The 72,089-nt window shown below is 37.0% G+C and overlaps 1 long non-coding RNA gene across 3 annotated transcripts; it reads left to right on the forward strand.

The window, feature by feature from the left end:
* Positions 1 to 15,233: 15,233 nt before the first annotated feature.
* On the forward strand, positions 15,234 to 46,429 carry LOC128851840 (uncharacterized). 3 transcript variants are annotated; one of them, XR_008449346.1, is made up of 5 exons: positions 15,234 to 15,358; positions 16,155 to 16,208; positions 18,697 to 18,826; positions 41,711 to 41,863; positions 45,614 to 46,429. It is a non-coding gene; the product is annotated as an uncharacterized LOC128851840 (long non-coding RNA). The 3 variants fall into 3 exon arrangements; XR_008449345.1 differs by lacking the exon at positions 16,155 to 16,208; XR_008449344.1 differs by lacking the exons at positions 16,155 to 16,208; positions 18,697 to 18,826.
* The last annotated feature ends 25,660 nt before the right edge of the window (positions 46,430 to 72,089 follow it).

Below are 72,089 nucleotides of genomic sequence, written 5' to 3' on the forward strand. Positions count from 1 at the left end.
CAGTGCTGCAGCTCTTTTATTGCACTACAGAGCTATGTAGAATATTTTAATAGTGGCAGAATAAAAATAAAAGAAGCAAACAAGCTGTCTTGTACTCTCATGTTGCTTATTTGGATCACTAAGGGAAAACAGTGCTAACTTCTCATTTAGCAGAAAGTATCAAGGCCCTTTGAACTTAGTGGAACAGATTTGTACTAACTGATATCAGTTAACTGGATTTTTTTCCTGAAATTTTATTTCACCAGACTTTCTTTAAAAAAAACCTTATAAACCCCCAAACAAGACCCAACCAAGTCTTTATACATCTTTAAAACCTTTATTTAGTGGTGAAAAAATATCTGCTCCTTTTCCGTCTGATGAATTGAGGCAATGCTATAAAACGCATTCATGAGCGTCAAAATGTCTGAGGTTCTCTGATAGGTTAAAAATGTCTGCTGTGCAGTGAGATTTCTATCCCTCTCATGTGGAATGCATTTAAATGAGAAATTAAATTAATTAGACAAATAATAAACCTTAGTTCTACAAACAATGGATGCTCTCTGTTGCCACTAAGAGATTTTGAATGCAGCACAAGTAGGCTGAACAGGATTGGAGGATGGGCTACCTGCCGTGAACATACAGACATTGCCCAAGTACACAGAGATGGAGTTAGAAAATCCAAAATTCAGGTGCCATTGAAAATAGTGAGGCATTTGAAAAGCCTCAAGAAAAGTTTCTGCAGGTCTTTTGGCAGCAAAAATGTGGCTAATGAAACTGCCATACTACTGCTCGGTGGTGTATGTGACCTGGTGACAAAGGACATGAAAATGACTGAGATACTCACTATGATCTCTGTATTAGTTTCTGCTAAGGCATCTATCTTCAGGTATCCACATTTCTGAATGTAACAGCACAGTCTGGGAGGGAATAAAACATTGTTTTAGAGCAGATAAATCACAAATCAGAGAGTACTTCAGAAAATTTTTTATTTACAAGTACAAGGAACCAGATAGAACATGTCTATCTGTGCAGAAAATACTCACTGGTATCAGCGTGAGGCCACCGTCTATCATCTTCAAAAGGTCATGGCAGCTGGCAGAGGTTCCTGATGATTAAAAGAGGGCAGTTCTCACACAGATCTTAAAGGAAGGCAAGAAAGAAATAACTAGGTAACTTCAGGCTGATCAGACTAACCTTTGTCCTGAGAGAGCTTACAGGGCAAATCATCATAGAAGCCATGTGCCAGTATGAGAACAGTGAATAGGTGACCAAGAACAGCCATCATGGATTTAGCAAAAGCAAATTATACCTGTTCAGCTTCACTGTTTTCTAGGATGAGATAACTGGCTCCCTGGACATGGGAAAAGCAGTGAATATTTTTTATTTTGATTTCAGCAGGATCTTCAAAACAGGTCTCCCACAATACACTTAAAGCAAAATTGTTGAGATAGTATTTCAACAGGTCACCTACAAGTTTAGTGGAAAATCACCTGGAGCACTGGGATCAAAGGATTGAGACCAGCAGCAGAAAGTCCAACTGGCAGATAGTGGCATCCATCAGGGACTGAAAGTAGGGCCAACGTTGTTTAACATCTTCACTTCTGACCTGATGTCAGCATGAAATGCACCCAATATATTTGTGAATAATATCAAGTAAATGAGAACCCCCCATGAACAAGGGCTTGCCTATTCATTGCTGTTACGTGGGACCTTAAGAGGTTGGAAAAATGGGCCAAGAGAAACATCATGAAGTTCAATAAGACAAATAAAAGTACTCTATATGGGATGGAAAAACCCCTTTCCAAAGTGCTGGCTAGGTGTTGTTGGGTTAGAAAATATCTTTGCAGAAAAGAATTTGTGGGGCCTGGTGGATAGCAGTCTGAACATAAGTCACTGTTGTGCCCTTGTGGCAAAGAAAACTGACAGCATACTAGGCTGTATCAGGAGGAATGTGGCAAGTAGTATGCGGGAATTTATTTTTCCCTTCACTTCAGTGCTTGTGAGGCGGGTTTTGAAGTAGTATCACCTTCTTGGAGCTAAAAATTTGAGCATACTGGAGTAAGTCCAGTGAAGGGCCACCAAGATGGTGAGTAGCTAGAATGCATAATAAATAAGAAAGAGGCTAAGAGAACTGGGTTTGTTCAACTGGAATTAAAAAAGAAAGGAGACCTATTAATTTTCTTCAACGACCTAACAGGTGGATAGAAAGCATAGCTAGACTCATCTTGAAGGTGCACAGAGATAGTACAAAAGGCAGTGACCAGGAGCTACAACGAAAAAAGTGTAGTCAAGCACCTAGGCAGGTGCCTAGGGAGGCTGTGGAGACATCTGCCTTGGAGCTATTTAGTACTTCACCAGGTGCAACTGTAAATAACCTCAAATAACATGGACCTGCTTTGATCAAGAGGCTGGAGTGTGAGGCCTCCAAAGAGTCTTTTAACCTAAATTACTCAATGAATTTCTGTTTTTTTAAAAAATAAAATGAGAGGATAATTAGACTGTAACTCAGCCTTGTATCTCATATACCAGGTAATTAGAAATCTTTTTCATATTAATCAATAAACTCTTCATCTACAGCTAACTGATGCAAGAACTTCTGCTGATTATGGAATAGTTTAGATGATCAATCTGGACAAAATGCCTAATTTACAGATAAAGTGAGAGCAGTTGAATCCTGCTTCCCTTAACAACACTCTTATTATAGTCCTTTCACCAGTTTGATTGTATTACTGAACTTCTAACAGCGTCTTAGTTCTAGAGCTTTAACATATTCAGTCAGAACAAAACTATTTTCTTTTTTGATTGATTCATGTTTATGCCATTTTTAACATCTATCTGGTTTTATATCTCAAATTAAAAAATACCATTACTAGTTCTGCTATCAGCTGATCCTCCTACTGATGCTGAGGTATATTTGACCTTCTCTTCCAGCCAGAGGGTTGATTATATCACTAGCAGCCAAAAAAGCAAGTAAATACAAATGATGAATTCTTAGGCATTTGGTCTACCCAGATTATATTTCTGCCCATGCCATGACTGAATATTAATATCTGAAAATCAAAGAAACAGGTCTAAAATTTACCCTTCACTTATCAGGCTGGTTTTAATTTTGTTTTTGTTTTTCTCTCCAATATTCAGTATTTATACTTTCATTTAAATAAACTTTGCAAGTATGGCAGCTTTTTTTTTTCGTATCATAAAATTCCTGATATGTATTTGATTTTAGAAATAAGAATCTAAAATCTTATTTTACAGAGTTTTATTTTAAAAGTATTTAAAAGAAAATGTGTTGGGCAAAAAAAAAAAAAAAAAATCCTTCATGGGCACCTCATGAAGGAAGTTCCAGTGAGATCAAAGACTGAGAGAGAGATGACTGAGGAAATTTCTGGAGTCTGATACTCTTCAGAAGGGGGGAGGCGGTTGTTAAGTTTTTTATGTGTAGGCATACAGAACAGACAGACATCAAGACATACTATTAAAGTATTATCCAGTGAGCTGCACTTTGTGCATTTTCTGAAGAATTTAATTATTTTGGATTGCTTTCTCCCATTAGTAGTTCATTCATCTGACCACTGTGATAGGCTTTCCGCAGTCTTGTTGATAACCATTAAGTGGTTCCTGGAATAAATCTAAAGATTTTTTGGCTACTACAGTGTATCATTCTCCAGAATGGATTCCAGCATTCATCGCGGTTTTCTGCCTTTCATGGTAGTCAAGTATTTTTGTATGTGCCTTGTTTGACATTAACACCATGGTTGTGATGCTGTTATTCGTAAGCATTTTTTGATCCCCGCAAAATGAAGCAATATGTCTTACTATCTCAGAGCACGGTGGAAAGGGCTGGATAAAATGGTGACACTAATTTCCTGGTTTCCAGATGACTGAGTTTTCCAGTGTCACTGTTGCTTACGCACTTACAATTTCATCCAAACATATCCCAATCTTTCTTCAGAAGGCTTGTCCATTTGATCTAGTGTGCACTCCTGGCAGCACTGAATTATCAGTTAGCAGCAGGTCCTTTGTCTCCTTCCAAGGGAAAATGTAACATTTGCCAACACCCATACTTGTCTTTCTGACTTGCAAATACATGGCAGATATAAATCCACATAGTGAAGAAGTTTACTTAATTTCTTTGATTCGATTTGCCTCCCAGTTTTCTGCCAAGATAATAACTAATGCTTACTTACTCTTCAGATAAGCCTTATGTCTGTTTAAGCCATTACAGATAGGCAGCCTAGTGCTTCCTTGGGACCAGAGGTTAACTTCAACTCATTTCCTTGACGTAAGTCTGCATTTTCATAACATGATACCTAAATGGAGCATATTGTTAAATGAAAATCTTTCCATTGTATCACCATTGTTTCATAATGTGTGAGCCACGCTCTATGTTTATAACTTATTTATGTGTGTATGTGCATTTATATATGTGTGGATACTATATAAGACACATATGTAGATTGTGGCACCTTGGTGACACTATAACTAAAAGTCAACAGTTTTCCAGTATTCTATTTTGATTTGAATCTTCCTTCAGATTCCTAAAACAAAAATTATAAACTGAAAAAGAAACAGAAATTGAAACAGAAAGAGAAATTCTGAATCACAATTTTTCAGTGTATTTTTTAAGCTGAGCAATACTCAGGTCTACACTATAAAGTGATTGTACTAAAAACCATTTTTTTCACAAAACTATTCTAAAGGAGTTGGAAAGTTTAACTGTTGCAGGAGTAGCACAACAGCTTATACAAAATCTACCAGTCAGCCTGGAGTGGTAGATAACATACCTTTCTGCTAAGATTTCTGGAAGACTCAGACACTTCTTATTGCTGTAACAATAGAGTAAAATTGGGGCTTCCCTACCTTCTCCCACCTCCAAAAATAAAGGATGTAAAAGAGAGAGAGAGAGAGAAATACTTCGAATTTTCTGTATCTGATTTAGGATATTGCTCAAAACTTGACCAAAAAAAAAAATTCCAATTATTTTGTTTTGTTATTCTAGATGAATATTGCAGGATTTTAAGAAATTGTTTAATTATAAATATTTAGCACAGAAGTTCCCATTGATTCACAATCTAATAGTGTACTCATTCTTTGATTAATATGGCTATTTTCTGGCAAAAAAACCCAAACCAAAACAAAACAAAAAAAAACCAAAAGAAAACCCACAAAATCCCCACATCACTCAAAAAAAACCTCTATCTGAAGAATTTACTAGATTGAGCCCATCACATTGGTCAATGGCCAAGCACTTAACATGCCAATATTCTGAGCATACATGTTAAGATAACAGAAGATTTTTCAGCCTAACGCTTACCGTGACAAAACGTTTGCAAAATTCTTCCTAACAGGTCATTAAGGATGCTATGAAAACCTCTGATGACAAAGCCAGTCAGCATAGCCAGAGAGGTTATAAACACTAGTGCTTTTCCAGGGTGACAAAGACCTGGAAAAGAGAAAGATTATGAGATGGAAAAATACAAAGTACAGAGTCTGAAATGATGACAGTTATAAACATTGTGAATTGTAGTCTGAGAAAGGCCACAGCGTGTGCCAGCAAACAGAGTTGCTGGCTATCAAAAGCTTGGAGGGGGAGGAGATAGGGAAGAGAAGAAAAAAAGAGATGTATAGTTATAAACTGCCTGATGGGAACTTTTCTCATACTTTGCTGACCTGATAGAAATGTTTGGGCTGTCTAATGACAGCTCTTTTCACAGCTCAACAAGCACCTGGTTTTCCATCATGTGTGAGTTTTTCTAGTCTTCGCTGTGATGTTTGGAATGACAAGAAAAAAAGAGGCTGGTTTAGACACATCTCTCCTCCAAAAGCCAGTCAATGAACATTTGTTGGGTCATTTGCTGATAGTCAGGAGCTATGTATGGAAAAAGAACTTTTTTTCTATATTTGCTGCTGGTAATGGGTGGACTTAGAGGTAGCACGGATATAAGAAGGTGAGCTATGAATAACTCCCACCATCTGTCTTTTACTATGATACTGTTGTAAGAAGGAAAATGAGACGGAAAAGTAAAGACTAGAGAACTTCAGGGGACAATAATGGAGAAGAAGAAAGCTATAATAATCGCTTCACTGCTACTCCCATAATACCTTTGTGTTAGAAAAGAAACTGTAGCTTTATATAGAATAAAGCTAATAACAGCATGAAAACATTTCTTTTCTATTTATCAAACTGTCAGTGCCAGTTCTCTCAAATTTGTACATCTGCTGTATTTTATTCAAGTAATATGTATTAGACAACTCTATTTTCAAAATTTCCACATGAAAATGAAGTCCTTTTTCTCTATAAATTAGCAGATGTCTCAGAATCTCTGACACAAAGCACAGCAATTGAGCTGCTTAAGAATTATAATAATGTCTTAAACTTAATAAGTAACAAGCGCAGTATATCTTGTGAAATGACTTGTTGTTTTTCTTCCATAGCTCTACAGAAAATGGTAATGAAGACAAAATTTTCATAGCTTCTGATTAAAGAGTTTTACATGAACAAAGTTCTTTAATGGCGAGTATTTCAACCAAACTCAAGAACTCCTCATTGACAAAATCTTGAACGAAATGTTCAGTATGAAGTTGTCAAAAAGCGATCTCATTGTTGGACCATGTTAAATAAGGCTTTTTTACTTGTTTTAATCCTGTCTTCATCCTCAAGAAAAACAAAAAAAACCAAACAAACACACAAAAAGACCCAACACTGAAAACCTTTGAAAGCAATAGGTGTTAGACATTATGGAAAAGAATTGAGTGTATGGCTGGAATCAATTTGGATACAGGATAGCGAGAATTAAGGTGTTAGCAGAGATGGGAGGAGGGACAACCTATCAGTGCTAAACTATTAGCACTAACTAGTTCAAGCTATCAGTAAGGGTTAAAATCTTATTTATTTGATCTTAATACTGATGAAAATATAATAAATAAATAACCCAATATGACAAACAGAAGTATTGTTTAACTAAAAATAGTGTAAACCCAAAGTGTCTGATCGATTAAACCAGAGTGTGCAAACAGGTAATTAAGCGTCTAAACTGTGTCAAAGTTTAAATACAGCAAAGGACTGAACAGGACTATTACAAAAATATCCAGTCAGTAGAAAACCAAATAAAAATACCAAAATACAAAACCAAAAACTTATTATGATTCTGAAAGAGCTATACACAGAGAAGCACGGGATATTTGGTCTTCAGGGAGCATAAATCCAATCAACCTTAATAGGGCATGCAAATTCACACCAGCTGATTATCTAACCCCAGCTTTGGTCAATGAATTATTGGGGTTTTGCCTTGTCGTTGTGACTATATTTATGTCTGTATTTTGAAGAGAAAATAACTGGATTTGTTCTGTGAAAGAACACATTGTGGTCTGGTTTACTTCTCTGATGGCGAAACATTGAAGACATTAATCTAAGATAGGCTGAGTGGTTTGGTTTTTTTCTGGAGTTCCTGTGACAAGCAAGAGATTCTCTGCTAAACATCCTAACGGTGAGTAATACAAGTCCCCTTATAAAGGCTCAAAATAAATGAACTAGCTTTCATTCAATACAGCAAGGAAATACGGTATTATCCTGAAGGTGACATAGCTGACATATTTCTATGCATTACAATGAATTACTGAAATTACATAAAAATATTTGAACTACATACATTAACCAAAGCATCAACAAGGACAGCTGAAATGAACAAATTACTGAGCCACAGATTCTTCGAAGAGCCATTCAAGAATCAAACACTTTACCACTAAAGGTGAATCATGAGGCATAAAAGAACATACCCACCTTTTAATTCTACAATCTAGTGTGAAACTTTTTTGCCTGTTAAAGTTCATACTAGAACACCCATTGACACTGATAGTGACAATTTCACACACTATATTGTAATGTATAGATCACAGCTATTAAGGGTGTGCAATATGGAAAACAACGGAAGTGAAAGGAAAACTTCAAATCAAATTTCTATGATCTTTTTAATAACTATTAGTGCATACTTTTGCTTGCCAGTAATTTGAATACTACATATCAAAATGCAATCAAGTTCTCTTTACCTCTGTTGGGGTCTAATAAATTGTTGGACTAATACAAAAGGTCTTTAAAATAAATTATAATTTTTCCAGCAACTTCTCCAAGTTTGCATCAGTTACAAAAAGTCTGAAAGCTGTAATAATAGCAGGAGATGCAAGAGAAAATACCCTGCAAAGATCAATAACGTAAAAATATATTTTTCTGACAAATATTAACAAGAATTATTATTTGCTGAGCTCCTAGAGGTAGCAACATTGCACAACTCTGTATGCAAACAATTTTAAAGCCATGCAATTATTAGGTTTTTCATAACTTTTGGGGGCTTTTTCTTGTGTGAATGACACTTTACCTGATCAGTCTCTTAGAGGACAGTCTACTTGTATTTATTCACCATTGTTGGAATGCGTTGAAAAGAGAGTTGACTAGTTCAGATTTCTCTTCCTTATGGAAACTGGGAGAGAGTTAGAACAAAGAAAGTGTCGTATAATTTTCCACGGTTTTTGTCTGGTGAAAATAAACATGCTGGTATTAACTACCTTCCCAAAATCCTGGAAGGTATATGATGGCTAGTTATTTTTATCATTCACATGAATGATAGGGAGTGCATACCAAGCAAGGAAAGTTAGTTATGTCCCACTTTGTAATGCCCCAAATATTAACAGGGGACTACAATTTGCAGCTACTTTTTTCCTCCATTCTGGACGATATGATCCCATGATCTTATAAAATGCAGTACCACTGATACAATCTACAGTATCTTTTGGTCAGTTAAAAAAGTAGTGATTTGTTTTATTGTTTGCATTGTGAAGGTACTTACCATGGTACAAATAAGGAGGTGATACTGAATTTTATTATATAGGGTTATAGTTTTTACTTTTGGAATCACAGAATCTTAGAATGGTTTGAGTTGGAAGGGACCTTAAAGATCATCTAGTTCCAACCCTCCTGCCATGGGCAGGAAAACCTTCCAGTAGACCAGGCTAATCAAGGTCCCATCCAACCTGGCCTTGAACACTTCTGGGGGGGTCATCCAGGGCAACATGTTCCAGTGTCTCACCACCCTCATTGTGAAGAATTTCTTCCTAATGTCTAGTTTAAATCTTACCCCCTCCAATTTAGAGCCATTCCTTCTCATCTTATCACTACATGGCCTTGTAAAAAGTCCCTCCACAACTTCCTTGTACACCCCTTTGAGGTAGTGTACTGGAAGGTCACTATAAGGTCTCCTCAGAGCCTTCTCACCTCAAGGCTGAACGACCCCAAGTCTCTCAACCTGTCCTCATAGCAGAGGTGCTCCAGCCCTCTGATCATCTTTGTAGACTTCCTCTGGACCCATTCCAACAGTTCCATATCCTCCTTATGTTGAAGATTCCAGAGTTGGACACAGTATTCCAGGTGGGTCTCACAAAAGGGTAATAGAAGGGAAGAATCATCTCCTTGACCTGCTGGCCACACTTGTTTTGATGCAGCCCAGGATAAAGTTGCCCTTCTGAGCTGTAAGGGTGCATTGCCAGCTCATGTCGAGCTTCTCTTCAATGAGCATCCCCAAGTCCTGCTCCGTAGGGCAGCTCTCAATCACATCATCCCTCATCCTGTGTTGAAACTGCAGATTGCCCCAATCCAGGTGTAGAACCTTGCACTCGGCCTTGTTGAACCCCATGAGGCCCACTTCACAGACCCACTTCTCCAGCCTGTCCGGGTGCTTCTGGGTGTCATCCCGTCCTTCTGGTGTAATAGGAAGTTCTTAAGCTATCTTTATATTTTAAATACTGTCAGATGAATAAATTTCAGAAATCAGATTCTGTAATTTATTTTTTCCAAACACTTTTCTTTAAAATAATGTTTTAAAAAAAATCTTTCAAATTTATTTTTTTTAAAAAAAAATAGGGCAGAATAATTCTATTTTCAATAGCACACGTGTAAGAAAGTCTCGATTTGTAATCACCAGTTTCACTTCAGTGGTGGTCCAAAAAGATCTGCAGTTGTTCATGAAATAATACAATTTTTCAGGGCTTAAATATCATGAGATAAACGCATTATGATCTATGAAAAATGGTGAGCATTAATACTGGTCCTCTGGTTCAAAAAAGTTCAAAGATTAACACCAGTTTGTCCATGGAATACCAATAACATATTTTTCATATGCTAGTTTATATGTCATTTTACCTGGTTTTTTTATAATTGAAGATTCGCTTAAAGAGAGAAATTAGGATCACAAAAGATGACTAGTTTAGGTGATCTCATTTTCTGAATATATAATCTTATAATTTTATCTTGTTACCCTCAATGTGAGTTTAATTATGTAATCTAGTTGTAATGAGCCCCTCTAGAGACATCTGTACATATGTAAGTGTGGTACAGATGTTTCACCATGCAGGCAATTCTTTATTCCCATGGTACTTAGTTTATATCATCGTGACTGCGAAGGAGCAACCAGGAGGAAAACATGATACAAGTTTTATAGGGTGTGAACATTATTTGGGAAAATGCAATAGCAAGTTGAGTACCTATTTCAAAAGAGTACTGTAGGTTCCCTGAGTATGTTATTTCTAGAGCTGGGTGCACCTGGTAATTTAGAGTGATGAAGAGTCCAATACGCCCTTGTCCTAGCTGATATTTATCTATCATGCTGTATGTGACTAAACCTCAGTGGAGTATATATAATAATCAGACCTACACTTTCCTAACTGTCTACTCATGATTCGTTTGTAGGTTAAAGGGCATATACTGAAACTGTTCTGTTAAAAATGTGTTAAATATGATATTAGTGGTTTAAAGCCATATACTTCCCTGGAGATCTCACTTTTAATAACCTCCAGGATAATAGATAAAGCAGGGGGCAGTAATCATTACTGAAATGGATTTTCTGGCAGAATTAGACATCAGCTCCAGGAATCAATAATCATTTTAAGCTAACGGGGTGATTAAATGACCTTCTTTTTATTTTCCTTCATATTGAGTTGCTTTTTATCTTGATTTAGAGCCACACAGTCAGAAGAAAAATAAACAGAAGACTGGCAGCATTACAGAATCACCTATCCCTTTACTTGTGTAAAAGCATTTTACTTTAATCAATGCATTTGCTGCCCAATCTGTGACTTCTGAACAATTAAACTAAAAATTCTGGATGCAGAATATATTAATGGATTACACCTCAGGCTAGTTCTTGTTTTTAAAAGATTTGCACCATTAGCTTCTCTGCAGCAGGTGTTATATTTTTATATTTAATAATTTATTGCTCTGAAGCTTGCTTGAGGATATCTGTGTCGAATGATAACACTTTCATTAATCCTTTCAGACCATATGGTCTTCTTCCACATCCTCCAGCTCTCTGTAAAGGAGTACTGGATGACTACATTTCTTTTTTTTCCTCCCAAAGGAGACAGGTTGAGAAACATCTAACTTCAGAGTGCTATAGTGTTGATAAGCCACAGCTAAATACGTAACAATGTTAAAAAGTTGACTTTAATCTGGTTTCACTTCTTGAAATCTAAGTACTTGTGTTTTCTTTCATATCTTCTAAAACATAAACTGATTTTCTGTAGGTTTTTTTTATTATTTTGGATAGAGGATATGAGCAGAATTTAAGTCTAACCAAAAAATTAGGAGGCTACATGATCTTTGCCTACAAAACAATGTGGAGAACAGAAAAGTCTAGGCAGGCGTTCACAGAAAATATCATAAAAAAATTTGTCCTTAACAATTTGAATGATCAGAGAAGAGGATATGATAATAGCATATAATATAGTGCATAATCTGTAGGGACAGTGGTGCTTGTAGAGCACTACATTGCACTCTCCATTAAAAGAATAGCTCAGGCTGATTTTCAAGCAGCTGTTAAATCTTCAATATTGTTTTTTTCAGGAAGAGCTTATCTGTAAAGCTAGGCAAGCATCTGCTTCTGTCCTGTGAAACTGTGCTCAAGTTTCACTAAAAGAGCAAATATTTGTAAATATTATTTTAATCTCCAGAGTTTTATTAGAATAAAGTTTGGGCATGTTTCAAACATCTGTCTGGTACATTGTAGATGTGATCAGACACGAAACACCAAAACTTCATGCCCTTTTCTGTGAGGGGTTGTTACGGGTGAGACAGCTGTAGGAAAAAGAGAACATGACTGAGGGACACTGCTGTCATTCACTTGCTCTAGAAACTCCCATTAAGTCTTACAAACTCTGTCACTGCCATTAAGCCTCTGACTTGGCTTCTTTTCTCCTCTGACTACATCAGATATCATGAGAGCTGCTTAAACTCCCGATAATGCCCTGAGGTAGAGGAGTAAGACAAGATAAAATTTTCTTATCAGCCAAAGGTAAGATCTGGCAACTTATCTTTGCCTGCAGAAACTACCCATGGGATAACCTTATTAAACTAGTCCTTCTACCAGATGAGAAACTTACAGTGTTGAAGGGCTTTAGAAGTTGATGAATGGAAGATGTCTGTGATGGCTGCAACATCATGGTTGCTTCCTTCTATTTTTTAAAACTGTCTAAAGAGTAGCGTAACTATCTCTGTTACATGTCAAGATTCATGAGCTGGAAATCCAAGGATTAAATTTGATACAAATTGTCCACTCAGGACCTTCTGTTTAGATGTCAGGATCATGAGTTGTATATTTTAAAATATATATTATAAATATTACCTTTCAGTGCAAAAGATTTCAATAGACAAGGGTTCTTGTGGTTCCAAAGAAACAAGTCTGCCCGGTAAATGATGCAGACACTTAAATTGCCAACCTTGTCAGCAGCAGCAAATGATTAAGTGAAAGTTTGTGTTGTAATCATTTGAAAAAAGAAATGATGAAAGTATTTTATTTGACTCTACTCACACACATATTTTATGAAAAATTCTACAAAGACATTAGCAGCCATTATTCCTTTAAATGTATTGGTCACCGCAACATCAAATGGATTGGTTTTTTTTTCATGTTTTCATCTTAAAGCTTCAAGACCTTTCAGTTACTGCCTTATCCATGCTGGCATGCATACAGATTCTTACAATATATTAGGCAAAGGAAATTATCTTTATTTAACAATATTCACTATTCCCTCAACAAAGTTCAGATAAGTGACTTCTGCTCTCCATTATCACTCCTAAATTAGTTATGCTTATCAAGTAACAACTTTTCCCATGTAGTAAGTGGACAACTAGAGAGCCAAAACAAGTCTTCTGGCTGTGAACCAAGACTACCAATACAGTGCCAGAAAAAGCCTTAAAGACTTTCCTAAAGGAAGCAAGTGATGGTTAATGCCCAATAAACTTGTTCTCTTCAATTCTCGTTTAGCTCAGTAGGAAGGTAAGGTCTGTGAAATGAAGAAGAATCATGACATGCTTTAATATCTGTCCTGTTTGTAAATATACAAATAGCTGGACGAAGGCAAGCTGACTGATAAGGATTCAGAAATCTCTAAAATCATGTACTTTCAGAAGGACTGAGAACTAAACGTTATCCTGCAAGCTACATGTCATAGATTATGTATTAGCAAGATTGTGCTTATATAAGTGGAAACAAGGACAACAGTAGAAATTGCTCTAGTGAAAGCTCACCTTTTGCTGGATAGTACTTTTTCTCCTTGACTCCAATAGAAACAAACATATAAGAACACGATAACTTTTTTCTGGTGATTTGACAGGAATATGAACACAGAGACATACTGAGATGAGGAACCTTCTGATGTTTTCAGATATACTATAACACAAACTATGATTCTATCGTCACCTATACTGATATACCAAGAAAATATCTTACAGATTCTCCCAATCTCCTCTTTGCAGTTAGTAGCTCAATTTCTGCCAGACTCGTATCCAAATCCTGACACAATTTAAATTCTCACAACCAAATTCATAATAGTACTAGGAATTGCTGTCCTAGACAGGTTAGCAGATCTGTAACTTCAACTCTAGAATTTTCTTTCCAGAATTCTTTAGACCCTCCTTCTCCACTGAATACCTCTACAGCAACATAGATAGCCTCCCAGTAGTCTGCAAAGAATGACATATCTCCCTGATTCTCATCCACCCCATTCACATAACACTCTCCCACCAACAACATGCCCTCATCAGCTGTTCGCACTAACACATTAGATAGAAATGTGAAGCAGAAGGTAGGCTGGACAAACATTCACAGGAAAATAATCCTGTCAGCTGCCTCTGCAAGATTCAAGAGAACTTTTTTTCTGGGAGCAATAGAGGCTTCAAAATGCATTCTGTTCTCTGCTGTCAACTGGAAATGGTGCTGTCAAAGCTTTTGTTATGGCAGTGACAATTTCTGAGTTGTCTGTGTTGACATAACCCTCACACTGTCCTTGGCTAGGTGAATCTGGCTCTCAGCTCTGATGGGAGGAATTAAGGTTCCAAACCATTTATTTCTCATTCCACAAATGACAAAAAGCTGCATCCTACTTAAAACAAATGGTGGGTGTGTAAAGTCAGAAATTATCTTTCTGTCAAAATACAAATGAAATATAAAATTTATCTCTGCTTAATACTAAAACAGATAAACTGGTGTTATGATAACCTCTAAGAAAAGTTATCTAAATGTTGTTTCTCATCAGTGTTGTTTGCTGTTTTTTTTTAATTCTTCTTATAGATGAACTTTCACCATAACTAGATTATTTAACATGAACATAGCAGTTCTGCTGAAATTTTTGTAGAGAAAGGTTTTTCCTAAGCAGCTGGTTAGTGGGTGTGAGTCATGGACAGCATGCAAAGAGAAATACTAGAGTGTGATGATGATGTTCTGTTGAAATGTAAGTGAAAGAAGTTTAAGTTTCTGCTTTGTTTTTCATCTCAGTGGCAGGTGACTGTTTAACCCTTAAGACAATAAGATTTAGGTAACTGTTATTTTGGACCTATTTCTTTTGTGTAAGCAAATAAACATGCAGTAGCACAGAGGCATGGACAACTACAGGCAAATGCTTTTATAGCTATTAAAAATTCTACAAATGATCTGTGTTTTATTTCAGGAAGGATTTATGAAAAAAAGTAACAATCCAACCACATTTAAAAATGTACGTTTCTACAATATAATGAGGTTCAAACCTTCCATTGACTTTAGTGTGAACACTGCTTAAGAATTTCTTTGTAGCATTTGGCTGCTAAAGACTATAGTGAATTCTAAATATCTACAGTGGAGAGGGGAAAAAAAAAAAAGAAGTAAAAATGTGTCAGCAGCCTTAATTAACACTTATTGCACAAGATCTGCCAACCTGCTGTGCATAAGCAGTAAATTAAAAAAGGCAAGGAACTGAAGGAATAGTCCATGCTCATTTATCCATCTAAGCTGAGCCAAACTAAGAGTAGCTGGCATTAGGCTTTAACAGAATAGCATCTTAATTGCTTATCAGGATGAGAAAGGTGAGTGGCTAACCATTGCCAGTGAGAATTCAGTCTGTTCCTTTAGGAATCTGGCTGTTTTTCTTGGCTGCTTTCTTTTTATTTTTAACACTATTGATATATTTTTATAAGGTTAGCAGGTTGCAGTTAACAAACAGTAGAATTAAATTTATTTTTGTTTTCATGATAAGGCTTTATCCTCTGAGATTTCTTTTCACAGGATTTCTCCTCTTCTTTTCCAGTGACTGGCAGCAGGGACACTTTGTTGAATGACCTTTTCTGTTTAGCTGGGTTGGGAGTATGCTCAGATACGAGAGAGGTTTTGTTTCATTTTTCCTGCTATAGTTCTACTGAAAAGTTACAATTCAGTAGATGAATTAATCTTTGTTTTGAGATTTTAATTATGTTTGCCTTAGCCTCCTCACCTTGGAAGGGCTAGATATTTTCTGTATCTTCCAACTCAGCCAAAATACTCTTTGAAATCAATCAGTTTTGTTTGAATGAATAATACTAAGAAAAGATGTTTAAGATTTAAATGTCATTAGTACATTCTAAATATTGGAATTATGACACTTTTTTTATAAACTGGTATATTTCTTAAACTTTTAAATAAACATTTCAAGTGTATCAATGCAGTTTTATTACACCATGTTCGCTGTTATGTCAAATCATACCTTCATCTACCAATGTCATTGTGTTCAAGTTGGTAGTCTTTCATCTAGAAGTTAAAGTAGCTGGATTTTTTGGACATCAGTGAGATCTATCAGTTTTCGATATATCATAAAGATAACTACATTTTGCAAGCTGTTTCCAACAGAAATACCCACAGCATGGATAATTCTGAATGGAGCTGCTAAGCCACCTTAGGCAGGTGATTCTTCCTTTTTTTTTTCTCTTTTTTTTAAATGCTGATTCTTTCTCCTTTCTTATGGATCAATGCTTGGAAGAGGGATGTTTATTTTTGTTTGGTTGGTTTTATATTTCTCATCTGACAGGTGTTAATTCCTGTGACAATCGTGTATGTTGGAATATGGGGGAGATAAAGGTATCTAAAAACTAGCATCAAGTTTGGCTTGGGAGTTTCAGTTATCAGTCAGGTTAAATACCTTAGCATGTCTAAAATTATACAGGATAGCTATGTTTGGGCAGATAAATCGCTCACACAGTGTGTGTCAGACATGGATTCTTCTGTTTTTTCTGTCAGTAGAGTCCATAGTTCAATAATCCAGGTGGTCACTATGTGAGAATTTGTATTAATGTTTACCACCTTTATGCACTGGTAGAAAGGTAGCATTAGCCATACAGGTCCTACCGAAGGCTTGTGTTTACTTCCCCAGTATTTCATAACAAATTTGTAAGTTCCATTCAGAAACATAGTCACCGTATAAGCATTGCTTCTTCTGTGCTTGCACGGTGTTTCTAAACACAATGTATTAGTGAATTTGTGTGAAGAGCCTGCTTTTTGAATCTATAACAAATGAACAGTTTTAAATAGTCTGTTCTGGATCATTTAGCAGAATACTCATTGGCTTCCTAACACTTTTGCCCATCTAAGACTATTTTGCCTATCATCTCTAAAGCTGATCTTCAGCTGATACAATTTATGAGGTAAAACTCTACACATACAGGTTGCTTATCATCCTCGTTAGTGCTGTCACTTTTTCCTGAGCCTGGTTTTACGATGCAGCTGAAAAGGCATTCTGCCAAAAGGAAACAATTTCTGCCAAATAAGGTAGTATCCACTTAGATGTCATGAGCTGATTGATGCAGCTTTTTCTTGATTTCTGATATGGTTTTCATATTAGAGTTTCCAATAGATAAATACACTACAATTTTGTGTCTTGTGTCTTATACTATTCTGATGACTTCCTAAAATTTTGAAAAAGGTGGTTTGGCAAAATATGTTCATGGATCAGGCTGTTATTTGAATAATATTATGTTATGACTCTATAAAAAAGTTGAATTGAAAGTTAGAACCTTTACATTTTCTAAGACATAATCTGGAAATATTTTTTGTTATGTCTTATATCATGTAAATGTTGTTGATAGAAAAGCAAGTAAGCTGAAATATATATAGAAGTTAAAAAATAAAAGTATGGTAATGCCTATGAAACATGAAAGATGTACTGAACTGCAGTTCAACGTTGCTACAGTTTGATTGATGTATAAACTAAAATGAGAGAGAAATGTCTTGAAAGCAGAGAGAAAACAGAGTTCAGAAAAACAGCTACAGTGATGGAGAGGAAGGACAAATGGGCCTGTGCTAACTTCATGAACTTCAACAAGGCCAAGTGTAAGGTCCTGCACCTGGGTCAGGGCAACCCCAATCACAAACACTGGTTGGACAGAAAATGGATTGGGAGTATCCCTGAGAAGGAGGGCTTGAGGTGCTAGTGGATGAGAAGCTCAACATGAGCCAGCAGTGTGCACTTATAGTCCAGAAAACCAAATGAATACTAGGCTGCATCAAAAGAAGTGTGACCGGCAGGTCGAGGGAGGTGATTCTTCCCCATCACCTTGCTCTCGTGAGACCTCATGTGGAGTATTGTGTTCAGTTCTGGAGCTCTCGGTACAGGAAGGACATAGATCTGTTAGACCAAATCCAGAGGAGGGCCATAAAGATGATCAGAGGGCTGGAGCACCTCCTAAGTGAGGACAGGTTGAGAGAGTTGGGATTGTTCAGCCTGGAGAAGAGAAGGCTCTAACGAGACCTTATAGCAGCTTTCCAATACTTAAAGGGGGCCTACAGGAAAGCTGAGGAGGGGCTTTTATCAGGGAGTGCAGTGATGGGATAAGAGGTAACTGGCTTAAGCTGGAAGGGGATAGATAGAGATTAGCTATTAGGCTACAATTTTTTACTGTGAGGGTGCTGAGGCACTGGAACAGGTTGCCCAGAGAAGACATGGATGCCCCATCCCTGGAGGTGTTCATGGCCAGGCTGAATGAGGCTATTAGCAAACTGATCTAGTGAAAAGTGTCCCTGCCCATGGCAGGAGATTTGCAACTAGATGAGTTTTAAGGTTCCTTCCAACCCAAACCATTCTATGATTCTTTGATTCTGTGACATAGATACACTGATTGCTGAAGTAATCTTAGGTCCTATTCTGAATGCTGGGATCCAGAAGATGGATGAATGCCCAGCTGAATTATGCATTTGTTTTTTACAGCCCATACACGTCTTGAGGAGCTTAAATGAAAGGTTACTTTGACACTAGCAAGATAATAAGGAATATATTTTACTGTTTTAATTTCTTGATTTAGTAACAGTATTTCTGGCTTTGTAATTAAGAATTTCAACTTTTACATCTCCACATTAAACTTGCATGCTTTTGACTTTAAATTTCTGCATCTTTTTAAAGACTGAAGTTGGGGAGGTTGAGAAACATGAAATGCTTTCCTCAGAAACAAAGGATGTACATGCAGAGACACCCTGACAAAGTCTCAAAAGCCCACCAGCTGAGAAGAATCTAGGAATACCAACATTTAAAGGTATGCTTACTATTTTGCTGCAGGGGTCAGTTTAGGGAAAAATTGAGGGCTTACAAGGCAAAGTTTTCCCAGATAGATGTTGTATAATCCACTGAAAAAAGAGATCTTGCAGATTTTGCTCCTTCCCTGGTAAATTATACAAAGCCAGACGCATAGTGGAACAGTTGCAACAGTCTTGGTGACTGCTGAATAAAATCTTTTTTCTGGGGTCTATAAAAAATCCCTCCCAGCCATAATTTCATGGCAATCTTTGAAACTAGAAGTCAATCAGAAGTAGGGCTTTCACGTCTTTTGCTTTTTATTTGTCTACATTTTGATCTGAGGTTAAATGTCAATCAGAATTCAAAATCTCACATTATGAAGCCAGCCTTAGTAGTTTCTCAGGAAGGAAAAAGAAGGGAGACATATGACTGATTAGTTGTTAGAAATCACTTGATTGCTGTTGTTTTTCATTTCTCTTCTTCTGCGTGTCATCCTGTCAGTGATTTTTGTTCTCAGGAAATGCATAGAAACCATGGATGTAGAAGAGCAAAGCAGTAAATCCAACATCATGGATAACATCTGGTCCTTGCACTTTTCAGTTCTTTGTTTTTAAAGGCTGTCTTAGCAATTTTTATTATTTGTGTTTACATTTTGCTGTTATTGAATCTCCAGTTGAATTCATTTGAAGTTGTGTAGTTCATCTGGACTCTCCTACATGTTTCTCCAGATCTTGATAATGTATTCCGGGTCTGTGATCTAGGGTTTTCCATGACTGATCTTCTAGAGATTTCTTGAAATAATTTCTTTTGGCTAGCACTGCAAAGACTGTTATTTTAATTCCTTTAGCCTGCCTTTTATTTTTTTCTCAGACAGTGATATATTGGTTTAGTTCTTCTATGAATGTTTTCTGTCTGACTCCCGTATTAATTTTGTGAATTTCCTCCTTGTTTCTGATGTTATCACCTTTGCAAATAGTTTGAGTTAAATTTAACCTACAAACATGCAAAGAATTTTGTTTCAAGATGTATTTTTTCTTTCTCTGTGGAGGATGCTGGTGTTTCTAATGGCAAGAGTGAGGCTGATACATTCGCCGTCATTTCAGAGACTTCTTGAGCAGTTTTAGAAATGCCAAAGAGTCCTATTGTCAGACATTAATCTTGACTGATTTCAGGTATTCCTGGGTTTTGCCATTTATGCAGTGCTAGTTTCAGGCTCCTCAGTAAGACAGGTCAGACAGTGATTGTCCCAGGCACTGTCTTCAGCAAACAGCTGTACTGCCAATCTGCCTGGTCCTATTTGGGGGCAGTGCCTACTCCCTAGTCCCATCCAAGCAACTTTAAAAAGAAATACTATAGCCAGCTTAGTTTAGACAGTGTCGCACCCTGTTGCTGGGGGTAGGGAGCCTTCAGCACTCCGAGATGCTCAGGAAGGGTGAAGTCTGGAGGACTAGCTCCAGCTCTTGAAACTCCTGCAGACCCTGGCCTGAGAAGGCTCACTTCTTTTTCTCTCTCAAAGCCATGATTTTGCTATGTTCTCATCATCTTGCTGCTTCAGACAGCAGCTCATCTACCTGTATGACACCTGTCTCTGCTTATTATTATTAGACTTTTTTCAAGGGGGGGGGCGCTAGTATATTAACAACCAGCAGTACAATGAGGATCAAGAAATCCTTTGTTAGATGCTGTACAAACCACAATTACACAACAGAAATTCAGCAGAGAATTTATAGCAATATAAGAAGCTTGTGACAAAAGGTAGAAAGGTAGATACAGTCATACAGCAGAGCCTTAGAAAGTAACCGCAGTTATGTTTACAGGCAGCTCTCTGCCTACCACTGCTGTGTTTATCATTTCAACTCATGTTTGGTTTTTTTCATGTTTCTGATCATGTGGCAATTGTGTTGAGCTTCCTATCAGAACTCGCTCTCTCCATCCTAACTCTGTTTTCTGCCCTGATGTAAGGTGGCATCACATGGCACTGAGTTGCATTTGTCTCTGACAAACAGGAGTTTGTGGTTTCTTGGAAAAAGGAGCTTATCTTTACTGTAACTCTCCATAATAAGAAAACATTTAAACCTGCTTCTGTTTCATATGAGCAATTTCATATGAGTGGAAAAATGAGCTAGAACTTGTGCATTCCCAGGAAAAAGAATTCTCAACAACCCATTTTCCCCTACTATGTTATCTCTATGGAGAAACAGCCAAATACCCTATCCAGTGCAAAGCAGAGACAAACATGATCCTGTTAGCATCTGTACTGCTTCACTCAAGAAGCAAGGCACTTTACATATTAACTTGGAATTAAAGCCACTTGCTTTCAGAAAAAAGATTGAAAAACATATATTTTTTGAAGTAGATAAAAGGTAAAATAACATTAAAAAGCACAGTGGCTTAGCTCAATTTTACTATAGTCTTTTGTAACGAAGTTAAATGAAAAAAAGTGAATTAAATATGGAATTAAGTACTAAGGTAGAATTTATGTGTCATTAACCTTAGATTAAATTCTGTTACTAAGAAAATAAAGCTTGGAGGGAACTCAGTACATTTTTAAAGGGGAATTGGAGGGCAAATATTTTCATAATTAAAGACTTAAATCAAGTTAGAAAGACTGATCCAAATAAAATTACATACACATTCCAATATGAATCAGAAGTTGTAGAAAACACCATTCAAGTTAGTCACTAATTGTAAGTGATTATTGCTTGAATGATGGTATTAAATTCTGAAGTTAGATTAGAGGTAGAATATTTTAGGTTTAATGTTATGGCTGGCTGACAGTTTTTCTCTGTGGTGCATGTGAAAGCACCACTACTGTATTTAGTGCAAGGATTTGAAATTCTGTCTGCTAATTTTACAATAAGTTAGAAGGAGAAGCAAGGCATTTTTGAGTGATCCTTCACACAGAAAGCCATTCTCTACTCCCTCTTTCATGATTCACTGAAGGCAGACTCATTAACCTTTCTTAGAGTTTATTGAGGAGCTGCTCTTATTCCTTTGGTTTATGATGAAAAGAATAGGAAGAAATGTCTGTTGGTCACAAACGAGGCATTCTTATTTATCATGGATAGTTTTCCATTTATCTAGACCAAATGGATTTTATTCTTCATTCTTACATATTTCAGAAGGATGAGGAAGCAACTGGAAAAGCATGATGAAAGAAATTTGGATAAAATAAATGCAACTTATTTTTAAAACATTTTTAAGACTGGTAACCTTAAGTTCTATTAATAACTATTTCATTTGCAAATTAGGATATGAAAGTAAAACTACATTTGAAAACAGAAACATAAGTACCTCCTCAGAAGGATGAATACACAGACTTCTTATGAATAGTTCTGCTGCTTTCAAAGATTTGAGTCATGATGAAAAAAATAGACACAGATATATATATATACAGAATCACAGAATCACAGAATCACCAGGTTGGAAAGGACCCACTGGATCATCGAGTCAAACCATTCCTAACACTCCCTAAACCATGTCCCTCAGCACTTCATCCACCCGTTCCTTAAACACCTCCAGGGAAGGCGACTCGACCACCTCCCAGGGCAGCCTGTTCCAGTACCCAATGACTCTTTCTGTGAAGAATTTTTTTCTGATATCCAACCTGAACCTCCCCTGACGGAGCTTCAGGCCGTTCCCTCTTGTCCTGTCCCCTGTCACTTGGGAGAAGAGGCCAGCTCCCTCCTCTCCACAACCTCCTTTTAGGTAGTTGTATAGAGTAATAATGTCTCCCCTCAGCCTCCTCTTCTCCAGGCTAAACAACCCCAGCTCTCTCAACCGCTCCTCGTAAGACTTGTTCTCCAGCCCCCTCACCAGCTTCGTTGCTCTTCTCTGGACACGCTCCAGAGCCTCAACATATATATATAGATATATATACACATATATATAGATATCTGTGCATGTGCAGACATACACAGAGTCTCAAATATACAAATAACTACAGAACCTGCCTTATTCCTGAAAATGTATCCTAACTGTCTTGTGATATTTATCTCCAAAACTTTAATCTTGATATATGGTTAATGCACCAGAAAATGGAGTTCCAGGATTCAAACACAAAGTAGTTTCTCTTTATGTGTACAAGGGGATCAAGTGTACCCGGAGTAAGCTTGCAGATGACACTAAGATGTGCAGGACAGTTGATCTTCTTTAGGGAAGGAAGGTTCTACAGAAGGATCAGGACAGGCTGGATCAGTGGGCCAAGGTCAATTATATGGACTTCAACAAGACTACGTGTCGAGTCCCACACTGGGGCCACAACAACTCGATGCAACGCTATAGACTTGGGGATGAATGGCTGGGAACCTACACGATGGAAAAGGACTTGGGGTTGTTGGTCAACAGCTGGCTGAATTTGAGCCTGCCATGTGCCCGGGCAGCCAAGAAGGCCAACAGCACCCTGGTTTGTATCAGAAATAGCATGGCCAGTAGGGCTAGGGAAGTGATCTTCCCCCTGTAGTTGGTGCTGGTGAGGCAGCATCTCAAATACTGTGCTCGGTTTTGGGCCCCTCACTACAGGAAAGATACTGAGGTGCTGAAGCATGTCCAGAGAAGGGCAACAAAGCTAGTGAAGGGGCTGGAGAACAAGTTCTATGAGGAGCAGCTGAGGGAATTGGGATTATTTAGTCTGCAGTAAATTAGGCTGGGGGGAGACCTTCTGTGGTTGCCCGAATGGAGGGGAGGGGAGGGATGAGCAGGGAGGGATGAGCAGCATGGGTCCACAGCTGTGCAGGAACTGGGTGGATACCAGATAGCCAACCTAAAAGACTAATCTGTTCTACCTAATTAGGCTTTGGTTCTCACAGATCTGCCTCCTGTGGTGCAATAGAGCGCAGCAAAATCCACACAAGCACATGTCAGAGCAGAATTGCTTTCTGTCACTTGTTACTCTTAGACATGTTAACAATTACTTTCTTGTTTACCAGTCTGTGTTCCTCTTCTGCAGCATCCTGATGACAGCTGCTGATCCTCTTTAATCTGTATTTTAAATCATTCTCCATTTTAAAGCAACTCTCCTGCAGTCTGGTCTGCTTTCTGTTGTTGTTCTTTTTGTTTGGTTTTTTTCTGCTAGTGGTGATGGTAGTATTTTACCTGGCTTGAAAAGTCTGATGAGAGACAGAGCTAGAAAAAGTGCCTACTGAAAAGTGTGATGGATATCATCAACACCTTTGACATAGCTCTCATTGCCTCCCATAGGTATTAATTCCCTATCTGAGGAAATCTCAGAACATCTTTGTAATCCAATTAGATTGATATGCTTAGCATACTATTGTTCAGATCTGAATTTAGCAATGGATTTCCTTTATAAACTATCATTCTTAAATCTTGAAGGCATCTATCCTGAACTGTTTTGGTCTTTGAGACATTTTAAGGCTTTAGATTTAATACAGGTTACAAACCACCTGAGGAAGTTGAGACTGTGGGAAGCCTAATCAGCCCCTTGATAGAATGGCAACAGGAACAACTTCCAGAGCACCTCTCTCTGGCACTTTTCTAACCTTAGCATTTAGAACTTTCATGAGATCTTGATCCAATTTTAACTCCTTGAGTGTTGAACAATGAGATGATGTGGGTTTGCTTGTTCTTTATTTTTTTTTAATAAGGTGTATTGATCTAACCTTTTAGCAGCCCAGTCTTTAGCTGCATGTGGAGGATTTCACTTACATCAAGTCTTCATTCAAAATGACATCTTTCTTGACATCTGACATGGCTGACAGGACTTCATACATTTAATTGCCCAAATACTTGGTAGGGATGAACAAGAATAACCCCTCAGAATTCAGTGGAATGACATGAATTTAGATCAGCTGACAAAGCTGAAATTACACGGGCATTTTGAGACATTTGACTTTTATCTGCAACATATGTTGCTTTTTTTGGATAAACCCATTCTACATGCATTCTTACCAAATTCATACATAGCTTTTAGTTCAGGTCAATCCTAATAAATAATAAAATAGAAACTTTATTTCCTTCAGTCAGCACCAGGCTTTACAGTTTTGGACGACTCAAAAAGTAATTCCATTCTTTTCTTTATACATCACACATTCACAACCCCATGGCCTCAACATCTAATGTAGGGCAGCCAAGGGATTTCAGTGAAATGAAACTCTGGGATGTTCTCCAATTTTGACCGATTCTCAGTGGAATATTTTCAAGGGCACAGTCAGCTGTCATGTCCTCAGCTCCCAAAGGAAATCAGAGAGACTCTGACAGATAAATTCCTCTTTAGTCTTTGAAATTCTTCTTTTAAAATAAGGTTTTAAAAAAGAAATTTACCTTGACCGATAATATCTATGTAGTCTTCAGCTGAAATTTGCATGAAGGAAAAGGCTGAGTATTTCTTTATAACTTTTTCAAGTAATGAAGATGAGAAATCTAAACCTTTTTAGATGAGAAATCAAGAAAAAATTTTGGCACTTGAAAACTTTTGTTTCATCAGATGTGTCCTCAATAAGGCTTTTTTCTTTATAGTGTTGCAAGCATTTCTTAGTATGTGAGATATTACAGTGTAGTTTTCTACTTGCTTGTATGATTTGCTCAATATTAGCAGATACACTGCTGAGTTTTGCGTTGATATTCACTCAACAATATTACTTTATGAATCTTCTTACACAGATTTTCAGAAGTTTGTCTAATACTTGGTTGACTGAGACTGAGCTGAAGCTTTCTTTCATCTTCTTTTCCCTCAACTGTGCTGCTAATTATTTTTCCTAATGAAGGTATAATCTGGGTGTAAAGGAGGAATTTTATATGTCTTCTGATGAATTTTTGGAACATGTGACAATAAATTTCTACTAGGTATTTGGGTTTCATAGTAAGATTTTCAATTCAAGAATTATGTTGGAAGGTATAATTATGGCAATTCCCTAGGCTGGGAAATATAATTAGAATGTACCAGCTGTCATCTCATATCACTCATTAGCAGTGCCAAAAAGTTTTAAATAAAGTTTTCATATAAACACAAAAAATTAACATTGTAATTATGAAAACCTTTTATTTCAGACATAGCAAGTTTCATGAAGTGTAGAGAAATCAACCAAAATGACCAAAAGAAACTATCAGTGTTCTCCTCTGGCACATTTTAAAAGTGCAAGTGACAATTCTCGATGAGCCTTAAGAAAACTGATCATAGCAAGTAAATTTTACCCCTACAGTAGCCTGAAATGCCACATGCACCTCACGCTGCAATAAAATTCAGTGGTTTTTCACTTATGACAATGAAAATAAATATAGTCCAAGGATATTATTTATAATAGGACCTCTGTCTTATCCCAGCATAAACTTTGTATAGTATATGAGTCACCTGTTGGCTGTACAACCTCTGCTTTTTTAACCTACACCTAGACATGGTGAACATGCATCCATTTTGACAATGCCTTAGTGAGAGTAAGACTGGTGTGATGGAGGTGTTTGCAACAGACTAAAACCATCCTGGGTTTGCCCCACCTCTCTTAGAGTTTTCTCTGTTTTTTTCTGTTTCTCTTCTTGACCTGCACAATATCTAATTTCTTGTGAAGTATGTGTGATCAGGTGTGTTGATCAGGTATGTGGGGTCAGGTTTGTCACCACCTGAGGAACCTGAACATACGTAAGTCTATGGGACCTGACAAGATGCATCCTGAGGGAGCTGGCTGATGTGGTGGCCAAGCCACTCTCCACGATATTTGAAAAGTCATGGTAGTCAGGAGAAGTCCCTGGTGACTGGAAGAAGTGTAACATTGTGCACCTTTTCAAAAAGTGTAGAAAAGATGACCCTGTGAACTACCGACCTCTCAGCCTCTCCTCTGTGCTGGGGAAGATCATGGAATAGATCCTCCTAGAAGCTAGGCTAAAGCACATGGAGGATAGGGAGGTGATTAGTGAGTGGCAGCCAACATTGCTTCACCAAGGGCAAGTCCTGCCTAACCAACCTAGTGTCTTTCTATGATGGGGTAACCACAGCAGTGGACATAGAAAAAGCAACAGATGTATTTCTATCTGGACTTCTGTAAAGCCTTTGACACAGTCCCCCACAACACATGGCTCTCTAAATCAGAGAGATATGGATTCGATGGGTAGACTGTTCAGTGCATAAGGAACTGGCTGGATGGCTGCATTCAGAGCGTAGTGATCAACAGGTTGATGAACAGATGGAGATCTGTGACAAGTGGTGTCCCTCAGGGGACAAGTATTGTTTAATATCTTCATCAATGAGCTAGACAGTAAGATCGAGTGCACTCTCAGAGGGACCTGGACAAGCTGGTGAAGTGGGTCTGTGTGAACCTCATGAGGCTCAACAAAGCCAAGTAAAAGGTCCTGCGCCTGGGCTGGGGCAATCTGCAGTTTCAACACAGGATGGGGAATGATGTGATTGAGAGCAGCCCTGTGATGAAGGACTTGGAGGTACTCGTTGATGAGAAGCTTGACATGAGCAGGCAATGTGTGCTTGCAGCCCAGAAGGCCAACCATATCCTGGGCTGCGTCAAAAGAAACGTGGCCAGCAGGGAGAGGGAGATGATTGCTCCCCTCTATTCTGCCCTTGTGAGACCCCACCTGGAGTATTGTGTCCAGTTCTGGAATCTTCAACATAAGAAGGATATGGAACTGTTGGATTGGTTCCAGAGGAGGCTACAAAGATGATCAGATGACAGGCTGAGAGAATTGGGGTTGTTCAGCCTTGAGATGAGAAGGCTCTGAGGAGACCTTATAGCAGCCTTCCAGTACCTGAAGGGGCCTACAAGAAAGCTGGGGAGGGACTTTTTGCAAGGGCATGTAGTGATAAGACTAGGTGGAATGGCTGTAAATTGAAGAGGGGGATATTTAGATTAGACTTTAGGAAGAAATTCTTCATGATGAGGGTGGTGAGGCACTGGAACAGATTTCCCAGCGAAGTTGTGGATGCCCCCTCCCTGTAAGTGTTCAGGGTCAGGTTGGATGGGGCCTTGAGTAGCCTGATCTAGTGGGAAGTGTCCTTGTCTGTGGCAGAGGAGCTGGAACTAGGTGATCTTTAAGATCCCTTCAAACCCAAACCATTTTATGATTCTATGACAACACTGACCAGGACAGGCTTGTCCCTACTGACCTACAATTACAATTTAAAAGTGATCATTTTTACTGGGGTCTCTCTTGAAACTCTATACGCAAAGAGTTATATCCTCAAGCCCACTTCTGTTTGTTCCTCAGGTGACTTCTTATCCTTTGGATAGTTCAGATTTAAACTCTCTAAGAGAAGTAAGATGCCACTGAGGAGACCTGTAACAGGAATCTTAAGATTGGTATGAACTATGGAAATGTATACATGTTAATATCAGAAGAAACATCAGAACAACAGTTAAGAGTGTGGCATATATGTATTGTTAATCAAAAACACTATTCACAGCAATAAAATTAAAAAATGTGTTGTTTCTCTCAAGACTGAAAGGTCTTCAGTATAGAAGGACCACAGTATAGACTATTTGTTGGCAGAAGGCACTGCACTGTGAGAGCAGGAGGATGAAAACAAAGTTACCGCATACCATACATACCATACATACTAAAACCAGATTAAAGTGTCTAAGGGTTTTAGGTAACTGAAGTGCTATACAGAAAATAGCAATGTTTCTGAGTGTAACATAATTTTCCTTTAATTCCATTCTCGATTTCAAATAAAATCCAAATTTCTTGCTAAGCTTGTAGTTCTTTCTTTTTTTTTTTCAGTATTTGCTTAAGTTTTAAACTTATTGGACAATTCCATCAAAGATGGCAGAGGAGAAGCGGTGTTAAAGATAATTACATTTCTACAAGCTTTGTAAAGTAAATGGCTACTTAGAAGAGTTAGTTAATCTTTGTATGACAGTATAGATTCCATCTTAAAATCTCTTCAACATAAAATTTTCACTGTCCAACCTAAGCTTCAAGGAATAATTATTGAATTGTTTTACACACACCTTATTGTTTGTGTTTAAAACACAAAAATTTAACACTTTCCAGATATTGTTACCTTTTTTGCTTCAGTGACATATCTTCTTTCCCTTTTGCAGTGTCAGTCTGACACGATCCCCCAGAAGTCTCATATTCTGATTTAAATCATTAAAATGAAATTCAGAATCTAGTCCATTGTCTAAACAGTGATATTTGAAAAGTATATTTTGTGCAAGAATCTGTACAAGGTGGAAAAAAGTATTGGTATTGTCTGCAACTTTTTGTATTCAATTTTTATATTTATATACATTTAATCACTTAATGGCTTTCAGGAATTTTTTTCATTTATTATAGTAATTTTTTATTTTTCTTAACAGAGAACTTATTAAATGCTAAAATCTTAGCAGGAAATTAGAAGCTCTATCAATTCCACTTTTTTTAAAAAAAATCCCCAAAATCATTGTGCAATTTCAGATAATTACATGTAATCCTCAGTAATCCTTCGCAGACAGCGTGAACTGGCAGTCATTAGTATGCTTTGAGCCTTTTATTTTGCATACACACCAGGATATGCAGAACAGCAGTGTCCTTGCTGACTTTCCAAGTAAAATATGGAAAATAAAATAAGATAAAATCAAATCAAATAACATTCAGCTTCAGTAGAGAACTGGGAGAAAAAGAATATCAAATAACATGAAACAATAACTATTTTTACTCTCAAAGACTTCAGTAAAATTAAAATGCAGAAGTCTGTTTTGGGAGATTTATTTTCTGTTTCAATTCCAGTTAATAATTGAGGGCTTCTTGTTCTAACAGTTCTAAGAAGAAATAAATTCAGTCCAATATACTTGATTCAGTTTCAGGCTTAAAGTACTTTTCTTGAAAATCAAAGAAATTGTCAAAATCAAGAGAAGGCTATTGTCTCGAGTTCACAAAATTTATAAGAAAACTTTAATAAGAATTACTATACTTTTCAGCATTTATTTTTTCATGCTACCTATCACAAACCTCGTGATTCAAGCACTCAGCTGGAAAAAGAAGTACATGACTACCATGTTCTTAATTAATAAACATCCAATTTATACTTACTGGAACAGCATCACACTCTAGGCTGCTCTGTAACTTGCAGAATAAGGCATTTTGTTGAGAGAGAGAAAATTTCTGATAAGACTTCTGTTCTGAGCTAGGAAATAGCCCGTCCCTCCAGAAAATTTCCCTCTGCTTGTTTTAGTGATTCTGTCCCGAATTCGTGGAATTACACCTATATCCCAACACAACTCCCTGCAGCCCAAAATCAAAATACTTCACCAGGGAATGGTTGAAATTAACTTTTCTGGTAATTTTCAATGTTTGTTCATGTTCAGCAGAAAGTATATATTCGATCTGAATTTGTGAGTATTTTCAGCAACCTGAAAAATTTTGATGAATAAAGAATTTGGCCATTTGTGTTGGATTCCTAGAAGTTCAGTTTCTCCATCAGAACAGAGCAATTAAAATAAATTAAAACAAAAAGCAGTTAAAACTCTCTGCAATTGCATAGAGTTAAAATAATTGGGAATGCACTGTTCACAGTGTATATCAGTAAGCATTTAACACGCCTGGCACATTTACAGCATGCTGAAGTGGCTGCACCTGTATTCAATGTCCATATGGTGCATGCAGAACGTTGTAGGTTCAATAATTAAGCATTGCACACTTTACAGAGTAGTCACTTGTATTTCTGCTTTGGATTTTGGAGGTAGCAGAACAAAAGATGTTTGTAAATTGACCTGAACATTTAGGTTACTTTTAGATATTGCTAGTGAATAGAGAGCTGTCATTGACTTCAGCAGGATCCGAATCACTCTCTGGTATTGCAACTATTACTGTATAATTATACCTTAACTGCAGGAGGTTTTGATTTATGTTGACAGAGCGAAAAAAGAAGGGAGGTTGTGGAACCGTTATATTAGAGAAATGTTCAAGCTATGCCACTGGGCAAATAGTGGAGACAGGTGTAGCGTATAAAAAAGTATGCACAGAGGAAGAAGTGAGAAGTCCTATCACCCAGGGTAACTTCAGAGTAGCTTCCTGTGCCACAAAGATAGTGAAAAATAATTATGGTCTTCGGCATGTATCTTTATTTAAGGGCTTCTAGAATAGGCTGAATGAAACACAGGGGGAAACAGAAAACTGTTTTCCAAGCTCCGTATAATCAGTTAAGAAAAGAGTACATAATATGATAACTTAGCTGATACTCTAAGGAAAGGTAAGTACTCATTATGCTTACAATATAGGCATGTATCACTACACCCCTACCTTAGTATATGAAAGCATTTCTTATGTCATATTAAGAAACCTCTCAGTAAAATCTGTCTTGAAATATAGAATATTCAAAGTAGTTTGATATTAATGCAAATATATTCAGCACTCGATACTTTGGAACATTTTAGACCAATTCTCATAACAAATTAAAACTATTTAAAAGCTCTTTAAACCTGTGTTAAACCAATGTGAGCACGAGTTACTATTTAATGTGATGTGGCTATTAGTCTAAAGTACTTCAATACTTTTTTTATATATCATTTGCATCACTGAAAATATCTAATAAAGGAATATTTGAAAATTATAATACTTATTTCTTAAAATAGTTGTGGTTTAGTTCAGAATAATTACATTGAATATTTCAGAAGTCATAGAGGTATATATTCAGAAGCATTGTTTCTCATTTCAAAGCATATCCATCGGCTTTGTCAATGCTTTCTTGTACCACTAAACACTCTGAGAGAAAAAGATTACCGCTGCTAGGACTGAGAGCTGCTGCAAGTGTTTTCTCTACAACTGCTATATAGAAGTAAGTTCCCAGTTTGAGTTTGATATGTCTTTTCACAGATAGAAAAAATGTCTCTGTGTGTAATGTCCAATTATGGGAAAATATTAGCATGCAAATGTAGTTTAACATTTATTCAATGAACATATTTCCCCTTGCACATTTCTTCCAAGTTTGTCAAAATGATGAAACTGGAATGTGTTAGTGAAATAGAAAAACTGTTCTTTATTAACTCAAATGAGAAATGAAACCTCTGGAAGTAGGCAGTTACAGCTTAAGCAAAGGAAAGCTGTAGCAGAGACTGAAACAAAAGGTGAAGCACATTTGTATTGTGTGGAAGGAAAGTGAAGAAATATATTAGAAAATAGCATGAAAACTAAAAATAGGACATTCATTAGACCACACAAATAAGTTGAACTATTAGAATTTTATAATGATTTTATTTTTACTTTTTTTTTTTTTTTTTGGTGGTAACAGTTTGAAAATGCTGGAAATTGAACTTTGTTCTCAAATAACATTGACTTTATCTAATTAAATAAAATTGAATGTATTGATAAATCATTAACTTCTTGTCCCAAATTACACTATGTGTTACAACAATTAAAATATGTATAGTAGTAAAGATGCTACTTAAAAGGAAGAGAACAGTAGATTAGTTTACAAACCTTTGATTCTAGATAGAATGCTTTTAAAACGCTAGCTCAGTTCACAAAAAAAATTGATCTGACAGTATCCTATTCCCCACTAGCCTGTTTTATGAAAGGCTTCTAGGGTTAGTATCAGCTAGCATTTCCTGACAACTAGGCTTTCAGAGAAATTTCAGTATATTATTGAAATATTTTTTTACTTGCTAACCTTCAGAAAAAGCATTCATTGTAATACTTGTACCTGATCTTATTTATGTGACTCAGCTGTGTGGCCAATCTGACTTCACTTTTAATTTCCTTGCAATTTTCACTCAGAAATAGATGTTTATATGGACTGTGTCAGGTGCACGTATAATTGTATCATGTGAACTTGCTAATTAAATCATAGTTACATTGACTTTTGGTCCCTCACGATGTTCAGACAAGTTAGATCATTTTGTCTTTGTTCCTATGGCTATCTTTAAAATCTAAAAAATTCCTGGATCTACCTATTGCAGACTACATATTTTATTTAATTATTATGATGCTCAATAAGTAGTTGAAAATAATCTATCCATAATAGTCTGGGCACATATTGTACTCATGGATGATATTCAGTGACTCACTTAGTTATTTTATTTACCAGTGTAGTTTTGTATTGCTACAGAAATGACCTGACATAATTCTGGAAGTTCAACATAGTAGCTTCCCCCCAACTCAAATTGAACTTTATTGCCTGTGACCTCAGTTCATTATCAACTTTAATGTAAAACAAAAAACCAACAACAACAAAAAAATCCAACAAAACACAAACCACCACCCAAACAAAACCTCTGAAATAATCTAAATTTACAGTAGTTTCTATGCTATCTTTCAGTAGTCTTCCTTTCCAGGAATACCGTTGTTTGACTGAGGTTGTCTACCCCCACCTAGTGGACAACAAATTTAATGAACTGGTGAAAGAGCACCGGTGTACGTTCTGCAGAACTGTGAGACAGTGAATATTCCTATTGTAATTAAAAAGTGAATATAATCGATAACATCTGCCAGGATCAAATAATTGAGACTCGTGTATTCTGTTGACAGCTGTGATTTAAAATGGACTTCAAATGGTCCTAGCCAGCTTTAGTGCACATTGCTGGTGTTGTTTCAACTTTGTGGAGCAGATTGACTAAAAAAAACCTGCAGCTTTCTCCAAAGAGTTATCACCCCTCTACAGTCAGCAAATACCTATAAATATTTTTCAAAGGCTGTGTCATTAAAGGAAGATGGAAAAAAAATTATCAATAATACTCTTCAAGATTTTTTTGCATCTTTCTATTATCAAAATTCTGACCATAATACCAGAATCTGCCTTCTCTCAATAGTACCTCACACCTGGTCTGGTGAGTGGAGTGCAAAATTTGTATTACAAATGAGCTAGAGTTCAGGAAGAGCCTTGCCCATTAAGGTAGATGTAATGTGCATTGTAGGGTTAAATGAGCAGGAAAATGCGGAGATATGGGTGTCTTTGAATTCTTATCTTTCTGTCTCCTCATGTTGGAGGTGAAATCATCTGCTTTGAATCCACAGGGTAAAGTATGTTTTCAGGAAACTGTGTAGTTCTTATTCTCTTTGAAATAACGAGGAGGGAAACAGAGGTGGTTTCCTTGTTCTGCATTGCATTTAGGGCACTCATGAAGCAAGGAAGACTCTCAGAGCTGGTTTTCATTTTGTTTAGAGTGTTTAAAACTCTGTTAGCAAGGTCACTTGTCTTTTATATGCTCTTTCTCAGCTTCTGAATCAAGTATTCTTGGTTGCAGAGTGGCACAATTCCAAAAGAAGTAATGATGAGGACACAGAGCACTCTATACACTTATGACCATGATATTCATTTGCTATATCTATCCTACCGAATTAAGCATGGCTAGGGCACATGGCGTAATACTAGCACATCGTCGTGCATCCTTTCAGCATCATGTTGGACCATATCAGCCCACATTACGCTGGCACTCTCATAGGCAAGATTCAAGACATAACCAGACCAGAGTTTGTTCCAGTTGAGTATGAGTGGGACCACAAAGAAAGTCTTGCTGTAAGGACATGAGGTATGTGATACCACTTATCCTCAGGGCCCTCGTGCATTCTGTTTGCTGGTATAGAATAGATGGAGGAAACAGCAGTTCAGGTCTTCCCAGGTTAAAGAGACCTGAATCACGTACTATGCTGTCTGCAACATGCTCCTACCATTAAACTATTTTCCAGAAAGGTAGTTTTCACCTGCTTGAATTTTAAGTGAAAAAGTGACCTGTGCATATGAACCAACGTGGAAGATGAAAACTCTAAATCCCAGTTGCACAGAAGCAGCTAAGCAAGACCTTGCAGCAAGGCACTTTCAGAGGCGTCTCCGTCTTTGATGCTTTTTATACTTTCTGCTTAGAAAAGCATCCCAGGATTCAGCATTCTGGTCAGTCTTCTCTGCATCAGCATTGGTCTAACTGCATTCCATCCTGGAGGTGTAGGTGCAGGGAAACTTGTATCGCTTCCATGAGAAAAATGAATTAGAAGTCTCAGAGTTAGATGAGCAACTTATAGACTTCATAACTCAATGTGTCACAGTACCCAAGTCTACCTTTTCAGCTGACTATGGATATTTTAAGGATAGTGACAAGATACAAGCTTGAAGATTAAATGGTAACAATATGAAGGTAGGTTTGGGTTTTCTTCTAATATTTAGATGTTTAATGTCTACTTGTAACATTAAGTGCCTAAAGTCTTCACATAGTGAGTACATATTCCCAATGCTACTGCGGCAGTCTTGATCTTCATTTATGATGGAAGAAAGATATTTAAAAGATCAGCAAAATGTTCAAGGCATTCACCTTTTTTTAAAAAAATATTTATTATTTTTAGTAATACATTTCTTTAAATCATAGTAGAAAAATGAAAGAATATATTTAGCCAGATATATACAGATTAACAATCAGAGGTAATAAGTGTTCAGAATGATGAATAACAGTGTTTGAAATAAAGGGATTTTTTAGGTAAGAGAAGGGACACAAATCTTATGGATTCATGGAGTAAAAAAAAAAAGGCCTAATGTACAGATTTTGCTGTTGCAACAGCTGCTGCCAGTAGTCACATGACAAGACACAAATTTTCTTCTCTATATCTCTTGCTTTTACATTTTAATTGCTTTAAAAAGTTCATCCTTGCCAAGCGTGCCAGGATTTTCATCTGGAATTCTTCCTATCCGTTAAGACAGACAACTAAATATTTAAAATTGATTTGTACCTTAAATGTGCATTTGATATAAATACAAACAGGTTTTGTGATGTTTCTGTCACTGTACAAAAAAAACCCTAAACATGTAAACAAAAATCCTGAGGATTTTTCAGCAGAAAAAATACAGTATCCTTGTTCAGCTTACAGGATGCATATTCTCGGGAGATAACAGGAAATATTAATCAAGAAAGGGATAGTCTAAAATCTCTAGGCAAAATTTTCACTAAGTATCATTTCTTATATTTGGTTTAAGTAACATGCATTCCCAAATGCTTAATTATATTCTGGATGCAATCTATGACCTTTTATAGTTACAAATCGTTTAACATTTGAGGTTTTACCTACTGATCATTAGTAGATGTCATACATAATTCTAACACTTATAACACGTGTTATGTGAAATTTGTTAAGACTTTGATTAAAAACTCAATATAAATAAGTTGAGTGTACTAAAGAAAAGCATCTTCAAAAACTGCAGAGGAATTTATTTTAATATAACAGAATCTCTTAGATAATTCCTCAAAGTAATCTCACACAGTTACAAAGGGGCAACAACACTTTTTAATACAGTGTTTGTAAACATTAAATGTCAGACTACAAAATACTGAGTTTTTGTCATGTTACCTCCGTTGTCAAAGTGCAGATCATTGTTTAGAAGCCAATAAATGATTTCACCAAGAAATGTTGAGTCCCTCTTCCTATCAAGGAGAAAGGGAACTTTGCCAAGCAAAAGAATTCTACTTTCAGTAGTGATAAAAAACATTTTTCTGCCTAGATTGAGTGAATGCAGGTAACAAATTAGAAATTCTCCATTTCATTTTGTCGTTTTTGTTATACATCAGTGTACATTTCAAGGAATTTAATTCTTTTGAAATGCAGTCTTTAAGGGAAAAGATCTTTCGTTTAAAAAACAATGATAGAGAATGTGAAAAGTTTTGACCACTCTAATTACTTATTGACCTAACATTCATTCTTAGAGACCACGGCAAACATTTGTAATTGCATTCAGTACATCATATAGGATCATGAGATCAAAGATTAAGAGATTTTGTCTGCATGAGGAATAACGCTAAATGACATTAAATAAGAGCTTGGGGATTTGGTCCATAGGCATGTAGATTAGACATAGAACTCCACTTACTGAATGTTCTATCTTCTTATGGGTTTGCTAAGTGAGAAACAGTATAATTCTTTAAATCAGCCGAAAGTATTCTGGATTGAAACTGCTATTAATAGTCAAAGAAAAAAAACCCAGAAAGAATGTCCATTTTACAAATTAATAAAATGGAACATGAAAGACAATTAATTCTTCATACTTGTTTGAAAAATCAATAATACAAGAGTTTCATGAGCATAAGTCTTTCCTTGTTCATCCAGATCCCTACATCACTAAAACAACATCACAACAATCAGCTGCAGTCCCTCTTCTTTTTTTGGGAGAGAAAGATCAGTTTGATTTCATACCTAATAAAAACCACTGCAGAAAATCTTCTCATAACAAAAGGGATATAAAAATGCCAAATGTATCACCACAGCTGTATAGAGAGTGGTTGTTTAACCTGGAGAAGAGAAGGCTGAAAGGTGGCCTTGTTGCTCTCTACAACTACCTAAAAGGAGGTTGTAGCAAGATGGGTGTTGGTCTCTTCTCCCAGGTAACAAGTGATAGGACAAGAGGAAATGGCATCAAGTTGCAGCAGGGGAGGTTTAGCTTGGATATTAGGAAAAATTTCTTTATTGAAAGAGATATGAAGCATTGCAACAGACTGCCGGGTAAGTGGTAGATTTGCCATCACTAGAGGTGTTCAAAAAACATGTAGATGTGGTGTTTCAGGGCATGGTTTAGTAGGCATGTTAGTGTTGTATTGATGGTTGGACTTGATGATCTTAAAGGTCTTTTCCAACTTTACGCATTCTATGGTTTTATGATTCTATTTCTTCTTCTCTCAATGTATCAGCTTGCTATTATGGGTGTTCTGCAGAAGGAAAAGACATACTTATGCAAAAGCACATTAAATATAAAGAAGAAAGTCATAATGCAAAGTTATCAGGAATAATATCAGTAAACATTTTTGTAAATATGACAAGTTGTGTTCCCTGTGCTGCATTTGCTCATGAGCAGAGCTGCAGTAACCTCAGGGAAAAATAGAGCCTTCTCCCAGGTACGTCTAAAGAGAGATCAGTGGATAGAAAATAGGCGTTCACATAGATGGTTGACACCAGCAGAATGTAAAGCAAAGGGGCCATTGGGCACTCTAGGGTGAATAAAATGTCCAAGAAGAAGCTGCAGTGACTCAAAGGACCCTAAAAGTAGAGGACTACGGGGAGCAGAGGACACAGATCTGTTGCTTCAGTTTGGGTGATCTATATTGTCCTATCTGATAGCTTGATAACAAAGAAATTTGGTCAGCATTACATTAAATTCAGTGTGAGTAAAAGCACATTTTGAGATCGGAAGCTTTTTTTTCCTTGTCAATTAATACTGTTCTCCTATGTGCTAAATATTTGTTTTCTGCTATTGACAACACAAAGAGAATCTGCTGCACCAGTGGTGCTAGGGATAACAACAGCAGAGGGTGAAAATGAGAGACAGTAATACTTACCGGTTTTATCTTTGATATGCACAGTACTGCTGCATCAGAGTAACCTGAAGCCTAGATTTTCTGTTTGAGTAGATATAAGACCACTTCAAAAGACAATGGTCTTTGGCCAATACCCTGACACTCATCTGAACGAGTATGGTATATACACTGAAGCAGTCAGACAGAAACTGGAAGGTTTTCCTGACTGTGTGGTGTCTGGAACGGACACTCGTTGGCTGGCAATGGCATTACAACAATCTTCCATCAAGACTGTTTTGACCTGAATGTGTCAAATACCGTTGCACTTCCCCTGTCATCCTTACCCTACATTTTCATCTGGATCTCCATAGAACTTACTAATTTTAAGTCCTATCAATGACCACTAAGGGAGTACCTCAATGATTGTTTGTAGTATCCACTGATATTTTATGGAAATTCAAATGAAGTTTCTTAGGATTTCTTTCTCGGTTGTTATCTATTTTGTGTGTGTTTCATTTTAAACTGTGCACTGCTTCACAGAATCACAGAATCACAAGGTTGGAAAGGACCCATTGGATCATCGAGTCCAACCATTCCTAACACTCCCTAAACCATGTCCCTAAGTACTTCATCCACTCGTTCCTTAAACACCTCCAGGGAAGGCGACTCGACCACCTCCCTGGGCAGCCTGTTCCAGTACCCAATGACTCTTACTGTGAAGAATTTTTTTCTGATATCCAACCTGAACCTCCCCTGACGGAGCTTCAGGCCATTCCCTCTAGTCCTGTCCCCTGTCACTTGGGAGAAAAGGCCAGCTCCCTCCTCTCCACAACCTTCTTTCAGGTCGTTGTAGAGAGTAATAAGGTCTCCCCTCAGCCTCCTCTTCTCCAGGCTAAACAACCCCAGCTCTCTCAGCCGTTCCTCATAAGACTTGTTCTCCAGCCCCCTCACCAGCTTTGTTGCTCTTCTCTGGACATGCTCCAGAGCCTCAACATCCTTCTTGTGGTGAGGGGCCCAGAACTGAACACAGTACTCGAGGTGTGGTCTCACCAGAGCTGAGTACAGAGGGAGAATAACCTCCCTGGACCTGCTGGTGACCCCATTTCTGATACAAGCCAAGATGCCGTTGGCCTTCTTGGCCACCTGGGCACACTGCTGGCTCATGTTCAGTCGGCTGTCAACCAGCACCCCCAGGTCCTTCTCTTCCGTGCAGCTCTCCAGCCATTCTTCCCCCACTCTGTAGTGCTGCATAGGGTTGTTGTGCCCCAAGTGCAGGACCCGGCATTTGACCTTGTTAAATCTCATCCCATTGGTCTTGGCCCAGCAGTCCAGCCTGTTCAGATCCCTTTGCAGAGCCTCCCTACCCTCCAGCAGATCCACACTTCCTCCCAGCTTAGTGTCATCTGCAAACTTGCTAAGGGTGCACTCGATGCCTTCATCCAGGTCATTGATAAAGACATTGAACAGAGCTGGACCCAGTACTGAGCCCTGAGGAACTCCACTTGTGACTGGCCTCCAGCTGGAGTTAACTCCATTGACCACCACTCTCTGGGCCCGGCCATTCAACCAGTTTTCAACCCAGGAGAGTGTGCGCCTGTCCAGGCCAGAGGCTGACAGTTTCTGCAGCAGAATGCTGTGAGAAACTGTGTCAAAGGCTTTACTGAAGTCCAAAATTCATCAGAATTCATCAGAATTTTTCATAGTCAGATTAAAATATGTTTAAAGGTTTTTTTCAATACATATGTACCGTGTAGTATAAGTGAAGGGTATACAGTAATTTTGAACTACATTAAGACTGAGATAAAGATCCATCAGTGTAAAAGTAGCTTCCTATCACATAGCTGGTTGGAAGTTGGAACCTAAATCTCAGTGCACCATAAGTTATCTTTATCCATACACATTTAGAAATCCATATGTCAGGAAATAACCCCGGTAGATTTAAAAAAAAAAATTGTAATCTGAAAGTTGTACAACTAAATAGTTATTCCATCATTCATTAAGGAGAGAAAGCATATTGAGAACCGGGTTCTCTGCACTTCAGAGGTAGAACAAAACCAGTCCAGTACATATTTCCATTGTTTTTTAATAGGTATGATGAATCTGCTTATTCACACACAACTTCTCAGCTGATTTTTGTGTTGCACTCCTGTCTTTACATGACTTTCATCTAATTACACCCACTTACCATGAGGTGATATAATTCCTTAATTAAGTCACCCGTGATTCTTCTCATAAAGGTTTATATTTGTAGAATCATGATTAATATGTGTCAGTAGAATCATTGCATGAACCTCGAGTTTCTTGGGATGTCTCAAGCAGATTAAGACATTTTAAAACCATGCTGCTGTGGTTAAAGATAGACTATCCACATCCTGCAGCGTTCCTTGGCCATACCTTCCTCCTACGCCTCATGTGCCGAAAAAAGAATAAAAAATGAAAAAATTGTCAGCTTAAGGTAACAGAAACACGCAGTCTTTGTATGAGAGACAGACTGAGAAGCAGTCAGGTGGACACTTTCAGCCCCACTCCAGAGCAGGATTATGGTAGCTCGATGAGATTGTTACAGCTTTTTGTGCAAAGCTGTGTGGAGGTAAAGGTAAGAAAGAAACTTTTAAGAGAAATATTTCATGCTTTGAAATTTACTAATTTTTTCTGGTTTGCAAAATGGTCAACATCCCCCTTTTCATGGTTTCCTTCAGTTTTCTGCTCACTATCAGGGCCAGGGTCACTTGGGGGGGGGTGGTCACCAGACAGTGCCTATCCAACCACCTCAGCCAGGTGCAGCCTATCGATGGGCCTGGCTCAGGGGACCTGTGGCCAGGCCGGATAAGGCTGTGGAAATTTGGAGAGGCATCAGTAGGGCAGGGGCTCATAGCCAAGGAGGCCTGAAACTGGGTCCTGAGCAGTGGGCAGGGTGGGGGAAGCTCCAGAATATGGACAGGGACAACAAGGGCTGGAAGTGCACTCAGAAGTCCTCAAAATTAACAGCTTTATCTACAGTAATCATTAAGAAATTCCAGGCTGCGAGCTTCAGAAAAGGAAGAAGCAGAGGGTCACAAGTAGGTTGGAACTAAAACATGCTGTGGGTCTCCTTACACGTGAGCTGAATTGAAGTTTCCACTAGTGTGGCTTATCTGAGGAAATGCATTCACACAATCTTGAAATTCTTAAAATATTGTAAGGAGCTTAACATTACCCTTGTTGGTTTTTTTTCTTCTTTAGAATTAGGTATAAGGAAGTTATAATGTAGGCAGATATTGGTGTTTGTGGAAGCCCTCTGAAAGGCTCCTTATCCTTAGGCTAAATCCTGCTGTTTATAGACGGATACACCAGCAAAACTTTACACCAGTGCCTGTGAGCTGCTATTGTTAAGGCTACCTCTGCTCTGACTGGTGAATCTACGTAAGTTAACCTGGTGTAGGACAATGTGCATGACCATGCACCTTCTCATCAATTCTCGACCCCACAGCGTCTCTGTATAACTCGGATTGTCCATGTCCCTCTTCTTTCTTTTCCACAACAGAAGGTAATTTTTAGATCCATGTGTGATGCCACTGTGCTTGGGGTTGCTGCCTGCTCAGAGTGGAACTGGTGTCATTGGGTTAACTGAATAGATTGATTCTAAAGTAAATGTGTACATTTCTTTGAGTGGAGGGAATGTTAGATGATTTTATTATATATGTTAAAGGAGGAGGGATGAATGTAGGGGTAGAGTTATGTTATTGTTGGATGAGTTTTATTTTCTTCTTTTTTATCCCTAGCTGGAAAGGAATGGAAAAGGACAAACAAAGAAGAAAGGATGGAGGGTTCTTACATGCCCACCCAGCTGGAAGATGAAAAAGAGAAAGCAAAGAGTAAGTATTAGGCTATAAGTTTCTTCTCTGCTTTTTCTCACAGAAAAGGAGCCAGATGAGGTAATGTGAAAAGCAGCAGCACCAACTAACCATAAAAGAAAAAGGCCTGGCTCTAGCTTGACCTGAAAAATAATGACAGGTGATGTAGACACAGTTTAAGGCACAGAAACAGCAACATCCTGGAGGTCTAATGTGAATTACCACCATGGGGGGAATGACATAGGGGAACATACACAAATAAAGAGAATTAAGATTCTGTGGCTATAACAACTTTCTTGGAGTATGTCCAGCAGCCTCCTTGGGGCTGAGTAAGTTCAAACAGTAAACCTTGCTGTGCCTGGACAGGCCTAGCAGACTCCCAAGGGTACCTTGAATATGTAAGACATATAGGAAAAACAGAAGCAATGAACAGCTCATATAAAATCACAGTGACTGTCAAAACAAAATGTTAGTATCTCTTCTCGAGATATATTACTCTTATGAGATAGCAGTGGGCTGGTATCCCACTGTAGTTAACATACTCAGCTAATGCACTAAAGATCTAAGTTTAGATCCTTTTTCTGAATCAGACAAAGACAGATGTAGTGCCAGAGTTGGTCTAGATATCAATGTGAAGGCTAAGCATGTATTTATTGAGCTCCACAACGACTATCTTTCCTTTTAGAGTGGTTTCCCTATATAAGGGCTGTTTAAATATTCTGTGAGTCAGACAGTCATGCATGAGAATGATCTTTTGAGTTTTATCTGATACATCCACTAGAAAAGGCATTGATATCAGTTAGCTTTTTTTCAGTGACTGTCCAATTATCTATATGACATGAACTTGTTTTCTTTTCTCCACCTCAACATTCTTCAGCCTTAACACAGAATTGCAGGTAGTGTTACAGGTATTGTTATGGCTTTAGATGTCTTCAAACAAAGTGGAGAACCGAACTTATGTTTCGCAGACTTGTGGGAATGTTGGATACAACATATATTCAATGAATCCAACTTTCTTTACCTTGAGATTTCGTGCAAGACCCCAAGACCAAATATTTTATTTTCAGCTCAGATGTAACAATGCATTCAATACCAAATGGAAAAAAAAATGTACATCTCTCTGCATGATAAACAGTGCTTTTTGCTATGCTTAAGGGAAAAAAAATACGTGACAACTGATCTTTAAATAACAAATTATGGGCATTTAAAAATAGCGCACTGAATCTGAACAGCACATTTGTTTTTTACAGCATCTACAGGGAACAGCAGGGTGTGTAATTTTAAATGTGTGCAGGTGTGACTAATTAAAAAAACACATTTATGTGTCTTTGATTATAAAATCATTCTCAGAGCTACAAGTGATTCTAATCAGCTATACTGAGGAGTGATGGGACATTTATAAATAGCATATACAGAGCATTTGTGTAACCTCTGTGTAGTTTGAGTCTCTTTCTTAGAATGCACATGGCTGAATAATAATAATCCTATAACAATAGGCCTCACACATTTTCAGAACCTTCTTTTCCTCTCATTGTATTGAAGCCTTCAATATAACTATCCTTTCAATGTTAAATGGTTGTACAATAGCAATTTCCTTCTTCCAAACTCATCCAAACTATACTGACACTCCAAATGTCTTAATGGCACTTTAATTATAGCAAGCTAGCAGTTATTTATTGTATTGATAGACAAAAACACTCCTACATTGAATTAATTCCTGCATTTGCTTTTCTGTTCCTTTAAAAAGGAAAGGAAAAAAACCCAAACAAATCTATGACACAGTTTTATATAACTTTGGCTTATCCAGTTCAAAGCAAAATACCTCATTCACAAACTAAAGCCTCCTCACACGCAGTACACGGTACATCTGGCACTCACGTACAATCAACTTTTTGATAGCTCTTGAGCATTAATCTATGCCTTTCCTAAGTCCATCTTTTCTTCGTTCTCTTACTTCTTTAGTGAAGTGGTGACTTGCTGATCCATAAATGGGTTGTGCTTCCAATGTGTCTACACTTACCGGTTGTGTAGGTGACCTTACCTGTCCACTCACCACTCAGCTGTTTTATTAATGCACCGGTACTTGTACAGTTTCAAAAAAATAGGAGTTCCAGTGTCCCAACAACTTTATAGGTTGTCCATGTCTCAATGAACTAAGTTATCTCAACACACACAACTGAAATAACAGATAGAAATCCAAAAATGTAGAAGGAGAAAGGATCAAAATTACTCGTTTGAGATGTTTTGGGTATCTATACAAATAGAATTTAGAGCTCAGATTACCTAACCAGCATCTGGTTCCATCAGGACAGTGCTACAGTAGAAGATGCCTGTCTACACTCAATTCATTAATCATAAATCTTAAGGGTCAACAAGGTTTTCTGACATAGATTTATCAGGTGGGAGTTCATAAAACAGAAGGTGGTCAACAGGAAAAATAATTCGATAACTCACAAAAAGCAGGAAGTAGTCTGGTCCTTTTTCATATCTTAATTCATTGAATCACACTTTCCCTCTTCTTTATAGGATCTTTTTACTAAAGTGGTAAGAGTAGGCTTTGGTAAACTTTAAAAACAGGACAAGACATTTGTCGAAAAATTTGGCATCCATAAAAATTGTAGCCACTTTTCCAAACAGCTTTGGTAAAGAGACGTCAGATTGCCTGAAGATGCGAGATTAAACATGAAGGTTTTCATACATTCCCACACAAACTAAAAGATGAAAATCCTGCTACTGAACTGTTACTCCCGGGAAGTTTCACTCAAGAGTGTTAAAAACACAAGCCTAGCCCAAATGTAGATATTAATTTTGATTAAATACACACTAGAAATATATTTTTAAAAGAGAAGAAAGGTTAAAGGCTCTAAGCATGGGATAAAATTAAATGTTATCAAATCTGGCAGTAAATTAATTTAACTTGTTACCAAAACCATTTAAAAATGAGTTTTTGTATTACTCATTTGATAGCACATTAACAATCTGTGCTGTACTGTTACAACAGTGATGCTGATGTTTTCCTCATTTCACAAGACTACATAACTGTTATAAATAATATAACAATCTGACTATTCATCTGTGAGCTGTGAAAATAATTCTTGAGTCCCATTTGCATTAGCCCCACAAACACAAGCACAAAGCAGAGCAACAGGACTTAAGTAAGACATCCACATATTCAAAGTATTCCTTTAACTGTGTATGTTAAACTTCTTGGGTGATAAAGGGAGGAAGATAGGTTATGAGGAAAACTCTTAAAACCTACAATGACACATTTGAGCCCACAGTAACACATCTTCAACACATCAGAGTTTGGGATGTAGCTATGTGTTGTAAGTACCTGTCCCCTTAGTGTTGGGTGACAGTAGCCTACTTTCTTGAAGGGTGATCCAGCACTTTTGCCAACACACTCCCTCATCTCCTTTCCTGATTTCCTAAGTTTCCTGAGGAACTAACTACTTTGAAGCCACAGGTAAAATACTGAACCCTGAAATTCTTGCTCTGGCCCTACAATGTTCAGCTATATACAAATTCTCAGAGTTGTTTCACTGAAATCTATTTTTCTTATTTTTGAACACATAACAATGATTCTTACTTTTTATTCTTCTAATATAAGCAATTCTGCCTACATCGAGGTTCCTGAAGAAATTTACAGATTTCCAATAGATCATTATTGTGACAGAATGAGCATTGTCATTTACTTGAAGGCAGTGTGAAGGATTTTGATATTGTCAACAGTGAATTATAAGCTTCTTTAATATTGAATAAAATTACTGAAATAAAAATAGTGCTACTTTTCATTACAGAAGGAAAGTGTTCTCTATTGTCCTTATTTAGGTCAAGAAGAAAACAAGATATTTATGACGTCCATTTTAAAGTATTTTAAAAGAAATATGAATATCAAGACTGAAGTTCATCAAGATCTTGGTATAAAATACAATAGAAGATATTCAAGTGCAAGGTCCTCTACCTGGGTCACCGCAATCTCAAGCACAATTGCATACTGGGTGGAGAACGGTTTGAGAGTACCCCTGAGAAGAACGCTTTAGAGGTGCTTGTGGATGAGAAGTTCAATGTGAGCCAGCAACGTGCACTTGCAGCCCAGAAAGCCAAACGAATCCAAGGCTGCATCAAAAGTAGGATGATGTTAGACCAAATCCAGAGGAGGGCTATGAAGATGGTCAGAGGGCTGGAGCACCTCCTACATGAGGACAGGCTGAGAGAGTTGGGATTGTTCAGGCTGAAGAAGAGAAGGCTCTGGGGAGATCTTATAGCAGCATTCCAGCACCTGAAGGGCCTACAGGAAAGATCGGCAGGGGCTCTTTCTCAGACAGTGCAGTGGTAGGACAAGGAGTAGTGGTTTTAAGCTGAAAGAGGGTGCATTTAGATTAGCTATTAGGAAGCAATTTTTTACTGTGAAGGTGCCGAGGCACTGGAACAGGTTGCCCAGAGAAGTTGTGGATGCCGCACCCCTGGAGATGTTCAAGATCAGGCTGGACAGGGCCTTGAACAGCCTGTTCTAGTGGAAGGTGTTCTTGTCCGTGGCAGGAGGGTTGGAAATGGATGATCTTTAAGGTCTTTTCTGTCCCAAACCATTCTACGATTCAATGTTTGTGACAAAAGTTCTTGTATCAGAATGACCTTTTACAGTAATGTGAGAAATAAAATTTGTATATCTTTACATGTACTTCAGTAACAGTGCTGTTTAAGTTAAGGTCTTCTTAAATTTGATTTTTTTTTCTTTTTTTTTTGTGCAACCCCTAGGAAATACAGAGCATTTCTTAATAATTTTATGAAAGTACTGTAGAAAAGATGGTAGTTATTTCTCACATTTTCCCCTAAATTTCAAATAACTAATTTAAAAGTAGTTTATGAAATATTTTATAAAATGTAGGTGTTAAAGCACCCGGTATTTGAACAAAGATGGCAGTTATATCACAGGATTTTACCGAGAGAGATAACGTTTTCTCACGAATATATCTTGAAGAAAAATTGGTACTGTCTGAATTTCTTAAAGGAAAATTTTCCTTGAAATTTTACTTGATTTTTAACCTCTGACCTATCAAACAGAATTTAAACACCAAAAATATCTCTTTTGGATAGGTAGGTAGCATAATTCTAGAGAAAGTAAGTGGAGAAAAAAAAAGATTAAAATGGAGGATGTGGAATTCTAAAAATAAAGTTGGGGGGGTTGGTTTTTTGTTTTGCCAGTAACAGGAAAAAAAAAAAAAACCACCCTGGTTTTGTTTATATTTTCTAATGTTTTTGCAGTTTTATTGCTTTAACATGTGAAAAATAGTTGGTGATTTTCAGGCTGGTTTAGTTTGACTCTCTGTTGAGTTGATTTGTGTAGATGAGGAAACACTAGACTAAGGAAAATGTTGTGATAACCTGGCTATATTTAGCCACTGGGGTTTTTTTTGTGGTTTCCCAAAAGGCTTACTCTGCTGCCCCTTGAGGTCAGATTCAGATACCGAACCAGGTTAAACAGTAACCTTACAACCCTAATTTCAGAATTCAGATCCTAGAGCCTTTGAAATATTATGGTAACCACATTTACATGAATTGTATTGATAACTTGTAAATGATCCTTTACTTCTGTCACTGAGCATGCACTGATGTTACATCAACTCCCAGAGGTTCCATATTCACAGTGAGTGAGCAGAACCTCACAGAGAATTGTAAAACTTTGGAGAATTAGTATTGAGTTGTCTGACCAAACATCCTCCAGCTGCCACCCCAGAAGGATATGGGCCTCTCCTGTGGCCTGTGAGAGCTATAAATTCTGACCAGATGCCTTGAATACCCCAAACTGTGTAAAATAGCCTATGTTTAAGCAACTTAGTCTGTCCTCACTACTTTGAGAAAGATACACCAACCATATCGGAAAGCAAACACCGGGAGAGTATGTTCTCACCAGTTTATTTTATCAAGCAGCCTTTGGCTAGAAAACAAAATTTTAAGAGTATCAAATGCCAATATTTTTTGTTGCCTCTGGAAGATATACACCAACATGCTACACAGGAAAAAAAAAGCCCTTCTACCAAGAAATAAGCCTGTGGCCCAAAAAGGCTTTTATTATATATCCATCATATTTGTGTGAATTAAGTAAATATTCACTGAGCCAAATAAAGAGGAAAATTAGTGATCAATCAAGTATCCATTCAATCTTTCTTTGTACCAGTGAATATTTTATTAGTTTTACAATGCACAATGACTCCACAGCAGGGACAGGAATACATAGAGTCATTTGGAGCTACCAATAGTCTAGCCCGGAAATGAGTTAAAGCTGAGTCCAAGTCCTTTTCCTAATTTGAAAACAGATTCCCTGAAGGATTACCAAAGTGGGACTGAGATGCTTAGTAAAAAGGAACTGGGGAAAAATAGGGTCCCAGGATTATCCTTTTCTACAACTGCTTTTTGTCCAAGAAAATCTCACCTGGTTTGGATGCTTATCTCCCACTGCAGAGTAATGGAGAAAGCAAATTCCAGTAGGAATTCTCATACAGCCAACATTAATTACTCCTATTTATTAGTTACTGTTCTCTGGATGAAGATGTTCGTACTAAATACACATTTTCAAATATAGTAGTATATAAAGTTTAGACAACTCATTAATAATGCTTTTTTTTCACTAACTTTCTGTGATACAATTATTTGTGAAGCTTGTAGCTCTGAGTTAGTCACAAGTGCACAAAGATGAAAGAAAATGTCAACATATTTTCTACCACCTGCCATCATTCTCTTCTATTACTTCTTCTGATAAATGCCAAAGTAAATTTAAACACATTATATCATTTTCAGTTATGAAAGTAGATTATCTACATCAGCTACTTTACTTTTATATATGGCTAGTATCACTCATCATAGGCAATCTATGTGTAAGTGAGATGGTGTTTAATAGCTCATCTTTAGTAGGAAAGCAAGCTGGTGCCACAATAAATTCTCCCTTATTGCTTTTTGGTAATCAACTAACACGTATGCTCTTCATACAGTCTTGCATTGTGCAGAAATCAAATTAAGCAGAGCTTGCAGCTGTTTTCATCTTTTGAAAAAAGACATAGAGTTCTATTAAGAGAAAAAGACAGTAAACAAAAACCAAATCTGATTTAATGTTATTGTTGTAGTGATATTATTTTTAAAGTCATAAGAAAGGTGCTTATCCTTCCTAAGATTACCAGTGCTTCTTTAACAGACACATCCAAGAAAAATTCAAGTCTCTATTGCTGATCCAGCTTTTAGGAGAATGGAATTTCACTCATTTTATTCATAAGAGTTTGAATAAATGGTTACTATAGTGAAAACCCACTACCAAGGACTGAATGAAACAGTAACATGATTCACTCCCCTGTGCTATAAAAAATTATTCTTACAGCTAACATTCTTGCGTTTTTATGCAATAAAATGTAAGACATCAAACTCCTAAAGATGTTGGCAGCTCTGTGACAAGTTTGAGTGTCATTTGTACACATGGGCAGCAACCAGTTCCTTTACTGTCCATTGGCAGATTTCCAGGGTCAGCATGGGGCTTGATACTTCTTCATGTTTAGCCCTAGGAGACACATGGGCTGTATCTCCATTAACAAGCAGCTACTCAGTGGGACTAGATACACATAGAGGAGCAGCTGGTCTTAAGGATCCAGTGTGTACGATACATTTACTGAAATTTTACTTCTGCCTCGCCTCTTTGTGTACTGAGCAGTCAACAGGGCATGAGGTATATTAGGTGTCTTTGAAAGTGAATCATCTATTTTACTTCCAGAGGGAAGAAGTCTAATCTATGTGCCCGAGATCTTATTGTGTCACAAATCAAACCATAGTACCAGATGTGGCTGGAAGATTTCCTTCAAACACATGTTCACAATCCAAACTGAAGAGCTAATATAAACTCATCTTAAAGCTACTCCGATTCTCAGCAGAGGCCCCTCTCCTATTTATACGCAAGTAAAGCTGCAATTCTACAGTTCCCCTCCTTTGCCCTGGTAACCTTTTTGAAAAAGAGCCAAAAGCAGATCATTTTGCAGCAACTGACTTCATAAGTATTTCTCATAGAGAAGGGACCTTCATACAGGAGGAGAACATCTGAACTATTGAATCCAGTCCCCTGAAGGCAAATACATCACAGATTATTAGTTGATGAATGAAATACCATGAATTTCTTTTTGTTGTCCATATTCACATTGGGACGTTGCGGGAATTTGTGTGGTACAGGATAACTTAGTTTAGTACCATCACTGTTCACATACTGACCAGCCGTGTCCTCTCTTCCTTCATTTTTCTATACCTTTGCTAAACAGATTCACGTTTTATATACCACACTTACATCTTTGACTTTCAGGCACTCCAGATCATCATAGCAGCTTTTGTTTGCATTTAATGAGGTTAAATTTATCCTCCTTCAACATGGGTGTCTTGCTTGACAGAATTGCTCACAGTATCTGTTAAATTGTAGGCTTTACATTTTGTTAATATTTTCCAAACCTGACTGGAAATATTTAGACTGACATTATCCAGGATCACATTTCCATTTTCACAGCCATATGATACATGTTGCTCATAGTCAACCTGTAACCAATTAATGTGAAAAGTTCTTTTGGTAAATTGGTGAATTCCAACTACTAACATTTCCAGAGTAACACTTAGATTGTTATTATTAGTTCCTAAGTGTCTTCTGAAATCCTTAGTATTAAATTTCATTTACATTCATTACTCAAGTTCTCAAGATCATACAATTTCCCTTGATGCTCCAACAAGTTTTATTGTAGCAGTATCTCTGAACTTTAGGATATCATCAAATTTAAACAACACATTGCTTCACTGACTTTATCATTCATCTTATTTTGATCCATACGGAATCCCTACAGTTACATAACGATCCTGACATCTCTATTTATTGTAATTTTCCTTTTAACTATTTGTTTCTTATGCATTTCTCTATTTTAATGAATGATTTTCTGTCTCTCTCCTATGGAACGGAAATTTTACTAGCAGTCCAGAAGCATGGCATCTAAACTATTTCTTTCATTCAGTGAATAAGACCCACAGTAGAAATAATAATCAATACTTACATAGCACTGTGATTTGTTTAAAAGCAATAACCATAGGTATTTTGTCATAGGAAAAAAAAAATAGGGTACTTTTAGATATAATGGGCTTAAAGACAAGAGAAAAAAATGCCTAAAGGTGGTGTCAGCACCGGGAATGGAACTCGTTTCTCTTGAAGACCCAAACTGATGTTTAGTTTTTCATTCCATAGAGTATACCATGACAAAGTTGGTAATAATGCCTGCGCTTTATGGTTGAACTTTACAGTAGCTCATGGAATAGTTTGAGATTAGCATAAACTACAAAAATGACCACATATACTTTTGGTAGAAGTTATTGAACCCATATGCTTTTACAGTGCCAAGATGAAGAGGGAAATAGAACAGAAATGAGTAGAATTCATCGGGTGTCATGAATACTAGCTACATGGTCTGAAAACACATTATCTGCCAAAAGAGTGTTTTTTCTTCACATTTCACTAGCAGGGCTTCTGACAGAGCATAGATGTTTATTTCAATCAGTACTATAAAATTCTAATGTAATCTTATTTCTTTGTCTCTGAAGATTATCAATGTGAATTGATATGAATAGATATATAACATCAAGAACAGGAGCTGTTTCTCTTTACCAGAGGCATTTTGTTAATAAAAAAAATACAGATCCATCTGTAATTTTCCAATATTCTGCTCACTTCTTCCAGTACAGTTTCTTTCTATGCATATAGAGCTCTTCAAACATCATCTTTAAGGATACACCCTCTGTATTTCAGTCCAGCAAAGTGTTTAATGGTCTCATGTTATAAGTAATCATTATTTAGTAGAATGTCACAATAAATTTGGGAAGGATCATTTCACATGTGCATTTTTCATCTTTGAAGCTCTGTAGGATGCTTTGTTGTATTGGTTTTTCTTTATTTTTCCATCAGTAACTAGTTCTCTCAGAATTTGTCCAGAGGATTTACTGTCTTCAGACACAAATAACTTGGCTATCTTGATCTTCCTTGATTTTCAGATTTTTCCTTGATTCCTTGATTTCCTTGATTTCTTTATTTCTTTTTCTTTTGCTGCATACCTCCAAGAACAGTTAGAGTCCATCTTCACTATACTCTGCCATTAGAGAGCTAAAGATGGACAGCCAGGATCCCTATTTAACTATTTTTCTTCCTCAAACATAACAAAATGAAATGTTACATTCCTAAGTTCTACATCATTTATATATATATTTTCACTAATTAGTGAAATGGTAAGGATTCCTCTTCTCTAACATTTGTCTTATATATTCTGATTACACTAAATAAATATATAACGACAGTCAGATATCAAGATACTTAATCAGAATTACAGGAATTTGTGAGAAATGTAAGGGAAGTGTGCGTTATGTAGAAAAATTATAATCTAATTAAATTTAAAAGTGATAATAAACCTTTTTTTCTTTTTATTCTTGTTCTTTTTTGTTGGCTAGATCTGTAGATTTTATTTTTAATTGCAGTATGACAATATAGGATCCCTTCATAACAATGAGCAATGAATTTTACAGCTCTAATAATCAGTTCCATCAACTCAGGTGTGGCCAGCTAAGGCACCTAATTCCATTCTCATTTATTCTCACTCCATGCAAAATTCAGATGGAAAAGGGAGGTGATGTCATTCTTTTAAATCCTGCTTTGAAATTTTCCAGAAAAATCCAGCAAACCTTTCACACATCATCAGAGTAATAATGAAATGCATTAGAACTAATGTTCATTTCTCTTTTGTGCTTTGAAGCAGAAGAGGAGCCCAACAAAATGAAGATTTATAACACTTAGTGACTCCCTGAAAAATGCAAAATACATACAGCTTAAACTGTGCTGGATGGAACCCAGTATTTACGCTCTAGTGAGAACATTTTCTTCTAATTTTAAAATCGCAGCCCTTTACACAAAAGCTGTGAAGCATAAGAATTGGTAACTGTCTTAAATATATGCCAGATGTAACATCATTTTTTTAAACGTATAAAATCCAATACATGAGGAAAAGCATAAGTAGTCAACAGCAGATAGTAGTGGACCCAAAGCTAAAAATTTATGCAAGTAACTGTAGTTGAACATACTGTTCAAAAAATGTGTGTAACAATGTGCTTTACATGCTTTTACATGTACTTTACAGTGAGATCACATCACAATCAACAGAACAGCAAGAGAAGAGTCAAGCATCAAGATTTGTTCAGGCAAATATACCTTGTTTGTTGAGAAGGAGGGGAGGAAAAAGAACAAAATAGGTGACCGTTAATGCAAAAAAATACTTTTCCTTAAAACTATACCTGAGGGACAATATTGATACTAATGACAGGCAAAACTTTCAAAATAATGCACTATCCTCTTCCCATCTCATCTATGTGCATGTTATTCACCCAGTTTAAAATTATAAAATTTTGTGCTAGTAAGATACATTAAGCTACTATTTAAGACTGTGACCTACTGAGAAAATGTAATATGCATTATATATATCAGAGAGCGTATGTATCATCATCAACTGAATATGAACTTGCTGTGGTAACCCACCTAAGGAATGGAGTGTGACCTTCTGGGTAAATTTTGGTTTTGAACTTTTAGTCTACACCCAATTATGCAAATTGCTGCATGATAGTTTGGACGAGAGAAATTTGTCTGAGGACTGGTAGGACTTTGCCTTAGGGTTAAGAGTAAATGCTCCTGGAAAGGTGAAAACAAAAACTAAAATTTCTTTCCAAGGTTGTTTTCTGGCTAGATGTAATAGTAAAATCACCATGACAATAATTCTACAAACAGAAGAGGACAGTCAGAGTGATGATCTTCTTGTCTTGCAGGCAGGTTTTGCATGCCTCAAATCTGTTCCTCAGTTAGTACATGCATTTGGTAACAAGAAATTCATTATAGGATTCTAGAAGATCCAGTTCAGGCAACCTTAAGCGGTTGCAAGACTTTGCCATAACAGTCTGCAGTCAAAAAGGAAGACAGAGAACTTTATGGTTATTTCTCTGCTACTACCAACAAAACCCCACCCACTTACCCACTAAAAAAAACAGGTCTAAGACTCATATCTGGCACAGAGGGAGAACTGTATATCACAACTTATATTCATAAAAGTAAATTCTCTTCCCTTTCGAAACCAAGTATGATTTTGTCCTTCCTGACTGCTCTATCCCAGATGAAACCAGGACAATCACTAGTGCAGTTAATCAAGAGCTAGTACTTGAATCAGTGCCCTGGCTGAGCTTGCTAGAACAAGTAAAGCCTGTATGATATTCTCCGTTTGGAGTCTAGCAGGACACATGACCATTGAGATGTGCCCAACTTACAGCTGAGTCTTTCTTGCCTGCTATCTGCTCTCTTACACCTCTGCATCCTCGGTGTTCCACCTTCTCTTGCCTCATCTGGAGCCAGGGCCCTGAAGACGGTGGGTTAGAAGTAGGTGAGTCACAGCTTCTTACACCGCCTTGAGATTTTAACTAACACTGTGAACAACCTCAGCCCATTTCTGAGCAAATCAAACTCATGAGTTTGTGATTTCCAAAGGTAGTTCATACTCACCTGTATTGAATTTTTAGTGAAATTGACAAGGTATGCTTACGTGGTTTGTGACCAGCAGTTACCATCAATATCTCATTCTGGAGAAAGTAGTCAGCTAAAGAAAACGTTGCTAAATTCCAAATGAAGCTGTAAGACAGATGTTTTCCTTCGATCCAGCTGGCTTGATACCTGACAGTGCTCCTCAACACTTTCATGAAGCATGAGTATTTCACAAATCTACCATAATTACAGCATTGGGAAACCCACTTCCATCATTTTTGATCAAAAATTTAGTATTAAATTGTTTTAGCAAATTAGGGGGTATTGAAAGATCAATGAAGGCTATAACTTTTTAGAAAGGCATGATAAGCAGTTAAAGAAAGTAACCTTTCTACTGCCATTGTGTGATCCAGAAGTCGATTTGAGTTTTCTAAGTGATTACATGAACTTTAATTGCCCTTTTCTAGGCAGTTACTTGCTTACTAAAACTGACTTCCCTGGTGGTTTCAATTAACCTGTTAGATTCCTTATTGAAGAAATAAAATAAGAGCAATAACATAGAGATCATGCATCATCTCGGAGACAGTAAACTCATTAGGGTAATTCCTGTGTAACGGCACTTCCCAAATTATGTAATGCAGAAAGTTCTAGGATATGTATTTGTTCAGATTTGGTGTTAGCAGAGCTAAACTTCAGCTATTCCCTAAACTTTATTGCTCGAACCTTTGAGAAGTGCATGTGGAAACTCACAAGTACTGGAACATGAAGTTGGCAGATCAAGAAATTGATCAGTTATAATCTTGCTCTGGACCAATGATATAATGTGGATGTGCCACAATTTCTGATAGAGCCCAGCAGGTAGTTTGTATTGCTTTTATAAAGGTTTCCATTTGGTCAAAAGTCAGTTCATCACATGAAACTAGAGAGAGGGTTCTACTTTTCCATCAGATGTCCAAGTTCCTGAAATGTTCAAAGGAAGATAAAACAAATGTCAAGGACATCTGCTTTAGGCAACTCTAAGGTATTTGGGCCAACTCTGATGATATTCTATGGCCTATCACATGCAAAACCTCAAATCACTGGATCTAAGATCTCTCTATTTTCAGAAGTTCATTAGGTTTAAGAAGGAGATATAACAAAAGACTTGGCTTATATTACCACAGATGTATTGTATTTTGCATTCTGGAAGCAAAACCTTTACAGTCAGATTTTTCTTAGATTTCTAAACATATTAAAGCAGAAAACGGATGTCTTTCTGACAAATAAGGTTCAGCAAGGCAGTTCTCTCATCTCCCCTTATAGTAGAAGGTTGTAAGCCCATGAATGTTATAGAATTATTCTGGGAGAAGAGGAAGCATGGTAGTCTCTAAAACAAAAAATGCAATGTTTGAGAGATCATATGGTTTAACATTCTAATTTCTAGAGGAAAAAACTGAATCTTTAGGACCTCATATGCTCTCTGTTTGAGAATTGTTCTCCTGCCCAACCTTATATATGAAAAGTATCCATCTTTAAATAGATTATTTCTTGGTAGATTCTAATCTCTTTCATTTTAAGAGATGTTTCTAAGGTTGCTAAGTGCAGCTTAGGAAAGAAGTATTCTGTAAAAAGAACAAGAAAGGGAGATGGAAAGAAATAACTTTCAGGGAAATAAGACAGGACACAAGAAGTTTGGGGAAAGATCTGTTTTGACTTGCATACAGAAAACAATGCGTGTTTAACTTGAAAAGTATTGTGCGTAAATCACTTGCTTTTCACAGTGGTGATACTGGAAGATGGTACTAAGGGGCTGCAAAGATTCAAGGCTACCGGCTAAAACTCAGGAGCTACACTGTATAAAAATAAACCTTAAGCCAATGATAATGAAAGTAATGTGGTGGGTATCTAAAAGAAGCACGAAGTGAAAAGCAAACTACTTTTTCTTTATTACCTGAAAATATAGAAGCTTCTTAAATATTTTTATTTCTGATTATTTACATCAAAGTTCAACCAGTTCTTTAAGCAATAAAAATACTTGTTCCTCAGTATTGTGATATGTCTCATTTACTTTTAGCCATCCATAAATTTAGCATCCAATCTATGCTACTTCTCTCAGTTCCCTCTAAATCAATGGAGAGAGGCAGTCTCTTCTTTTGCTGATTTATTTCTTCTGTTTTAAACAGCTGTTTTAGGATAGGATGAAATTTCCTCCAGAGATGCCTGTCTCTCTAATTACTGTGATAATCATGAGCAGTGTCCCCCAGTTTACACACATGAACTGAGCAAGAGAGAAACCAAGGTCACACAAGAAATCTGTACCTGAAGAGGTTTCAATACAATATTTCCTAAGTGTTACAATATTCATTAACAAAATGAAGAACTTATTCTTCAATTCCTCTTTTTTTCTTTCTTTTGCATGATTATCCTGTTTCTGTAAAATATCTTTCTTCATAAGAAAAAAAAAAGTCTTTATGCAGTTGCCTGTGTTACAATATAAGAAAAGTAAACAGTTCTTAAAAAACAGGAGTGAAAAGGATAATTGTAGCACCAGTGGAAGGGAAAAGCCTAATGACTTATGGACAAAAATAAAGGGGAAAAAAGAAATAAATGAACAATTAAACAACAAAAGAAGACAAATTCAAAGATGGCTTGGTTGAGAAATACATATGCAAAAACATGGGAATACATAATCTAACTTTTTATGTAGACAGATTGAGTGCCCAAAAGGTACACACTGAATATCTCTTCTCTAGTAGAAAGTTTAGCTCATCTGTCAGATCTGTAATCCATCTGTCACTGAAGAAACAACCAGAAAATTTCAGCCAAAACGATTCAGACACTTCTAAGAACCAGTGAAGTAAAAATATTTCCTTTGCCTATGTTAAAAATATGCTGGCAGGCTTTTCTTGAGAACGTTTAGCAATTCTTATTTTAGAGTGACATTGTATGCATTGCTAACTGATGGAGTTCATCTTCCTGTCTGGGATGTGTCTTTGCTGCTTGATAAAAATCCATCAGTGTGAAGCCAGACTGCTGTGGGTTTGGGGAAAAGAAAACTAAAGTTTACAAAAGGATCATAGGTACTCTTCTCTAACAAGAATAAAAGCATGAAAGGTGAGGAACACTGCTTCACGTTTCCACACTCAGCAGTGTTTGATTTTGCCATATGTTCTCTAATGCCTTTTCTTTGTATGTGCGATTGTGTGCATATATACATGTGCATGTGTGTGTTTGTGCTGTGCATTTGACATTGATATTTACTTAGCACTTTGGGACGTAAATTTAGCTTTCTTTTTCATATGTACAGAATCAAACACCTGAGATATTATTGATGCAAAATTAAAACGTATCCAGGAGCAGTAGTATTTTCCAAAAAGTTATGGATTTTTTTAATTCAAATTACAATGCACCAGTTTCTTTACTCAGAGCATATGTTTGTCTGTCTGTTTACCCAAATATTGATGGGAGTGCATTTTTCTTTGTGCACACGCACATTAACAGGAAGACAAAGCCCACCAATGTTCTTGGCACACTGTTTATAGCACTTAATATTCTGTCTTGTGAGCTTAAAAAATGGTGTTTGGCAAGTGTAAGAAGTGCACAGGAGAAAACTCAGCATGTTGCATGTAAACCCATTTCAAATCAAGTGGGTTGTGAAAGGATTTCAGAGCTGTCTGTTTCTTGGTAAAGAAATGTGAAATTCTAGAATAAATACACCTTTTCATGTGGCACCTTTATTCTTTCTTGGCTAGAAACTGCAGCACATGTCAGTCCTGAATCAGTTTTAGGTAGAGCAAATAGAAGGAAAGGAACAAGATATCTAAATATAGAAACACCCTCCAGAGACATTCTTTTATTCATTCCAAAAGAGATCAGTTTTAACAGAGAAGTTCAGAAAAGGCCTTGTATTTGGTGATAAGGCTGGCCTGTATTTGGCAGAAACTATCCCATTATATTTTCATTAAACACACTGAGAAGAGATTAGCAACTATAGAAAAAATAAAAAAGCCATTTTCTCCATTTATGAGTAACAGACCTGAAATTTTATTTCTTCTCCTCCTCCCAATACTGGCTAAGAAAGGGGCAGGGAAATAACTGTTGAAAAGTCCTGGCATCACTGGCTTCTCCTCTGAAAGGACCACAAGAAGACCCATCTCCAAAGTACTGTTACTATGTCAAAAGCATTATGTGTCTTTACATTGTTCAGTAACCCCATTGATCCCTATTCACTCCAGCATCTGAAATGCTTTTATTTAACAATGCCATTATTGCCACAATACCAAGTATCTTACTCATTCAATTCAAAACTGCATCCACCTCTCTCTGGGCTGATGCACAAACCAGATGCAAATAAGAGTATGAACAGTAAATTCACATCTAGTCATCTCATTTGTCTCACATTAATTGAATGGAGGTAAAAATACAATTTATTTGTTTACTATGATCAATATAACCCTGAATAAATGTGGTGGGTTTCTAGTACCAGTGGTTGTTGACTGCTAAAACACATTATTGAGTTTCCAATAAATTTCTTCATTTGAGTGTGCTTTTCAGATTCTTTTTTCCTATTATATTTATATTTCTGTCAGTTATTGTCCCTTTTAAGCAGAATAAAAGATGTGTTTCTTACAGTCCTAGCCTATTTTCACTCTAGGCAAGATCTCTGCTTATTATTATCCAGAATAGATGGTGAATATGCCTGGGTTTCAAGATTTTATTTTAAAATTTAAAAATAGTTCTAAGACAAAGGATCTCTAGGAAAGATGTAGATCTCTGCTGAAGTTCTACAGTCCTAATAAAAGCTGTTTTTTGCAAAAATGTAGAATACTGAATGAGCTGTTGTCATGCCCCAGACTTGCAAGCCACATAGTCTAGGCTTGACTGGGGGGGGGGATTCGTTTATCTCTGCAGTAATCTGGAGACCAACAAGGTCACTCTCAGGGCAAAAATCAAAAGCAATAATTATTCTGGCTCCTGCAAACATAAACAGACCAAAATACTGCTCAACCAAGTGTTTTTTTTTTCCCTGCCAGCTCATTTTCCACCACATGGGGACAGCTTGCTCTTGTGCTGCCAGCATTTCCTTCTTGAAGAGCACGCAGCCCTCTTGGGCTCCCTTACCCTTAAGGACTTTCGACCTGCCCAGTCGAAAGACAGGGAGTATTTCCCAGATCCACAAGCTGTCAAGTCATGCCCAGGCCTCTTTCTCCTTGTCCAGTTGAAAGACAGGGAATTTTCCAGATCCACAAGCTGTCAAGCCGTGCCTAGGCCACTTTCTACTTCTTCAGTTGAAAGACAGGGGGAATTTCCCAGATCCATGAGCTATCAACTAGCACCCAGGCCTCTTTCTACTTGTACAGTTTAAAGACGAGGATTTTGGCATCAGGATATACCAGATAGAGGATGAAAGATAGGGAGGAAAAGACAACCAGGATGGCATGTGTGATTATACAAGGATCAGGATTAATATAACAATAGCAAAGCGAACCACTACAAGTATAAATCTAACAATCAAAAAATCGCATTTTTACAAATAGGGTTGAAACTACCTTATTGTTGAAATATATCCTAACGTTTCCCTGGCCATATGGTCCAAGCTGGTCCAATTAAAGTGATGGTCACGAGAGCGAGAGCAGGAGTGAGAGCCCCATCTGGTTCCTTGCGAGTTCTTTTATAAGTCCTGTCCAAACCCCACCAGCACATGTTGGGATGGTCTTGACATGTGTCTTTTGGGAGGGTCCAGCCTGGGCACTCTAGTAGGTGGAGGAAGGTGGTGGTGGGGGAGCAGTGCCTGCTCCATCACCTCCCCCTGTGGCAGCAGGTCCAGACCTTGAGCTCAGCCAGGTGAGGGACAGTGGTGCTTACTCCTGCACCTCCCTTCCATTGGACCCAGAGCCACAGAGGAGGCCCTCAGGCGATACCCCAAGCTCCATTCTTGAGGAGGTCTCTACTGCACCACCTCCACTATTCGTTGCTGGCTCCACAAAATAAACACAGAAATGGCCAACCTTCAGAGAAAATGTTTAAGGCAAAGAAAGAAGCAAAGTCATGCTATACAGTTGTTGTATTTTCTTTTATTTGATTGCTAAGACAAACAACGCAGTCTTTCAAATGTAACATCTCTAAATATGTCAGGTTACATAGCCTTTTCTTGTTTATAAATTATATTATTGCCTTATAATGAAAAAAAATTAAAACGAGGAGGAGAGATATCATTAGAAGATAATTATTTTATCTGTAGCTTAATCTCTTGAATATCAAGATACAATTTCTGTTCAAGAGATGAATACTTTGAAATGGCATTGCTAATTTGAGTGGAATATCAGGACATTTATCAAACATCCGTGATACTGCTTTGCTGGGTAGGCGTGCCCCAAGGAATTCTTCAAGGAATTGAAGTGGCAACCTGAATTTCTAAGGCTTCTGGAAACACAAATAATCCAGTGGGTATTTGTAACTCTACATGAGCAGAGGTGTGGAACCATCACATTTACATATATATTTAATTCCAAGGTTAAATGAGTTGTGGAGGATTAAAACAGTTTTTTTTGTTGTTACTATGCTAAAAACAATGTGCTTGAAGCCTTGAATAGCTATATTCCCTATATTTTGTTTAATTCAGCTGTCAAAATAGAACTGCCCTCAGCACGTATAAAATAACCCACTAAAAGGTCATCTTTGAATGTATTTTCATATTGCAGGTAATCAAAACTGTGTATAGCAGGATTTTGTGGTTAACTGAAGACAGAGCAGATTTGGAACAGTATCACTGTGATGTGATGATATGAGTAGTCTTAATGCAATGCCACTAAAGGTACTAGCCATTTCGACTAGCAAATAGACTCACATGGGATCTAATGTTTCACCCATGATAAAGCTTGATTTTCTGGCTCAGTAGCTCCCAGCCACATGGATGGTGGTGTACTTACATGATGTGGTGACTGAAACATACAACTTCACTGTTCTTCCTCTCTATTCCTTTTGAATTGTTAGAGGCATAAAGACAGTTGTGTCATGCTGCATAATTCACACCGTGTTTTCCTTTAAATGCAGCATTACATTTATGTTTTCAGATTAACATTTGTGGTTTTAAGAAGACAATAGTATTTTTTTAGTACTTGATATAATTTTGTATACTCAACTTCAGGCCAACTACATATTTTTACACGCAAAAAAAATGGGAGGAAATGAAAATTCTCAATGTAAATGGCTACCTGCCTCATAGGACCCCACAAAGACTACTCGGAAGACTGGGAATCGGGGTCTCGTGTAACATGGCAAGAAACATGCATTTTAGGAAATATATCACAGCCTTTAAATTTGTCAATATTTTGGGTGGGACTATAATTATATTATCACAGAATGTATGAGTTTGGAAGGGACCTCTGGAGATCACATAGTTCAACTCTTCAGCTCAGAGCAGAGTCAACTAGAGCAGGTTCCTCAGAAGTGTGTCCAATTGGATTTTGAATATCTGTAAGGATGGACACTCCACAGCTTCTCTAGAAAATCTAATCTATTACTCACCTGTCATATTAACATGTTTGTCAATGGGTAGAAGATTGATGAGATCAAGAAAGCAGGATTCAAATTCTATAAATGACAGAAGCTAATTAATTCAAATACATCTGCTGTATCCCTACATTTAAACTTGGAAATGTTTGGAAAATTAACTATTCTTTTTTTAATTTTTCTCCTCAATGTTATTTGGAGTATAATTAATTAACTAATTTGAGAATTCCAGATTGATTTACTAAGCTGGACAGCTCCGATTTGTTGCATATTTGCATGCAGTAACTGAGATATATATCGGAGTGGAAAATTCTTTTTTTTCCAGTTGTGCTCACTATTTATTTGTGTCAGTTAATGATTTTTTGGTTTTGTATTTAACCTTTGAACAACAAAATCTTTCTTCTTTATTAGTGACTTTAATAAATTTACATCAATTTGATGTGAAGATATTTGCAATATCTTTCAAAATTAATCATATTATCCACTTATACAAATCTATTTTCAATAAAAAGGAGTCATCAGTGCTAACTGTTGATGAATGAATTAGAGTTTAGTTCTGGAAAATATCAAAGACAACATTTTTCATGAAAAACAGAACCTGTAACTTTACAGCTACAATATTTTTTACCCTGCATTTTCAAATAGATGGAATTCTCTCAAACAAAAGTATATTAGCAAAAAGTGCTCTCAGAATTTACAGAATTTCACTTACTTGAGTGAACTTTTGATCTGTTTCCCTTTTCTTAAGAAGAGCTTATAAGCTCCAAACTACAGCTTCCAAACTAAAGCTTCTAAGCTTCCCATCTGTAGTTCTCAGCATCAGACCAGCATGAATCACAAGAAGCCAATTACTGCAAAGTGTTGCCATGCCAGCAGAGGCATTCACTTTTCTTTAATATTTTCACTAACCTTATTTCCCCTGTGAGCAAAATAGCTGCTGTTGTTTCTTCGGACTTGGCGTCTGTGGTAGGACTAGCTGTCAGACAGCCTGAGCTGCTTTTGCTAATTTCAAGCTCTGTTGAGCAGTACTGTGGTGGCAAGACTATCACTCAGTATTTAGGAACAGCCCCAGCAGGGGGGCAGAAAAAAAACTTGAGGAAATCTGTAGATTTTGCTTATCAGAGAAAAGATGTTAGAGTCTTTTATGAAATAATTCACTCTTACTTACTTCCTTAATTTAAACAAAAGTAACTAGAAGGAATCATAAGACACTGGACAACACCAGCCACCAACATATCCTGACACGTTATAGATTCAGTTAGGTTGATCAGAAATGTTAAGAATATAGGAATGAGATTCCTTTGGCCTACTAAAACTATTCATTCTGTAATATCATGGCCAAGGTAGCACACCTCTAAGCAGCATAGGTACAAAAAGACAATGATAAATTTAGAAATAAAGAGACAGGCATAGTGGTGTAGAATATACCTACCACAGACCAACAGGTCAAAACCACATTGTTGTCTTTGTTCTTCATTATGTATTTTATTTTTATAAGTGACATAAACTAAATGTGACACTATTAACCACAGATGAAATACACAGACACCCTAACTAGGCCCAAACAAGCCATCAGCAAGTACTGCGATTGGGGGAAATCTTTCCCTGGCAGGAGGATATGACATTGAACAAAGCAAAATGCCACATCATGACCCTGGAGAGGGATAAGCCCATGCACCAGTACATGCTGTGGGGCCAAGCAGTTGAAAGGCAGTTTTGCAGAAAAGAACCCTGGGGTCTGGTGGGACAATAAGTTGAACATGAGCCAGTGTAGTGTCTCCATAGAAAATCATCTGTGTTTCCATTCAGGGAGAATCATTGCCAGCAGGTTGAGGAAGGTGACCTTTTTACACTACTCAAAACTGTTGAGAAACATCTGTAGTTCTAGGTTCAGGTCTCTACCTGAGAGGTAGAGTTGTTCATCCTAGAGAAAAGAGGGCTCAAGGGGATCCAATAAATGTATTTAAATACCTGATGGACATGACATAAAGAAGACAGAGCCAGACTCCTCTTGTTGTTGCCCAAGGATAGAGCAAGAGGCAGTGAGCACAAGCTGAAACATAGGAATCATTCTATTTGAACATAGCTTTTTTTACCGTGAGGGTGACAGAGCACTGGAAGAGGTTCCCCAGAGGTACTGTGGAGTCTCAGTCCCTGGAGATATTAAAAACCTGACTGGATGTGGTACTGGGCAACCTCCTAGTTGTCTTTGCTCTGAGCAGGGAGGTGGACTTTAGAACTCCAAAGGATCTCCAGAGCATCTCCAGAGAACCGTTCCTACCTCATCTGTTCTAGGATACTGTGATTCTATAAAAGTCTGAAAATATTCAGCAGACAAAATCTGATTAGACAGAGGGTATCATCCTGAATCTCCTCCAGAGCAATCTAGTGAAGATGTGAACAATAATAGGAGATATATCAGGTGGATAGATAACTATGTCTGTGATGACTATAACAAGAGTACACCGACTTAATAATACATTAAAGAATATCATGGTCTAGACAGTGCTAGGATTGAAACAATGGACATGGCCCATTTTTGTAGCTGTACATGAGTGAGCACAATAATGATTCTGGATCCAAAAGAGAAAATAAAGCCATAATGTTGAAACATAAAAGTTTATGGGGAACTTTATCACTAGGCGCTATTGGAAAGTCTGGGGTTGCAGAGGAGCACACGGATAACATTGAAATCTGCTCTTTAAGTAAAAAAGAATGAACGTCTTATAAAACAATGAGGAATTAAAAAGTCAAGTTCATTTCCAGCCACTGAAACTCCTTTTAAGGAAGGCATATATAAGGAGACAACCATTCCAAGGAGAAATGGACACATTCACCTGTTCAAATTTTTGAACTGTAAAGCACAAAATAGGTGAATTAGAATACCTGATTTTTAATGTAGAGAGTGACTTAACAGACTTATGAACTTGAGGTAAGGAAACTAATCTTTCAAACATGTCGTGCCAGGTTACAAATTACTTAAGCAGGCCATAGATAGGTTTTGTCTATAGCAAAGTAATAACCCACATGGCTAAATATATTTTAAAAAAAAAGGTTTACAAAAACAGGAAGAGGATGATATTGCAACTCTCCTATCAGTTTTGGATACTAACTGTGACTAAGAGAGACCAGAAAAGCTGCAAGAACAATAGACACACTTATAATGAGGAATTGTAGTTCTTTCTAGGAAGATTTGGACAAACATCTGAACAAGGAGTATCAGATCAAACTTCAGATGACAGAAGCTACTTTGTTAGACTGCGCCTTCTTCTTGGAACAGTTATTCAGAAAACATATTGTTGTGAGTAGATGGTTCTTGTGAGATGTACATTGGACTTGTTTCAAAGCTTATTTCTCAGAAAGCCTCTCTAAATATCTTACACTCCTGTTTAAAACTGCAGCAGGAATGAAACACACATACAAAATAAAGCACTACCGAGATGTTCACTTTCAAAAATGGAAATTATGTAAAACCTGAAAACTTGCTAAAAGTAAACTAAAAGAAACAGCCAAAGAATAAAACTTCTGTAAATTATATGAAGCTTCCTCCAAGACACTTTATCAGAGGGACAAAGTAACTATAAACTCTGTCTGGTTAAAGAATAGAAACAGTTGAAAACAACAATAGTTAAATAGGAGAGATATAACATTTTCCTTGAAATTAAAAGGGAGAAATAGGCACCTCCAGAAGGCAATTCATCTTCCCAGTTTCCGTTATTTCTGTTTTGGAATTAAAGGAATAGAACTCTGGAGATTTCTTTTTCTCCCGACTGAAAGGCCCTCTTAAATTATTAGGCCTATACGGCTCACTTTCAGATGCCTAACTGGGGGAGAAGAATCCCATATTTATTAATCTTTCCTTTTCCCTTGGGAAATATTTTTTGCCATTGTTCATCTTTCAAACAAAGCAAATTAATTTTCATTAACTAAGTGCATTTCTTATAAACTTCATCCAGGTAAGTTTTATCTTAGAGCCAGACTTCTCTGGGAAGTTATGTCCAGCTGAAAATTGGAGTTTATTACTGAAAGAAATTTTGCAACCTTAACTTATAGAGATTGACTATAATACACATGTAAGAACAAATTATATTTTGTTGCCAAGACAACAAAAGTAAAAAGCAGGGAAACTAATGGAAGCAATTTACAGCTCTGTGGGACAGCCAGAGATACAATAACATACCGCATTTCTTAGAGAAGAAAACAACATGATCTATGAAAGTTCTTATTGTATCGCAATACAAAAGGCACAGCACATAACAATAAGGAAAATCACATTTCCAATAACCTAAAGGAGGGTTTATTTAATAGTCCATCAGGTGAGTATGAGGAAGCATCTGTATTTAAATCTAGGAATTCCATCTCTGCTCACCCCTACCTATCCCATCCCATAGTAGGGGGATGAAAATGCTGGTTTTTTGTTGTTGTAACTGCTGTTATTGCAGCGGAACCCCTGCTCTTTTATTCTTTCTTCTTCCAACCACATTAATATTGTTTTCAAAAACTTTAAAATATTGTAACAAGGACAGTGCAATCCAACATTTTTATCGCAGAGCTACTTTCAAAAGACTATATAGCCTACAGACCTAGAACAAAATAAAGCTCAAAATAAATCTACCTCTCTGAGAAAAGATTAAGTACTTTTCTTAAAAATGTATAGCTAAGTTATGTCCTCAAATTTTAGAACAAATTTGCCATTACATCTAGGAAGAACTGCAGATCTGTCTTCCAATAGTTTTCATAGTGCCAATTATATTTTGAAAAAAAAGCAAAGGTGGTGAAAAATGTAATTTGAAAACTTTTTTTTAAAATTCTGCAGCAGCATCTAAAAATTTGACCTTGGATAATCTTACTTGGGTCTTAAGGTTCTAGCCAAAGTAATACAGTAGGATCTATTATTGGAAAATACGATTTTTTCTACGATTCGCTTCCTGAAATACAACATATCAAAACCAGCAGCAATAAAAAAGTGACACTGAGTCCATACACTTCCTCAGAGTTGGCAACAATCTTGCTTGATCATATGAAAAAAAGAAGTAAATGAATGAGGTAAATTTAAAGCTGCATGGTAACAAAATATGTCTCATATTTGTGGATTTTTGGAGGGATTGCAATTTTATTTTTTTTCACCTCCAGTGACATAAGATCCCATTGTCATTTTGTGACTGAAAACCAGGTCATAACTAAGCCCATATGAAGATGATGTCTACACTTGACTTATAAAATCTCTGAACAGTTGGTCACCTGAATGAAATCTGTTTAAACCTCAGAAGTAATAAGATAGCAAAGATAATATTACAGAAAATCCAAATACTGTTTCCAACCCATGGAGTTCAGAATTACATTACACATAGAATATAATTAACTTTACTATATTCTATTCTAAATAATGGGTTAAGAGAGTAGAATTCACCTATTAGCATAAACAGAATTAGAGGAATGACATGTACTATGGTAACTAAAACATCAGCAGAAATTGAGTTATAGGGGAAAATGAGGATGTAGGCAAAATGCATACTTATATCTAGGGAGTGATTTGAAATATAATTAAAATCACAATCTAGGAATTAATACAGGAGTCCAGGAGATGATGGAGATTTTCAAATCACTGATTAATTGCAGCAGGAGAAGCAGAGAATTGTAAACTGTGTGTCTGTAAAGAATAACATATCACCGAGGCTATGCAATTCCCAGGCTTTAAAAAGCAGGTGATCAAAGAACAGAATAAGAATGTGACATTCAATCTGCTAACTTAGTCATCTAAACTCTAGGCTGCTCCACTGGGCTAATTACATAGACCTCTGCTACTGCTTACTGAAAAGACAGGCTACTCAGAAGGCTGATCACCCAGGATTAACATACTGAGGTGAATTGCTCAGATGAAGTTTATCTTTCTTTCTAATCGCATATGGAGGGAGCCTGAACAGCCCTGCAAAACTACATTTCTGCCCTTTAGATAACCGATATTATTGTCAGTTAATCCCAAACAAAAGCAAAAATCTTGTGTGTAAGGAATATCTTTTTTTTTTCCAAATATTTAGTCTTAACCTGTATGCAAAACAGTCTTCAACAGATTCAGAATCTGAAACACTCCTAGTAAAACAAACGCTGTGATTCCACACCAAAACTTTAAATTAATTCCACAATGAAACTCATTGGAGAATATTTACCAAAACAATTTAAAATCTTGCCCCTCAGAAAATATGTGGAAGAATGTTTTTATAGATAGACATTGCAATAAAGGAGATAGTACATAACCAACAAATAATGAAGATCCGAAAGGTTGGCTCTTGAAACTTCTTATCCCACTACTGCTCAGTAACAGAGTGATGGAAAGGCTATATTTGTACTATATAACATAATCACATTAGTGAAAGGAAAGTGGAAATGTTTCCAGGAAGAGTTCTCCTTCGTTTATAACAATTCAAAAAAGCAGATCTTTGTGCTTGTTGTTCAAAGTCTGTAAAATCCACAACAGAAACACTCAGACTTAATCAGTTTATTAAAAGGATAACACAACTTGCTTGCATATTCTGAGATTTTTTTGCATGAATGCACTATTTTGAAAGTGTATTTTTTTTTATTATTATGATTATTCAGGCAATACAAATCATATAAATTCCTGTAAAATGCAGTTAATACCTGTCCAGTCTGTGCCATTCAGCCTGGGCTTGGTTACATTTACCATATACAGGAAAAGCATGTCTCCCTAAGAGAGGTCTTGAGGACTATTTCCTGTCACTCGTTAATTCACATATTGTATAACAGAATTTCTGGGCAACGTCTGAGCTCTTCTTAAGTTCATCTAACAGTAATACCACATCAGAACGGCCTATTGTGAACTGTATCACCTTAGTCAAGTGTAGTGTGGCATTAATGCAGGTATGCACCTTTCATTCACATGGGCCAGGAGGTCATACAGATGCCAGGTGGTTTTGCACATGTCAGTGTTATGCACCGCACGTTTCAGAAGTCTGAGTAGTAGAAAAATGTTTCATGATGTAAACCTCTTTATAAGGAGCTGCAAGTATAACCTAAAAGATCACTTAGTCATCTTTCATTCATAGACACGGCTGTTTGAAGGCACTGTTAAAGAAGGTACAGCCTGACAGTCAGAGACAATGCTAAAAGTAGTTTTAGTTTCAAATACAAATAATCAATGTAATCTACTCTGACATTTCCCCCACAAATTTTCTCTTTCACAATACTGAAGGCGTCTCTTTGGATATGCTGCATCCTACTAGACTGTGAACAGACATACACTGTGGTACCTCCCTCCAAGGGAACACTGTCACAGTTGACAAAGTGCTACACCATATTGCCAGTCATAAAATGTGGGATTTAAAACCACCAGATGTAAATGTGGCATTTCAATCTTAATATTGCATGCCTACTCTATTCTCAGATGTAAGGCTTCATCCAAATAATGTTAAAGTGATTAAAAATCTTTCATTTAGCCTCAGTGAGCCTTAATCAGTCCTCCAAAGGCAAATAAGCTGCTTTTTGATATCATCTTCTTACTTCTTAGTAGCCAAATCAATCCAGAGCTTAATCATCTTTGCCACACTCTGAGGACCACTCATGCAGTGTTTACTCGAATTAAAATCCCACTGAAAAGAGTGTGGATTCTTTTCTGCCTTTCAAGTTTGTTGTAACAGGTCAACAGACAAGTTAGAAAAACTCATCAACTCTCTAGGAAGCTTATTCAAAACTGGAATGTCCTAATTAAAGATGAAATAGGCTCCCCTGTGAAACCTACTACCAGCTGTGAAAAAGACAATAGTACAATAGAGTCTTTTCACAGATAGGCTCAGTCAGTGACATAAAGTAACTGATTACTGATCTAGTTTCTTTCAGAGATGTAGACCAGATATTCAGCTAAGGTAGGCTTATCTACATCCATTTCTTCAACAAACCTATATCAACTTGTATCAATCGGAACCTGACCCATTCTTTTGCCAGGTTGTCAGTGCTGATATGTTCTAATTTGTCTAATAAGCCATATCACTTTTCTCAGTCAGTAAAATATGAGACCCCTCTGCTTTTTCCCACTTGTTTTCTAAACAAACACAATGTCAGCAAGGAAAAGTGTGCTGGTGCAGAATTTTTATTTTTGTTTTTTCAATATGCATGAGCTATAAAAGAAATAAACAATAGATTGAAAAGAAACATGCTCTCCTTCTAAGGAATGCACCTAATCAAAAGATTAGAAATGATATTAAGTGCTGACTGCAGAGAAATCTGAAGTTATTAGCTTCTGCAGAGATGAGGTTTTGTTTTTTTGTCATTGTTTGCTTTGATTTCTTCCTTCTGGTTTCTTTCCTTTGGTTTACCTTAATAGAAATGTAGAAGAGTCTTAAAAGATGACATGTATCTAAACAGAGCAAGGCACTGCACTTGAGCAATTCACTAATGAGCAACTCACTAAGTACATCTATATAAAGAATCACTTTGAAACTCTTCATTCTCTAAACATGTTCATTATATTCACTTTAGACCATGTAATTGAATGGCAAATTGAATCACACTAGTAAGCTGAAGGCAACTTAGGAAAGGTCATTATTGTTTTATTATTCTTGTTACAGAATTTAACTTAATTTGAAATCTGCGTTATTGCCCTGACAGCGAAAAGCACAGGAATCTTATTCTGGGTAGATTTTATACTATTTGATAAGCATATCTAATGATTGTTCATTCTATAACAATAATTTTCTTTGTTTAGAGTGTTTTGTTTTGCTTTGTTTTCTTGGACAGCACAGTCTTATCTTTAATGCCTAATTGCATTTTCACTGTCTTCACTAAACTTCTTTTCTGTGAGACTACAACAAAGTTAGGGAATTTTATGACAGTAAAAGGAGTATTTTTACATTCATATGTATATTAGCTATATGTACAATGTATCTCTCTCACACTGAAATGATGATACTTTCAGATCTGGAGCTTATTTTTCTTTAAAAAAGACCTGTTCACGATTTCCCTATACACACTCTTGTCAATAAATATGGTCAATAAATATGATTTTGAAACTCATTTACTTTGGTGTAAATCAGAGGTAGACCCAATAAAATGTGCATCACTAATCTGTTGTAAAATTTTATGCAAATCAAGCTTATAAACTTTAGAATTTCACCCTAAGTAATACATCTAATCCTCTCTCTGGATGTGACAAATGGCTAGAGCTGAGGGGCAGATCTGCTCTGAAGTCCAAATATAAAACTCAACAGTCCAGATAAACAGACAGATCTGCAGGAGGAGCAAAATACAAGAGGACACTCATCCCCCTATTCCTTACCTTACACAGTAGGAAGAGAAAGAACAAGAGAGCTGTCTTGCAATAGAGAGATTTCTACTTGCGGCCTGAAAGTACTCTGTCATTTCTCTACTCTTTGCGCAGTGTACTGCCCTCTGAAAGCCAAGAAAGTATTTTAGAATAATAAAATACCATTATCATGTTTATCTATTTATTTATTTATTTATTTATTTATTTATTTATTTATCTATTTATTTACATTAGCTTTATACATGCCCAACTGAACCAAAGAGATTTTAAAGTTCTTTAGTTGGAGAGATTTGCTAGCAAAATCTTTCAGTTATTGTCACTATAACAAAATAAAAGGGAGTAGTAATTTAAGAATGGTTGTGCATTGCCCTGCATCCTGGTTTAGCCCTGGCCCAATCACCACAGAAGAGAGAGAGAGGCCCTCATGATGTCTCGAGTTTATATTGAGTATGACATATACTGGAAGGAATACTCTGTTGGTCAGTTTGGGGTCATCTGTCCTGTTTGCCCCTCCCTCCAGCTGCAGTTCTTCTTCATCTTTGACCTACAGCACTCCATTAGTTCCAGGATGATCTGTTACTATAGGAATAAGTAGAAGCATTGGCCTTTCTGCATACCAGTGTTATGCCCCGAGTTATCACTTCTGGAGAGAAAAGTTGTCTGAAAAACATGCACTTAACTTTCAGAAAATGAAGTTACTTAGACAAGACTTAGCTGAAATTAGAAAACTGATTCTAATTTACCTCGTGCCAGAATACCCTGCTTGTGTTTCACCAGGCAGCTCCGGTAAGGCTCCTCTGAATGTTAATGCCCTGTGAAGGACTATGTCCTTGAATTTTCTTTGGGATACTCCATTGCTATCTGTGCTAACAGAGGACATAAAAGTAAAAAGCTATTTTATACATTGTTTAAAAGCTGCTTCTCAAGAAAAACTGTTAGAGTTCTTTCTTTTCTTGCTGGTTAAAGGATGCTGC

Source organism: Cuculus canorus, chromosome 3 (genome assembly GCF_017976375.1).
Source record: "Cuculus canorus isolate bCucCan1 chromosome 3, bCucCan1.pri, whole genome shotgun sequence".
NCBI lineage: Eukaryota > Metazoa > Chordata > Aves > Cuculiformes > Cuculidae > Cuculus > Cuculus canorus.